Source organism: Thunnus thynnus, chromosome 19 (assembly GCF_963924715.1).
Source record: "Thunnus thynnus chromosome 19, fThuThy2.1, whole genome shotgun sequence".
NCBI classification, from domain to species: domain Eukaryota; kingdom Metazoa; phylum Chordata; class Actinopteri; order Scombriformes; family Scombridae; genus Thunnus; species Thunnus thynnus.
Window position 1 is genome coordinate 4,073,586 of NC_089535.1, and position 72,089 is coordinate 4,145,674.

At 38.7% G+C, this 72,089-nt stretch overlaps 3 protein-coding genes across 9 annotated transcripts in view; 2 read left to right on the forward strand and 1 right to left on the reverse strand.

The window, feature by feature from the left end:
• The first annotated feature begins 4,801 nt into the window (after positions 1-4,801).
• On the forward strand, positions 4,802-7,005 carry ubc (ubiquitin C). The gene is made up of 2 exons (XM_067573460.1): positions 4,802-4,934; positions 5,837-7,005. The coding sequence occupies exon 2, from the start codon at positions 5,844-5,846 to the stop codon at positions 6,531-6,533; it is 690 nt and encodes a 229-aa protein (XP_067429561.1). The 5' UTR covers positions 4,802-4,934; positions 5,837-5,843; the 3' UTR covers positions 6,534-7,005.
• Positions 7,006-8,289: 1,284 nt separating this feature from the next.
• On the reverse strand, positions 8,290-48,661 carry slc4a5b (solute carrier family 4 member 5b). 6 transcript variants are annotated; one of them, XR_010924582.1, is made up of 28 exons: positions 47,759-48,661; positions 45,758-45,976; positions 37,972-38,101; positions 37,529-37,689; positions 35,612-35,767; positions 35,272-35,379; positions 33,386-33,441; positions 29,690-29,847; positions 29,515-29,602; positions 29,275-29,429; positions 29,016-29,141; positions 28,648-28,822; positions 26,623-26,756; positions 26,354-26,534; positions 26,097-26,187; positions 25,178-25,236; positions 24,645-24,836; positions 23,055-23,168; positions 22,650-22,763; positions 20,617-20,778; positions 20,229-20,407; positions 20,065-20,137; positions 19,042-19,110; positions 18,483-18,656; positions 16,591-16,755; positions 14,694-14,805; positions 12,800-12,852; positions 8,345-8,416 (listed from the first exon to the last, which is right to left on the reverse strand). XR_010924582.1 is itself a non-coding variant. In XM_067573456.1 (27 exons), coding segments are annotated over exons 1-27 (3,387 nt in total). In that variant the 5' UTR covers positions 47,820-48,661; the 3' UTR covers positions 8,290-12,850. The 6 variants fall into 6 exon arrangements, 5 of the variants coding, with proteins under 5 accessions (XP_067429557.1, XP_067429556.1, XP_067429558.1 ...); XM_067573456.1 differs by having other exon boundaries at positions 8,290-12,852; positions 25,178-25,209; XM_067573455.1 differs by having other exon boundaries at positions 8,290-12,852.
• Positions 48,662-61,635: 12,974 nt separating this feature from the next.
• LOC137170622 (substance-P receptor-like) overlaps positions 61,636-72,089 on the forward strand; it is a 16,549-nt gene continuing 6,095 nt past the window's right edge. Inside the window, exons 1-4 of one of the 2 annotated variants that reach the window (XM_067574128.1) lie at positions 61,636-62,068; positions 63,473-63,648; positions 67,600-67,794; positions 71,972-72,089. The exon at positions 71,972-72,089 is cut by the window's right edge and continues 33 nt beyond it. In XM_067574128.1, coding sequence (XP_067430229.1) covers positions 61,844-62,068; positions 63,473-63,648; positions 67,600-67,794; positions 71,972-72,089 — 714 coding nt within the window. In that variant the 5' untranslated portion in view covers positions 61,636-61,843. The remainder of the gene's footprint in view (positions 62,069-63,472; positions 63,649-67,599; positions 67,795-71,971) is intronic. The other variant, XM_067574129.1, reaches the window with a different exon arrangement.

Genomic DNA, 72,089 nt, shown 5'->3' on the forward strand with positions numbered 1-72,089 from the left:
TGAAAGTTGCTCAGTGGTGCATGAAGCAAAAAAAATTGACATCCCGGTATGAAAGTACCCACTTCCGCATCGTGCGGCCCATAGAGCATGCAGACTAGTGACTTTCACTGGCTGAGTCGGCTACTTCCAGTTTAGCCCTCCGGCTAACTTGAATGGGGATAAAACAATTCAAACATGCGGCTCTTTGAGGCTTTTGAAATGTGATCGGACTGAACGGATTTAATTCTGATGGTGAGACAAGTCATTTTGCGGGGGTTGTGACGCTCAGAAAAATTTATCCGCTGATTTACAGACATCTCTTTCACAATGTAAGTCTATGGGAAAAAGTCCTTTTGGGCCAGTGTGCATCACGTGATGTTGTAATTACACGGTTTGGCTGCTATGTCAAATTTGCTGGCGCTCTTCCTGTATCCAGTTCTCTTTATACATTCATGGTGTTTCCAGAGCGTGAAAGGCAACACCCCAAACTCCTTATCCGGAAGGTTCTGGCTCCAAATGGGAAAAGTTTCAAACCAGCTCCAATGAAACCAGCGGGTGACGTTCCACCTCGCTACATCCATCTTTATACTGTCTGTGGTTGTGATCTAATGGTACTTTTCTTTTCATTTTTCAAATTATTGTTGTTGTTATTACTTTGGTTGCAGCAGAAATGCGTCTTTTCTGCTCTCCAACCCCCATCATAAAAAAAAAAAAGATTTTAATCATCTTAATTGTTCTGAAAAGTTTCTTTGAAGTATGAACTCCTTACTTTCACCCCAGTGTGCAGTTTTGGCAAGCGTTCAGTTTGACAAGCAAGTTTTTCTGGAGTGCTGTTCTCGTCTTGCAAATATACCCTGATGGGTGGGCGGCAAATCCTGCCCCGCAGCATTTCCCTGCCTCCAGCCCGTTTTAATGTCCTAATGATTCCTTCTGTTGCCACCATGAATGCTAATAAGGAGATAATGCTTCCTGCAAGCATAGCAATTTCCAGAGGCTTTCCTGCTGCGGTTAATTTGACTCTTGAGAAGCTTTTAACCAGATGCTTAATGATATTAGGCACTCTGAGCAAACTGAGTGCCACCCACACAAGTTTAATGATCCAAAGGCATTTCACACAGCCAGAAATACATTACATTTATGTCTACATTTAGAACATTTAGTCGGTGCTATTACCCAGAGAGATTCTAATGAGTTCAGAAACACGAGGAGATCATCAATATTACAAGCAGCTAACAGCGTGGGTCAAACCTACACTATAGATGCAGCAAACGTGTGTCAAGGATATTTATGTATAATAGACAGGCAAACTTTTGTTTTGATCTTATTTTTTTCCACAGTTTATTGTGCCGTGGGCAGTCGTTGCTGATCAGAATGTAAAGCCAATAAGTGCAACACCAGCAGCAGTGCTTAAAAATCAAATAGCTAATTTTGCCCTGGTGTACTGATAATTGGATGTTTTATTTAAAGCTTTACTCAAACATTATTCATGGATTTTCTACATTGCATCACTTCATCGTACTGAGAATTGGATAATATGAGTGCATTTATGAAAAGTGTGCTAGCTTAGGACTCAGGTTGCTTCCATCCTCTCTGATATATTGGATGGTTTTGTACCATCTTCCACAAATCATGTTACTGAGAGATGATTCAACCCTAAACCTCATCTGCTCATAAGAAAAGGAATTGTTTTCAGGAGTAACAGCAGCAAAAAGAAAAAAAACCCTGGTTATGAGATGGAAACCTCCTCACAAACCTAATATATTCCAGTGGAAGCTGCCATTTCAGTCATTTTACAGTGTTTTTACAAGTGTTTCATTTGATGCTTCTTGTGCTCGGGAACTTTCCTGATAAATAAAGTGTAAAAACAACAGACAGAGCAAATTACATGGGAAAAAAAATAAAAAGTTAGTCTTTGTTTTTGATTTTCATAACACATCATTAAAATCACATTATTGCTGGATTACATGACACACGTTAATACCTCATTTTTTTCAGGAATAACAGCAGCAAAAAAACAAACAAAAAAACAAAAAACAAACCCTGGTTATGAGATGGAAACCTCCCCACAAACCTAATATATTCCAGTGGAAGCTGTAATTTCAGTCATTTTACAGTGTTTTTACAAGTGTTTCATTTGATGCCTCTTGTGCTCAGGAACTTTCCTGATAAATAAAGTGTAAAACCAACAGACAAAGCAAATTACATGGGAAAAACAATAAAAAAAAGTTAGTCACAAAAAAATGTTTTTTTGATTTTCGTAACACATCATTAAAATGGTCCATTTCACATTATTGCTGGATTACATGCCTCTTTCTCATGATATAAAGGAGAATATAAAACAATACATATTTCATTTACATTTCATTTAACTCATAAAACTGAGAGTCTGATCCTGTTGTCTGACTTTTTCTCCTGAGCAGATGAAATTGTATTGTATTAAACCACACATTCTAAATTTGGTCTTATTTGATCTGATAAACAACTGACAAAAACAAAATCTTTAATCACCTCTTGTATTTTATCACAGTCTGCCGTCGATCAGACCCATCAGTCTGTTCCACAGTCTGCTCATAAAAACAGCCCGACCTGCCTCACAGCTACAGTCTACAGCTACAGCATATTAATTTACTCCCCAAAAGTACCTCATGGCTTTATTTTGAACCAGTTCACGTCTCTTGTAGGTTTAAATCCTCCATTTCAGCAGCGTAGTCCAACACAATACAGACTCAGGCTTGTTAGAGTTCAGTGTGTAGGAGGAGAAACTGATGTCAGTAAATACAGCTAGTAGTATAGTAGTTCTTGTTATTGTGCTGTGGAATTGGTATTACATTTTTAAACAAGAGAGCATTTACAGGCTTTCTTTGCCAGTTTGGACAACTCTGGAGTCAGGTCTTACTGCCAACAGGCTCTGTCTGTGAGGAGAAGGATTAAAACAGAACTCCACCAAAACAAAAAGGATAAAAATTGATGCAGCAGAACCAGAGATGTCCTGGATAGCATATGGAAGTGGGCCACTTCAGGCAAAGATGCAACACTGCTGGAGTTCTTCTGGAAAATGGATTATGAGCCTGAAACGGCCGCATGTAAAATAGCAAATATAGCCCAAATATCCCAAATCAAACGTGGACCTTTTTTGGTAAACATGCGGTGCTCTCAGGTATGTGTATTCTGGATGTGGGTCAGTTCTGGTCTTTCTGGTTTGTTCTTGCTTGTGGCCCAGATCTGGGAAACAGGAGTCCAGGTGCCATCGTTCCACGTGGTATGTGGGCCGGATGAAAGTGGGCCACAGCAATTTTGCCATCTGGGATCCTCTTTTTTACTCTGCACATTCTTCCTTATCAAAAACCTGGCATCTACATTACCCATAATGCAACTCACAACTGCAGACAGTTTGGTTGGGAGATTGGGATGTGTTATGCTAACGTAGCCTGGAGCTGCTAGCCTCCAGCAGAGATGAGGAGCTACAGAAGCTGAAAAACATTGGACCCCTCGCAGAAAAAAATATGCACTCAAGACAAAATTTTGTGTTAAAGATTATCTGAAATCAAAAGACAATTACAAGGAGGAAACACTCAATAGAGCGCAACCATTTACCCAGCTCTATAATCTCCTCAGTTAGTCATTAGTTTTACAAACAGTGTTGTATTGGTTAAATGACGGATTCAGCAGTGTTAGGCCTCCTGGTAGCACTAAACCAAAGGTCATGAGGTCTCTATAATCAATGCGTTTTCTCCATAAGTGCACATTGTGTCAATTTAGGAATAATGACTCAGAAGATCCTGTTTTCTAACTGACGGTTGATGATGATGGTGTTGATCTTCATCATTTGGTGACAGGAACACTGTCCGAGGAAACACAAAGAGGGAATCTGATGCTAAAAAGACTGTAAATGTGTCAGATATCCACTTGATATGACTAACTCAGACTGCTGAAGCTTCACATCTACTTTTAAATGCCTCCATTGACTTGCAAAAGTTTTTTTCATCTCGTTTGTTTTTCAAAGTCGGTTTTCAAACTGGTCGGTCTTACTGTGTTGCTTTTCTTATACACTGGAGGTACTATTGTTGCACTTTGTGGGGGCTCCAATCTAAAATCTTGCCTCAGGCACCAATAGTCAGACTAACCCTGAGTGGGTCAGGTGGGTCATTTATATTTCTTTTATAAATATGTAATGAAAGGATGAGGTAGAGTTACAATGATGACATTTATTTCTTTGCGGGAGTTATACTACTATTGTATTATTTATTTGTTCTTGTTATTTTGTTTTTGTCCCATTTGTATTTTGGTTGATCCAGCTCCCTTGTTTCATTTGTTTGTTTGTTTGTTTGGTGGGGTGGGATTGGTAATTGGAAGAAGTTATTTGGTAGTAACTGGGTTGTATTTTATGTGATTTACAGTACTGATGTATTTCAAAACAAAAAGTGCAAGTGAAAGAGGTAGTCAGTTGAAAAAAACTGATACTACAAATAACAGTAACAACAACAACAATAACAGTATAATACTACCAGTGCTACTACTACTACTAATGATAATAATAATAATGTCGTGGTGTTTCTATATAAATATTTATTGATCTATTTTTATATTTTTCTTTAAAATAGAGCCGAATGTTTTCTTGTGTTCCCTGAAGCTTCACACATATGTCAAGTCTACATCCGCACAGGCTGTGAACGGTCATTTATTACCTTCAGTTTTCCTCAAAAAAGTTACCCTCCCCATAATTCTGTGTAATATTATGTCTGTGTATTTTTTACCGATGATATTTATGTTTATTTACCTCCAGAATCACGTTATGGCGTGTTTGTGGATGATCATATTTTATAGTTCCACCGGGCGGGTCAGCGGAAGGATATCCGGTATGTTTTCTATAAATGCCGCTTCGCCGCTTTTGTTTTGCAAACAGCAAACAGGAGCCGGAAGTTAGTGAAACAAACACCGGTGGGAAACATTTGTCTGTGAGTATTTGAGGTTTTAAAAAGAATAATCACCGTGTAACGACCCGTTATTTCATATATTGTATTATGTGACGTTATATGTGATGAATAGACCTTAATTTTGCCGCGGGTGACCAATGTTTTACGAGCTACGTCATCTGTTTGGGAAGCTAACCAGGCTAACCGGGGCCTAACTAACTTTCATTGAAATTCATTCAAATTTTAAGTTTGTCAATTAACTCGGTAGCGGACAAAACATAACAAAGAAGAGAGAGAAATGGTGGAAGATAATTTGGTGACAAAGTTAACGTTAAAATGACCGACAAACGTCGAACGTTTTATTTCGGCTTTTGGCTCTTTTAGCAACACAAATAGGAAACATCTGGTTGACTGAATAACTGAAGTATTCGGTGTTTACACGGTGAAACCAGCTCATCCAGTAAACTCTACAAGATAAAGCTGTTTTGTTGTCACAAAGACTTGACAGGAAATTCTCTGGTGGTGACCTACATAAACTGCAACGTCATATTGGCTGAACTATTCAGTAAACAGTCGACAGAAATGAGTCAGCAGCCGTTTAAATATTTAATAAGCTGAATAAAGTCATTTTTTATAAGCATAAATGCCGAATATTTGCATCCAAATGTTTGTAGACATCAGTGAACCCCTTTTGTGTCAAGTTTCTTTGTTACATCTCATTACAAAAGCAGAAGAGTAAAAATCCTAGGTTTCACTTCCTCAACAATAAAGTAAGGAAAAGAAAAAACATATTTTAAATAGTAGAGGCATTAGTAAGTATAAAACATATGAGTGTATGTGTCCTACCTATAATATATGAATAAATATCTGTAATACATGCACATGCACAAAACAGTCATAAGGTTAATTTTTATCAATCATTTAATAAACTTTTCTCTCAACAGTGTAAAAATGCAGATCTTTGTGAAGACCCTCACTGGCAAGACCATCACTTTAGAGGTCGAGCCCAGTGACACCATTGAAAACGTCAAGGCAAAGATCCAGGATAAAGAAGGCATCCCTCCTGACCAGCAGAGGTTGATCTTCGCCGGGAAGCAGCTTGAAGATGGCCGCACCCTCTCCGACTACAACATCCAGAAGGAGTCCACCCTCCATCTTGTGCTCCGTCTGAGGGGAGGCATGCAGATCTTCGTGAAGACCCTGACCGGCAAGACCATCACCCTGGAGGTCGAGCCCAGTGACACCATCGAGAACGTCAAGGCAAAGATCCAGGATAAGGAAGGCATCCCTCCCGACCAGCAGCGTCTGATCTTCGCTGGAAAGCAGCTGGAAGACGGCCGCACCCTCTCCGACTACAACATCCAGAAGGAGTCCACCCTCCATCTGGTCTTGCGTCTGAGGGGAGGCATGCAGATCTTCGTGAAGACCCTGACCGGTAAGACCATCACCCTGGAAGTGGAGCCCAGCGACACCATTGAGAACGTCAAAGCCAAGATCCAGGATAAGGAAGGCATCCCTCCCGACCAGCAGCGTCTGATCTTCGCCGGGAAGCAGCTGGAAGATGGCCGCACCCTCTCCGACTACAACATCCAGAAGGAGTCCACCCTCCATCTTGTGCTGCGTCTCCGTGGAGGAAACTAAGCAGCTTCTGGTGATGATGTCTCAGTAACCCACAATATATTCCGGTGTTAAATCACTCCTCCTGATCAGCTGTCACTCATTCCTTCTTTTTTAAAAGTTTCAATAAAGGTTGAGCTTTCCTGAAACTTGCTTTCATCTGCTATTGATAATTTCTCTGCACATTTTAACCAGCTTGAAGTGACTTTTGGGTTCCAGATGTTAAATTGAGCTTATAGAGTTGAACAGAAAAATAAGTGATGTAAAGATGATTGGATTTATGTTTGTGTTTTAAAGTGTTTGAGCTAAGATGCAGCATCAGTCCAACGTTGACTTAGAGTTCAGGTTTAAGTTGTTTTGGTGGATCTGTTGAGCCTGAAAATGTTCATTCTGGTTTCATTATGACTTTGAGTGCAAAAGCATCTACTGAAATCCTGCTGTTACACGTTTATCACGACTAATAAAGTGGCTTCTCACAGTCAACTGCACATTCAAAGATCTTTGTTCATAGTGAATTTTTTTTCACTGCACTTCCAAACAGTCTGATAAACTCCTGAACACAAACAAGTCAAATTATATTAAACTGTTTAAATGCACAAATATCTTACATTAAGTACTTTTGAGTTTGGGATCATTTCAATATTTATCCACTAGTTGTCACCAGAGACTGATGTAAAGATTTGATGAGACAACACTAACAGCTATTAGAACATACTGTCCTATAAATAATATACATACATAATGCAACTAATGTGTATATAATCTGGTAAAAGGTCTCAGTTAACACATAATTTTGACAGTTCATCCATTTCAGATCATCTTGATTTAATTATGTTTTTCAAAGGTAAACGAATGAAATTTAAATGTAAAAACTATTTTTGGCTTTACAGGAATTCACAACATTCAGCAGAATTTGTTTTAGCGAATATAAAATAATTTTGAATCCAGTCATTCTTAAAACATCGATCAAATCATAATCATGTCAATAATTCCTAATGCATATGACAGTTTAATTTAGAGTAAAAGGACATTTTCATTCAGTCACCTCTGAATTAAATACAACACAGAGAGAGAGAGAGTCGCTGTGTGTGGAGCACACTGCTGGTGACTAACGACAAACCAATAAAACAGATTTTAAATGTTATTTTATTACATTTTTAGGGCTTCACATCCAAAATACACAGAAAAAAAATGTCAATCACCCTCTTCTCTATCATTCTTATAATGCACAAGAGAAAAAAAGCAAAGATGAACAGTTTATAATCAGCAGTAGTGATGCACTAACACAAGTTGAGAGAAGAGTTTATTATCAACATGTTTTGGTTGTTTCTTCGTCACTACGGGAAGCTCGAAGCATCTCAGTCAGTTCACACATTAAACCTGAGAGCTGTGATGCTACATTAATATATATTCTGATTAAAAACCTAATTAATATGAAAGTGGAAGAGCACTTCCTGTATGTTTGTTAGGCTGTAAATCAGCCTCTAAACAAGTGAATTTAAACCAATGAGTTATAATAAGTATGCAACACTATGCACCTTCCCTCTGTGTGTGTGTGTGTGTGTGTGTGTGTGTTTGGATGCTCTCTCTCTCTCTCTCTCTCTCTCTCTCTCTACAGAATAGTCTCAGCACAGGAGTCGCTAAAGTGAGCATGCAGTTTTCTGTCAAAGTCTCTGTGTGTTTGAGGCATCGGAGGGTCATTAGGGGGGTAAAGGCAGTGTCGTGTGGAGTAGAAGCCAGACCCCTCGCAGTCTGACTCCACCTGGATGTTGACCTGGGGCACGGGCGGGCGCAGCGAAGGCAGAGGCAGAGGCAGAGGCAGGTGTGACGGAGCGTCCCCTGGGGCGAGGCTCGTCTGGGAGTGGGCAGGTGAGGGGGGGCAGGAGATCTTCAGGTGCAGAGTGATGCTGGGGAACAGTGGCGGAACCGGCCGGGTTACACTTTTACTTTACTATCACACACACAAGCTCAAAAACACAAAGCGGAAGCTTCAACATACATTCAATTTCATGAGATTGAAAAAAAACAAAAAAAGGAAAGTGTGTGATTATCTGGCTGAAGGTGCAGCGTGTTACATGACAAAAAAAACATCAAAACCACTTAAATTTGGAGGCAGATTTCTGTTAAATTGTGTGTAAATGACTGAAGAGGGCACTGTTCTTCAAGCTTTAGAAGCTTTCTCACACTGGCAGGTGGTGGAAGGAGTGAAAAGCAGATGATGTGGAGCAACACCTAGCAGGGGGAGAAGTGGCGAGCTGCAACAGGAAGGCTCATAGGAGGAACATTTTCTCTGTACATTTTAAAAATAGCACTGAAGGAAGAAGAAGAGCAGCATATTTTACAGGTGGACTATTAATCTATCTCTGTTCTTTCACTTCCTGGTATTACATGATCGGTTAAAGTAAACGAGGGATTTCAGGCACAACTTCAGCTGCTTCCGAGGTGCATTGACAAGTGAGAGAAAAGTGTGTCGGTCTCATTATAAAAGTTGTTCTTTATATACTACAAGTGTTTCTGGAGTTTCGACCTCTTCGACCTCGACGGTGAACGCATGGATAAGCCGGTGAGTCTCATTAATATGGGCCGGTAAATTTAATCAGAAGGCCACAAAGCCTGTCAAGGCTCATTAAGAGGAGGAGAAGAAGAGGAAGAGGAGCAGGAGGAGGAGGAGGAGGAGGAGTGTACAACAGAGGAGCCTTCACGTCGTCTGTTATTAGATGGCTACAAAGAATGTATATTAGAAGTAATTTATCCTACAGAGACTCCGTTTTAAGGTGATTTGTTAAATTTGTAGTGTTTAAACTGTCAGTGTTGTTGTTGTGTGTTTGTGTTTTAATGTTTTAATGAACTACAAGATGAACCAAAGACAATTTTCCACTTTTTTGTAGGCAGTCAAGTCATATCCTGTTCTATTCTTGAGTAAAACTATTAACACTACAATGTAAAAATACTCTGTTACGAGTAAAAGTCCTGCATTCAAAGCCGTACTTATGTATAATTTGTATTTTTGTCTAAACACAGTTGATGTATCCAAATTAAAAGTGATTATTAAACAGAAAAATGTCCAATATTGGATTCTTATGAATCATCCTTTTATGTTGAAGCAGTATTTTAATGCTGTTGGTTGATGTTGAGCTAATTTAACATATTTAACAAGCCCATAATATGTCTTGTATGTATAATCTTACTCTGCAAAGTAACCAATTAATAAAGCTGATGAATAAATGTAGTTTATTATTATTATTATTATTATTATTGTAAGGTGTTACTTTTGTTGCATCTGTATTAATATGATCATGTTTGATCTTGTTTAGTTTCTAAATGTTTCTAAATGATACCTCTGTGGGATCATCGTGTATTTATGCTCCTTATTTTCACACATTTCAATCATCTATTGAACAGCAGGACAGGATGCTGGTTTCTGTCAGCAGGTAAACAGGATCAGACTGTTCAACACAGAGAGGACAGACGGCAGCCATGCAGGAACACAGGACATCAGAAAGTGCTCTCTGGTTTACTGATCAGTTAGTCAAGTCGAGTCATGAAGGGAATCTGCAAAATGAGGAAACTTAAGGAGCCAAATTTAAAAGGGAAATTGATATTTGAATCAAAAGAAACAACCAAAATCCTGTCGAGATGAATAAACTTGTCAGGAAACAGTTTAAAGGACCAGTGTGAAGGATTTAGTGGCATCTAGTGGTGAAGTTGCAGATTGCAACCAATTGAAAACTCTCCCTCCTCTTTCAAGCATAAAGGAGAACCTACAGAGGCCACAAAACTTGCAAAAAACATGAAAGGTCCTTTCTAGAGGAAGTGTTTGGTTTGTCTGTTCTCCCTCTGTAGATATAAAGACTCATTCTAAGGTAACAAAAACACAATGATTCTTATTGTCAAGTGATTATACACTAATTAAAACATACTTATGAATATTATATTCCATTTCTTTAAGTCTGTTCTGTTAGATGCCACTAAATTCTACACACTGCACCTTTAAAGACGTGACTGATGATTGATCCACATCACTGGATCAGTCACTCTGTCGAATACATCACTGGCTTCCTGTCATTTGATGTATTAGATATAATTATACAAATAATAAAGTCACACTACTGTTAAATTAACAACTGTTCACCGTCACTTTCCTGGAAACTACACTGATCAGGACCTTGTTTCCCCAAATAATCTTAATGCTAAAATGATCATAAAACTCAAGCTTAAGCAGCGTTTCCCAAAACATCATAACACTCTTATAAATAACTGTAATAACAAGCGATCATAAGAGGCAAAGAGTGTCTTCAGAAGCTTCAGAGCCTGCAGGAGGAACCAAAAACTACATGTTTTATTGAAGTTTTTAGCATTTTTGATTACTTTTATATCTGTACTTTTATCATGAACTCTGATGTTAAAGGATGTTTAATGCAGAACTAAACTAAACTAAACACACAGCAAAACAGTTTCTTTTTAGTTTTGCAGGTGTCAAAGTAAATGACCTGAAGTCATGATGTCACTTCCTGTCTGTCCGGCCTCTGTTCCACTAGCTTCTGTAACTCGGTGCAATCCGTTTCATCTGTTTTTACTTTCCATATTCTAAGACAACTCGGCTCCACTGCAAACACTTTCTATCAGAAGCTGAAACCTTTGTGATTTTAACAAAGTGAACTTAAAAGTTAAAAGTGCTGCGTTTTTTTTTTTTTAGCTGCAGGAACAGAATCTGGACGTTTCGGCTTCACTTTGGCCTGATTTAATAATCTCCTCTGGCTCAAGTGTGTTTTCAGCTTCTATGTGTTCTTTTTATATATTATTCTTATAATGTTTTCTATATGCTTACATACAATAGGTCTATATTAATACAGAAATCATGACAGAACGATAGATGATGTGCATATTTATGAAACTTTAGGAACCATCACTCAAGAGTGACGACGTCAGCAGCAGCTAAACAGATTCTTAAACCAGCTTCCATCCATGAATAAGAACAGGCAGCAAACTGAGAGCTGAGTCCTTTTCATTCTGACTGATTCCAAATATACAACATTATATTTTGTCTAGTTTATAACGCCTGCACTTTAAGATTTATGTATTTTTAATATATAGCAGAGTAGAGCTGCTACCTCGACCTTGGACTCGCCATAATGCAAAGCTTACAGGCAGCTAAAGTTACTGTAAAGTGTGTTCAGCGTCTCTTCAGGGGCTTTAAGAAGCTCTTAATGGTTTCCACTCGCTCTTACAGTAAATGCTGCTTTGGGAGAAGTAGAACTGCTTAACTTTTAAAAAATTGGTTGTAACCAGGAAACAAGGCCCAAAAGAGAAGGACTTCCTCTTTTTGTTTTCATCATCATGACTCCCTGGAGGAAAAAAAAATAGCTACAAGCTTTCAAAGACAAGCTTTACAACAGAATAAAGATATCAAACCGCTGCCTCGTCGTTTCCAGGGATTTACTTTCTCTCTCTCTCTCTCTCTCCTAAATTTTGATGTTGAAAATATTCTCACAGCTAACACAATCACACGACTATAATAGTAATAAATAATACAGATAAATGACAGATAGTCCAACACACAAACCTGAAATTCAGATTGTTAAAGGGCGGGGTCTTCGTACAGCTACCTGTCTCCTAGAAATGACATTTATATACCATGAAACTGTCTCCTCACTTATGAATGTTATTAGTCAACAATATGTTGACAGAAAACAGGCTTCCTATACGAGTATATAAACATAATTTCTAGGAGACATGTCTGATACTGAAACTAACGTCTGATTTATTGTTTTTTTCTTACAAAGACAGTTTAAATCAGTTGCAGCTCATTTTTAAGTAGAGAAAAGTGTGTAATCATAATAATCTTTCTGGATCTACAGCGATTAAAATACATAAACAGTTAGGAAGGTGTTGTTGAATTAAATGGATAAACCTAATTTCTATCCGGCAACCGTGTTAAACAGAATATGAACAAATATCAATTACATGCTCTCATGCACTGCGTTGTAAACAGTACTCTCTCTCTCTATGCAAGTGCACAGAATTACCCACATTAACCTATCTGCCTGCGGTGTAAAAACAATCTGGCATTTCAAAATAAAATATCTAAAACATTTTCCAACACTCATATATAAATACAAGTGATGCAGCAGCTGAGAACTGAACAAAAAAAACAAAAAAACATGTGTTTCTGTGTTGTTGTTGTTTATGTGTTTGGTTGTCTGGCAGTGACAGTGTTGTCCCAGCCAGAGTTTGTGTCAGGTGAGTACATCAGATCACTGTAGGGCACGTGCAGTTTCAGCACACAGTACCTGCGGTCTAGTTCATTTTGATCGGATGTGACTGTGGAGTACGGGTTCATCTCCTGTAAGAAAACACACACACACACAAGAGACAGGAAGAACATATGCACAGAACAACACAAGTGTACACAGGAGTGAACAATTCAACACAAATACCACAAATAACACAGAGACACAAGATAGTAAAGATGAACAAAAACATCCAAAAGTAATCTGAACAGTCACAAAAATACCACCAAAAACATTTCTATCACTTTACATTTAAATGAGGGTCATCTTTGACATAATAACTGCAGCGGCTACGTTTACATGCACATCAATAATGTGACACGTCTGACTGCAGTAATGCAATCATGTTCAGGACCCGTATTCATCAAACTGCTAAGACAAAAAAATTTCAAAGTAAAAGAAAAATTGTACACTTTTACTCACAAACCTAAATGTAAAAGCTCTTTATCAAATTTCTGTTGAGAAATACTTGTTCTATAATTTAAGAGAGCTCCAGAGTGCTCAACTGATTTAGCATTGCACTTCCTATAAATATATGTTTTTAACCCATAAGAGCCCACGGTAACACAGGTGTCACCAACCCTTTCTGTTCTGGAAAATTCCTTATACAGCTTTATCCTTGATTTTAACTCATGAAGTCCCTAAGTGAACATCCTGGTGCAGTCATGTGACAATGAGTGAATCTGTGTACCCATGACATCACTTCCAAAATGGCGGTGTGGTGTGCCTGGTCAGCAAATGTGACAGAACTAGCTAATTTTAAAAAGCTTGTTTTTTTGTTACTAAAAGGTAAATTTCAACCTATTTAATAATCCTGATGCTTTAATAAGACGTGCTGTATTACATTTAACCTGTTCTGACCACATTTCTTGAACAAATTGATATAAAACAAGTTAGGGAAATATCGTTATGACATATATGTTACATTACAGATCTTTGACACTGAATTTCAAAATAAAATTCAGAAATGTGTTCCTTGTGGTCCATTTGGTCTGTTTTATATTCCCCATAATTTTCCTTTAAGGAGAAATAGGTCCGGGTTCTTATGGGTTAAAAAACGGATCAAAATCAATGCAGCAGAACCAGATATTGTCTTTTTTTTATCCCACATATTCTTCTTCCTTGTCAAAACCAAGCGGCATCTCCAACATCTTGAGGCTGAAGCACATTAAAATGCCACCAACAGCTGCTAGATGCTCATTCATAAAGCCTCAACTTCTCTCTAGAAATACTGAGTCAATCATTGTTTTCAATGAGTCATTATGGTCTCAATCTATAAATTCAGGCCCTCTAATAAATGTGCGGGTGATCATTTTGGAAATTATTGCTCTGTTAATAAGATTTGACCCCCATAAGGTGTCACGAGATGATTAACAAGACAACAGAAGAAACACAACTTTCCTCTAATTTCTGCTTTATTCCTTGTGAATTACTGTGTAATTTCATGTCCTTGAGCCTCTAAAAGTTATCCATATTAAAGAAGAAAAATCAATGCTCTTCTAGTTAACTGAAAAATGACTGTAGAAAATATTGTTCATAATGAATAATACAGAGAACGTCTTTACTCCTCATTAAGGCAATTTTAAGTGCACTTCTAAGTTTGATGAATACGGGCCCAGACTATATTATAATGGTGACTTTTAAATTAAATTTCATGTAAATTTAACTAGATTATTCCCTTACAATTGCCAAAAGTTAAATTATTGAGTGCATGTAAAAGTATCCGATGGTTAATTAAGCAAAATAAAGATAAATTATCCACAGTCACAAGCAACAAATCTATCAAAAGCTCTATTAGATCTCCATCTGTCACATTTAGTAAATGTACATCAAACATTTAAAAAAAAACACATCAAACATACACAACAAGAGGTGGGAGGGTTGTTGTACTCACAGTCGGAGGTTTGGTTTTGGGTGGGGGGGTTGACATGGGTGGGGTCTGGCTCTGTTTGGGGCTCTATGACCTCCATGGGGATCTGCACCGGAGGGGGGACAGAGCTCCGGGGCTGAGAGGCACAAAGAGGAAGGAGTCGACATGCAGGACAAACTGGGATATTAAAGGATGAATCTGGTGATTTTTCTTTGTTTTTCTTATTGTCAACAAATCTCATGTTTGGATCCAAACCAACTGATCTACTAACAAGTATCGTGTGTGTATCTAAAGCCTGATATATCTTATTCCTCCATTGTTGTCCAAAAACTATTAAAAACACGTCAATGAGCCACATCGCTGCACTGGGTGACATGTTCCTTCATCACCATGAACACACACGCTGTACTGCTACCAGAAATACTCACTAGAGCACCAAATGTGGATTCATCCGCCACTGAAAATAGTCCCCAACAAATGTACTATTTCTTCTTGTTTGAGTAACGTTTGTTGAAAACAGAAACATTAAGATTTTGACCTGATGTTTGCAGTTCATCCTTAGGGGGACGTGAATATCTGAACTACATTTCATGGTAATCCATCCAACAGTTATTGAGATTAATGTCATAGTGGTGTTAGAGGGAAACTCAGAGGATCACCAAAGTCAGTAGGATTCATCTTCTGGAGAACATGAATGTATGTAAAAGATTTCATCTTAATCCATCTGATAGTTGTTGAGATATTTCAGGCTGGACCAAAGTGGTGGACTGACTGACCGTCATTGCTGCTATTGTGGCTTAATACGAAATATTTGTGTCCCAGGTTTAAAACTTTCTGTCTTCAGAAGGAACCGATGTGCTTGAAGTAGAGAGTACGGCAGTCAGAAAGTATCCATCCAAACTTAGTGCAAATTTTTACCAAATTTCCAGAATATCAGCAAAACACAAATCTGCATTTACTGCAATTTTGCGAATATTAGATATTAGTTCATCAAGATAAACAGCTGGTGGTGCTAATTCTCTAGTCGGTGCCGTTAAACCATCACAGACGAAGAGGAAACAACGAGATGACGTCATTAAAAGAGCGGCAGTTGAAGCTCAAACGATGGAAAACATGATAGAAATATGACATTTCTGTTTGTTTCATGTATTCATTGGAGGAAGGTTACAGTCTCCTCATCATCACTCCACACAGATCTTCAGCTGAGAGGAAACAAGTGGATGTTTAAGTCACATGCTTCATGATTTAATCGCTAAATTTGTTTCCATCGCACTTTGTCGCATTTTGATTTTATCAATTAACCAACTTTTACACCAAACTTAAAAAATTCTTTGTGATATTTTGATAATTTTACGAATTTTCTGGCATTTCCACTAAAGTGTTTTTTATGCACAAATTAAAAATGTGAATAAAAGCAGGTGGATGGAAACACATCTATAGTTGGTTTTGGTCTTTTCTTGGGATTTGTTGACAATTATGAAAATATAATAATAAACCCAGTTTTATCCTTCAATCACAATCATCAGTGGAAACACAGCCGTCCTCATATTACTGCCAAAGAGCATCTTCACTGTTTTGTCTTTGGTTGAGGACTGAAGCGAGGACATAAGTGGGCACAGTGGGAAAGGTTGACAGATACACTAAAAGGAGCACGGACAGACAAAAAGACTGTAGTAAGTGTTATACAGTGCCTTTTCAGCAACACTGTGGGACAGAGAGGAGAAACATACAGTATTAGTCAGCGAAAACAAACCCAGGAGCGACACAACCACAACAGATGGAGCGACACACGTTTAAATACACAGTAAATACCGAGAAAAGACACTCGCCAGCGTTGGAGATTACAGTAGCTGTGTGTTTGGCGGGCAGACACGGTATCTGTGTGTGTTTAATTTCATGTTTGTGGGACATTTTCCCTCACCTCCTCATCGCTCTCTGGCTCTACCACCCTCCTCTCTTTCTTCTTCTTCTTCTCATCCTCCTTCTTCTTCTTGTCTTTGTCTGGCAGGATGTCGTCCAGCCAGGCCAAGTCGTGTTGTGAGAACATCAGATCCAACAGCTTACGTACAACCATCAGACCCAGAATCTACACAAAGTGGAAAGATAGTTAACCCTCGACAAACTGGAGATACAAGAAGTCGTGACATCATTATCAAGGATCCTCGTTTGCCTTCAGAACAGACAAATAAATATAATTTATAAAAATGCCTTAAAATTTAGAAAAATCAAGTCAACATCATGCTGCTGGAACCAAAGTTGGGACAAAGTTTTGCAACTCAAGCTGGTCTCAAGTCCCGCTATGAAGACCCAAGTCAAGTCCAGGTCCTAAACTTTGTATTTCAAGTCCTAAACAAGTTATTATGTCCCTCACCATGACAAAAATAATTAATGTTTTTTGAGAGAAATAGAGCCACGCTTTATACGAAAAGATACGTAAGAAATGCAAGCTGATGAACAGGCAGTTTGCTAGTTCGCTAACCAAAACAGTTAGCTTTATTAGCCGGCTACAGGTAGCCCTATAAGTAGATCCTTATACAGTCAACTACAACTGTTAACTTCTGTATGTCCTAGAATATAGACTAGTTAAAGACTGATGAAAGAAATTAGTAGAAGAAGCTAATCTAAAGTAAGTAGATAAGTAAGATAAGTAGATACTTACAGGGTTAGCTACAATTGCTAATTTCTGTATTCAGTCAGACTCACAGATAAGAGTTTGAAATAATTTATGTAAGACGAGGGGCGTTTACATGTCTGTAATGATGGCAGGACAGTGTAGAAGATTTTACACAGCAGAGTTTTTGTGAATTTTATGGATAGAGATGAAACCAAGTGACGATGACATAAATACCTGTATGGGAGCTGTATTGTTTATTATGCTAAAAAGTAATCATTGTTCAACTGCAAATTGTTTCAACCTCTAAAAGCTAAATAGTAGTAGCAGTGGAGTCAACTAGTCCTAGAATATAGACTAGTTAAAGACTGATGAAAGAAATTAGTAGAAGAAGCTAATCTAAAGTAAGTAGATAAGTAAGATAAGTAGATACGTACAGAGTTAGCTACAATCGCTAATTTCTGTATTAAGTCAGACTCACAGATAAGAGTTTGGAATAATTTATGTAAGTTTTTTTGGAAAGCTTCAGGAGGCTCGCACTGCTCACCCAGATATACATTGTTTTGCTGAAGTCGCATTTTCTAAATCTCTACAGCTCAGATGGTACAAGTGCACAGTTAGCCTTAAGTCAAAATAGACACAAAATAGAGAAAAAAGACCCGGGAAGAAAAATGCTTGAAAAAGGCCTAAAAAGAAGAAGTAGGTATTAAACAAACGCACCAAACAAAGTGTTGGACAAAATAAGAATTTATCCATTTTCACCATTTTATTTGAGTGTTACTGTTACTTGTACTTTCTGCTAACACTACCCAAATGCAACGTGTGTCACTTTATAGGCTACATGGGCAAAATTATTGTTGTGCCTCTCTACGGCTGACAGTGATGACGCCAAATGATGATGATTGAGTGTCCAAAATCTCTGCTATATAGAGAGTAATAGTAGTTTTGGGGGGGACTTATCATCATTTAGATATGGAGATAATGGGGTGGAAAATGCAGCAGGGCATCTGGAGCTGGCACCATTTATCATAACATGTTTAAAGTTTCTTAAATCATTTGTCTAAAGTTTTGTGTCGACATTCATACATTTCAAAACTAAAATTACCCTTAAATGACTGCTAATGCATTCATAAATACCACAAATGGAAAAAAAACAAAGATACAACAGAGTTACAGTCACACCAGTTCACAGACACACTCACCATTACTGGGAAGACGATGGCCAAGAAGGTTGACTTGAGGATCCAGAGCACAGCCAGACAGAGGATCTGGACCAGCGTGAAAAGATGGACGCGTCTCAGAGGAACGTGACGCAGGAAGGAGAAGTCTGGCTGGTGTTTGGCCGGCATCAGACACAGTTTGATACGCTCCCAGAACTGAAACAGAAAATACAGAAGACGTTGAAATATTGAGAGGAGTGATTATACCTGATTCACTGTTAGTGTATTAGACATTTCAGTCCTTTACAGAGACAATAAAGCTACCATTACCACTACCAAGTTTACTTTTTATTTATTTCCAGGTGGAAATATTAGTATATTTTCCATTTTATTGATCAAAAACATGCCAGAAACATTGAACATTAACAGAATTTGTATTTCCCTGAAGATTCACAGCAAAATATATCATTATTTTGATCATGTTAAGTGAAATTTAAACAAATTGGACATTTTCATGGAGTTAATAATGCAAAGAATGAAGCTCTCATGAAGTATATCGTAACATTTTCTCCATAGAAACAGAAAACCATCTTTAATCTACCTGGATGCCGCTTAGTGAGGCGACTCCCATGTAGAGAAACACTCCGTAGAGGACCGGCATCGGGATGTACTGCAACAAACAAACAGCTGTTAAAAAGGCTTAACTGCAACTTTAAAGGTGCAAATAATAAAACTGATGGAGACAAAACAGCATCATATTGTGTGTTGTCAGACAAGACTTTTCTCCAGATCTTCACACATGAAATTATTGTGTTTTAGTAGAATAAAATCTGACATTTTAAGACGTTAAAAGTGTGTTAAGATGTTGTAATTTTGACTGTTATCATGATACTGATGACTGAAGCTTCCATGTCACAGAGAGTCAAAGTAAAACTGGAACTGCACCATTTAAAATCCCACTGACATCTGAAATAACACAAATAACTCAACAAACCAGGCACCAAACATAACCTTACTCTACAGTATGTTGTGTTTTTCACTCTATATGTTTAGATAAGGACTTAGGGATGTGCAGAGGGTCCAGTATTTGTATTTGTATTTGTTGAGGCAGCAAAAATTATTTGTATTTGTATTCGAATAAAAGTGGAAAGAGGCTTAAAAATCCTGTTTTTGTTTTTATTACGTTTTTAATTTTAGAAAATTAAAGATGAAAATTAAAGTGATGTCCAAAATTAAGTGGATGTGACCCCTCATTGAGACCTGCTGATAGACGTCACAGTGGAGCAGAGGAGAGACACTGAGATAGCGACTAGAACTGACCTGCTTGCTGGTATTTGACGTTTTGTTTTTTTTCTTCCCAAAAACAAATAATTTAAAAAATATTTGTATGAAACAAATATTCATAAAAAACCCCACTATTTGTGCTTTGCCGAATAACGTATTTGTATTCGGGCACACCCCTATAAGGACTGCCATTTTTTTGTCGTTGTTTAATATCGTTTATTTAACATTTCGGTTTTTAGAGAGAGTTGGAAAAATTACTTTGGATGAACGTTTTTGTGAATTTTATGGATATGGACGATACAATGATGTTGATACATACACTGCACATCTACCTACTAACCTGGAGAACAGGAGCGAGGAAGACTGAGACTCCAGTCAGAACAAACACCAAAATGCCGGTCAACCTCTGCTCCCTAAATATGAAGAATCATACAGTATATTATGAATGCAAACAGTGTAAAAGATTCACACACACACACACACTCAGTGTCAGGATAGTCTTACCTGACTCCGAGGAACTGGGGCTGTTCTCCGGGAGCGCTAGATTCACTCTCCATCTTCAGAGAGTCGATGTGGGCAATGGAGATGACGGTGGCTGCAACGTACCAGGGCAAACCCATGAAGGAGCACACAGCCATCAGTATACCCACCCAGAACAGGTCCAAGTGGTAGCCACAGCCTTTCTGCAATTGTGTAAAATCACAGCAGGTGACAAAACATTCAGGTGTATCCATGGCTGAAGGATCTGAGGAACATATCTGAGATCTTGTGATTCTTCTGACCAGCTGTTCTACAAACAACATTGTACCAAACATAATTTACAAACGTATCTTGTTCCTACAGTCAGTCAGAGTAAAGTTTATCTATTGAAGAAATTGGCCGATTTGCAGACCTTCAGTTTGTTCTCCTTGCGGTTGACGATGACAGCGCTGATCTGCTGATCCATGAAGATGAGGATGGTGACCAGGAGAGCGGGAACGAAGCTGGCCACGTACCACCACCAGGGGTTCTTACCGAACGGCATCACCAGCCAGCCACGGTCAGGACGTGTGGGCTGCATCACACACACACACACATTATAATGACATTTAAATATATCGTACTGGTGAACATCCAACTAACACTTGTAATGGTGCAACTAAAACATACTAACTACTATGCAGTGGTGGAAGACGTATTCACATCACTTATTTAAGTAAAAGTATTAAAACAACAATGTAAAAATACTCCATTACAAGTAAAAGTCATCCTAACTCTAATTAAAAGCACAAAAGTATTTTAAGTCCACTTAAAGTATCAAAGTGAAAGTTATTCATTATGGACAAAAACTGGCTGTGACTGGTTTTATTAACTCTTTCATGCATGAATTATGATAACCTCAGTCAGTGTTTTTATTCCTCTTTAGGCATGAAAAAAATATTTGAACTTCATTTTTTTAAACATGCATTTTTCAAGGAGTTTGTCCAACTTAGTGGACAGATGATTAATTGTCATTTTCTCCCAACATAAAATCAATACTTGGAAATTTTAACAATTGTATTACTCCTTAGTTGTTACTTGATGTTACAAAATTTTATTTACCTGCAAGGGTCTATTACTATAGAAGGATTGGCAAGATGTTCCTGAGCTGATGAGTATTTCCGGCCGGCAAGCGGCCATCTTGGTTTTGAGAAATTTGTGTTGCACTTACAAAGGCTGGCCAATGGATGGCAGTGTATGGGATGACACACTAGAGTCCACTGTGTTGGCTGATGTGCAACTATACCATTAAAACCCCATGCATATATAAGAAAACAGCTTTTGAATAGCTGTCCACTGTAGTGACCACTATGCATGAAAGGGTTAATATTGAAGCATCAGTGTTAGAGCAGCATGTTACTGTTGTAGCTGCTGGAGGTGGAGCTAGTTTCAACTACTTTATATACAGTTAGCTAGTTTAGTCCAGTGGCTCCCAACCTAGGGGTCGGGGCCCCTCCAAAGGGTCAGCAGATAAATCTGAGGGGTCGTGAGATGATTTATGGAAGAGGAAAGAAGAAAAAACAAAATTATGATACAGATATTTATGTTCATTTTATTTTTTATTTTTCTCAATTATTTTATTTTTATATTTTTGTGAAATATTGAATTTGATCTTGGGAACAGTTATTTAAATTAAACCATCTGCTTAAAAAGAAAGTCTGTCTTTGGTGGAACTGCTTTCAACTCATAAAGTGGAGTTCCAACCGCCTGTTTTTATGCACATTTACAATTTAAGCATTAAAAAAGTGAGTGGCAAGGCTGAAAAAAGCCAAAATATTGCAAAAAATGCATTTACATTTTGTTGAGGTGTAAAAGTAGTTGTGTGGATAAACAGACTTAGTGAAAACATGATGACGTACATGAATCATGTGACTTAAACGTCACTGAAGACTTGAAAACATCAGATCTGTGTGGCGCGATGATGAGGAGACTGTAACCTTCCTCACATGAATACATGAAACAAACAGAAATGTCATATTTCCATCACGTTTTCCACATGGTTTCCTATCGTTTGATCTTTGACTGTCGCTCTTTTAATGATGTCATCTTGTTTTGTCCTCTTGGTTTTGTGGAAATTAGGTTAAAAGTTGCACTAAATTAGGATGTAAACAAGGCTATAGACATCTGAAACATGACAAGAGGATCCAACTAGACACTGCTTGTTGTAAGAGGGTCATAAAGGGGCCAAAAAGTTTGGGAACCACTGGCTAGGAAAAAGGATGTGTTGTATTTTATAAGCTTATCACGTTTTTTAATGTAAAATCTTAATCAGAAAGTTCTGGAGTAAACATACTTAATTATTTTCCACCACTGCTAACAGACACACATGCAGAAGGGCAGTCGTGTGATATAAGCAAATGTATTTACGGTATAAATACACATGTAATTTAGTGAGAAATCAAATACCTTGATCTCAGTTGGAACGATTAGTTTGGGTGTGTCTAACCCGATCAACATATCCAGACCCACAAAGGACATGATTGACATGAAGATGGCAAAATCACTGATTAGCTTCCTCAGCTACACAAAACATCAAGACAAACGAAGAGGAAGAAGAGATGTGTAGTATGGCGAAGAAGTGAAGGAGAGGGACATAAAGGTAGAGGAGGAAGGTGCGTACATGAGGAGATGAAGACAGGAGAAGAAGAAGAGAGACTCTGTTACATAATCATTACATTATTAAAATCCACATAAAATCAAATGACTGATTAAAAATGTGTAAAAACGACATCCTTGAGGGAAGAAATGCGTCCGAGCAGTGACATAAAAAGTTGGGGAAAGATGAGAGAGGTACTGAGGTAAGACGTGGACCTTGATCTCAGTGGGTACGTGCAGTTTGGGGGTATCCAGGTCCAGCAGGAGGTCCAACCCACAGAAGACCAGGATGGAAATGATGATGGAAAAGTCACTGATGAGGTTTCGGAGCTGGAGTGCAAAACAGGGAGAGCAAAGGAGGAGAGAACATGGGAGAGGACCTTCCGCTACGGATAATGGAGGTTTTAAAGGTAGAGGTTCGGGTCGGGAGAAGGACGAAGCATTCAAATGAAAGATATTTTGTGCAGATATTCAAGAGCTTTAAAAGATAAGTCTGGTGATGTTCAAATCCCATGAAAAGACCAAAATCAATAACATTAGTCTGTCAATAGTTTCTGACTTTCCTACTCTGTGGCTCTCAGCTTCAAGCCCATTGGTTCTTTAATCTTTAAAAACGGCTTCCAAATATCAGGCTGCAAACTGAAATGGCCTAAAAAAGGTGACAGAACCCAAAACCTCTTTAGGAGGCTCTCTGATCTGGCATTTTATAGACTAAACAACTAATCAGAAACATGTACGAGCAAAAAAATGTAGAGGGGTCAACACCTTTTGGTGTATAGTCCTCTGCATTATCAACATGCCCACAGCCTGTTAACGTAGGACGTTAACGTTGTGGTCACATGCATCTAGACGTGCTTCCATGGTTAGATAGATCTGTCATGTGACTTAGTAGAAATTTGGAATGATTCATTTAGTGAGGGTGAGTTATACATGCTGTAGTCAGCAAAGCAAAATGACAGCACAGAAACTTTTGCTGCATTGTAATCGTATCTTTCACCTTGTTGTTTAATGTGTTTCTAACTTTCAAGATTTTGCTCTCTTCTACTTAGTTTCTTCGTCTTTAACTCTCTGCTATGCTTGAGGAAGGCTGACAGAGAGACTCCGATCTTTCAGTGCAACAGAAACTGGCTACAAAGCCTGCACAACTTCTTGCCAGATGCTGGGTTTGCATCAATGCTTGCAAGCTAGCAAGTAGCTTGCTACATTAGCCGCTACTAGCATAAAACGCTGGAATCTGTACGCTTAAATGAATCGAGTGGAGTTGCACTGTGGTAAGTTTTGACAAGGAAGAAGAATGTGTGGAATAAAAAGGACAATATCGATGGTTCTGCTGCATCGATTTTGTTCCTTTTTTTTAAAAAAAGAACTGTTCGTTGTCAGTCCAACTATGTTATAGTACTTATGATAAATCGGTGGAGTTTTCTTTTAAACAGCCACATTTCAAGTAGCAGTAACCCATAAAATAACTGCGTCCATCCCTGCCACGCAGGTGCCATATTTTTCATCCAAGACAAAGATTTTTGCTGAAAGGCTGAGTTTGCTGCCCTGAAATATATTATTTAATTCTTTAAAAGGGCAAATAAATGGTTTGTTGATGACAAGAAAAATATAATAGATCACCAGACTTATCCTTTAAGTTTGGCCACTTTCATGCTTTGGTAAATATCCCCCTAAATTACAAGAATCCAGCATTTCACATGCAGGTTTACTTTTTTTGCTGGCTGGGAGAGTCTCTAACAGCATTAAAGCCATCATGCAAAAACAACTTTGCCTAAAGTCGTTGTGTTGACTGTGAGGTTGTCTTACCTTTGTTGGGAAGTAGCGGCTGAACTTGAACTTCTTGAGAGAAACGGTCATGGAGTAGGTACCAAAGAAGAGGATGAAGGACATGAGGGCCAGATCAGGAACATACTTACAGGAGTTCCCCACCAGCGTACCGCTATACTTCACACACTCTTTCTTACTCAGCTGACTCCAGTCCAGGTCTGTCAAGTTAAACTGCACAGACAGGATGAGGGAGGAAGAAGAGGAGGAGAGCCGGGGACGGGGAGTTGAAGACATAGGTCGGTGAAGGTGGGAGGAAAGACCGAAACCAAAAGGTGGGTAGAGGCATGGAGAAGAAGCACAAACAAAAAGAGAAAAGACAAGCGATAACAGAAGAAAAAATACAAAACAAAAGAGAAATTGGAGCTATAATCCTCGTTATATTGTCTGCAATTACTGTTATTTCTCATTTACTACAGTGCAATAATTTAGTAAGTTACCTTCACACACATGGGAATAACAATAATTAATGTAAGTGATGCTAATCTGAAGCTCCTTTATCTTCTTTCACTTACCAGCATAGTCATGTTATCATCTGCGAGTGGAACTGAAACATTCAAGCCCAGCGCAGATGCTGAGGAGCACAAACACAAGAGAGAAAACCAAATGAATGATGGGTAACATGACGTTTTATATGTATTAACCAGAATTACTGTAATTAAAGACAAATTAAGGAAAAACTGAACATTGCAAAAGCAAGGAAATCTTGTTTATACTGAATTACATTGATGAACAACAGCCACGTTTACATCCAAATGTAGCACAAATGTGCTAACGGCACTCATGCAGTCCTCAGTGAAGGAGCAGCCTCTAACAATGCAATCAGTATTTGATATTGAAAACTTAGGCTTGAGAGTTTTCCTTTAACAACTAAAAGTAAATGTGGCCCATCTCTATATAACAGGTCTACACATGCATACTCACTTTTTCAGACAGCATCCGAAAGTGAAGCAGAAGCAGAACAGAATATAAATCACAAAGTGAAGACTAAAGATTTTCATCTAATCACACTGTGAAATATCTTCTCAGTTAACACATTGCATTTATGTGAACATGACGACTTAATGCCTGCTGTACGGCTGTAGAGACGGGAATGTCGGTCTGTCTGTTGGTCCAGACCCAAATATTTAAACTATTGGAAGGATTGCCGTGAAATTTGGTCCCTCTAGCACCATCATCAGGTCAAAATTTAAACAGTTTGAATACTGAGCACCAAATACCTGCAAAACTAAACACATTCCCATCAGCCTCAGCTGTGTTTTTTATTATTTTATCGGTCAAATAACTAAATCCAACTGACCATTTATGTTAATTTTAGAGGAAAAAAGACTTTTATCTCACCAATGTGATGCCATTGAATATGATCACAGTCAGTTATCACAATTTCCTTAAAGCATTAAGAAAACAGAACAAAAACAGAGTTTGAAGACTCACCCTGGTCCGGAGCGATGCATTCACACCTGTAGGAAGTGATGTAATCAGGCTTGAAGCCACGGTTGATTGGGTAATACTTAAAGGATCCTACCTGTAGAAAATAAAACGTGTTTTTGTCCTTTAACAAACTTTATATTATATCTTAAGTGTTGTACTGTTTGTCTGTGTTGCTTCGTGTACTTGTAGAGTTAATTTGTAGATGTTGCAGATGTGACAATTTGGTGTTCGTCCATTTCACACGACACTTTGTTACCCACCATCTTCTTAATGGCATCAGAGATGAATATGAAGGAGATGAGGCTGGAGAACCCCTCCTCGGTGAAGCGCGTCATGTACTGGATGATGTAGCTGGCGTCTGACAGTACCAACAGGAAACACTGCAGACACGAGTGAATGCCAATCCACAGACGCAACTCCATGTAGTCTATACCATTATTCCTGTGAGGACAGACAAGAGGATCTATCTATCTTCTGTCTATCTGTTATTATGTGTACTGTGTGTTTTTTTCTCTTGTGTGTATCTTACTTGCTGAATTCATAAAGCAGTTTCTCAAAGATAAGAATGGGTCCAGTAGAGCTGAGGATGATGAGAGGTTGGCCACCAAACACACAAAACACAGTCCCTGCTAAAGCTGTGCCAAGGAAACTCTCCATCACACCCTGGGAGAAAGAGAAAGAGGACAGCCAGAGAGGTTTAAAGAGAGGTGTTGTCAAATATAAGATAAGACTGGCTGGAGGGTTTCTCTACTGGCTCACTATACTTTCAGCTGTGCTTGTTTTTAATCCTTTGAACCCAAAGGCTCTCCTCCTTTTTCAAGCTCTTTATTTAGAGACTTTTAGCAGAGTTACAACATATCTTAACCAGGCATGTCATACATTGTTATTTACAGAATAAGCAAGAACAGATTTCATGAAAAAATTTAAAAAGATTTGTGCGATTTAAATATTTTTGCCTGTATGTCCACAGGTTTTCAACATAGTGAAAACATATTCAGGCCTATATGAATGAATAGAGGAGATGTCAATCAGCTGCTATGATTAATAGACAGAAAATGAATCAATTAACCATCTTCCATCTTCTCAAATGTGAAAATGTTCTTGATTTAGTCCTCTATGACAGTAAACTGAATATCTTTGGGTTGTGGACAAAAGAAGACGTCATCTTGGGCTTTGGGAGACATTATATAGACCAAACAACTAATCAAGATAATAATTAACAGATTAGATAATGACAGATAATAATTAAAACAATTGTTAGTTTCAGCCCTAGTGTCAGTGTTCCAGCCTTAATAAAAATAAATAAATAAATAAAATAATTATTGGGGATAATCTAGTTCTAAAAGGCACATCATGGAGTCATGGATGTACTGACAACTATCACTGGATTACTGTGACACTGAAGGAAATTTAAAACATGATGATTATAAGGCAAACTGACAGCAAACGCGGATTTATGGATGAAGAAGAGAGGAAGAATTATGACCAAAAATGGCATAGAAAAACAGTGCTGTGTCTCAAATTGCATACTTCTGTACTTACACTTAACATTTTGAGTGCATAAGTGTGTTCACACTGAGAAGTATGGAAAAATGCAGTGCACTGTCAGAACCCGGATGGTGCACTCGAAACAGTCAAAAAGTTGAGTGTGGAACTATGGACGCTTCTCACCCTCAATGGTCGCCATCTTGGCTATGTAGCGAAAGGGGAGGGACCACTTTTCAAACTGGAGATGGTGGCCGGGTACGTTGTTACTACGGTGAACATCACCACATTATACAAATGTAAGTTATACATGTGTTTTTTAGCACTAAGCACCACTATACTGTTGTCAGATATAAGCCATCAGTATTTTTTTTGGGTTAATTTAGCAGTCTGTAATGATTTGGTAGCACGAACGATAATACGAATGCTAACGCTAGCTAATGCTAATTTGTGATCATCATTTCCGGTAAGTACACACCGGCCGTGTTTGATTTGAGAAAACACTACCCTGTAGAAATTCGCGCACTTCGCCAGTAATACATAGTGTACACAGTGTACTACATGAAAGGGTACTAACAGAAGAATGTGATTTTAGACACAGCTCCAGGTCCAGTCACTCAAGGTAGGTTTGAAAAAGTAGAAGGCTTTTATTCAAACGGGCTAGAGTCATTAAAAACACACCAATGCGTGTCGGCTTGCGCCTTCTTCAGGGTGTGACACCCTGAAACCTACCTACCTTGCGTGCCTGGACCTGGATTTTTTATGCCATTTTTTGGTCATAATTCTTCCGCACTTCTTCAATATTATTCCCGTCCATGAGCACTGGTGGTTTGAGGGACACCAGCAGCTTCTTCTGTCTTTTACATATGCAGATTTATGGATGTTTACCCGTGACTGGGACATCAGATATATTTCTAACCCTGAAAAGTGTAAGTCAAACTGAATCCAACAAGATGTGTATCATGTCTTATGTGGTCAGATTTGACTGAGTTATGCCTCTGAGAAGAAGGATTGTGCTTATTATCGGGTGCAAAGGGTTAAAGACCGGTTACGTTTTTCTTTCTGTCACCTGGTAATTATCGGTAGCATCTCCTAGCAGTCCTCCAAAGGTGATGGCATTGGTGACGGTGCCCAGGTAGATGAAGAGCACAGCAGAGATGGTCTGGATATGGAAGCCATCGTAGATATCACTACAATAAAATGGCATCTTCCTTTTGATGTCCAGCCATAATCCACCACCAATCCTATCAAAACAAGGTTGAGAACAAATAGCACATCAACTGAATCACTATTTATTATTGTGTCCTTAATTGCTGCCTTGCTGAATAAAGAACCGTAACTTGTTAGAATTGGATGTAAATATTGGGGTGCAAAATCATCTAATATGGACATAATCCCTAGGGGTACTGGATATAGTCCCCTCCAGTGCTCCCATACCTCCCAGTGAATTTCAGCTCTTCTCCAAGCTCATGTTGAGCTGGAAGCTCCTCATCCTCTCCTCCAGCTGCCCCACCAGCCGAGCCGTTCATCTGACCCAGCTCATTCAGGTTCAGCACTGACTTCCTGAAGTAAAACATGGACAGAATAAAACAGAGTAAACAAACAGAATAAAGTGTCAGGCGAAGGCCAAGACGAGCTTGAAGTTTGGAGACATATGGATATTAAATATAATTAAAGTGTGGTTCAGTGTTCGTGCCTCATATCTGCTGATGGAACCTTCTTCGGAGGTTCAATGCGTATTTTGGGGTCCCATTCCCCTGGAGGGAGGACGATCACCTCGTCCAGAAACTCATCAACGCCAGCGATCAGGTCGTCACGGTCCCTTGCTTTATATGCAACATCACTGAACAGCTGGTGGGATATAAAGACATAGAATCAAACTAACACATTTGATGCGTGTATGAGTGCAGCCGACAAGGGCGACAAGGTCACTTACATCATCCACCATGAGTGTAGCGATAGCTCTGCCGATCTCGTTGTAGGACTTGGTTTTTCCATGAGGACCCAGCAAGATGAAGAGAAACCTGCGAGGTTAAGAGATTAATAAATGCGAGGAGACACACACTCTAAAGAGAGATAGGAAGGGAGACATATCGGTGAGAGACACACACCTGGTCGGTACGGGGACCTCGGTGAGGCCTCCCAGAGTTGTGGCTTGAGCCAAACGTACAAAGGAGACGAACGGTTTGTCCAGAAAATCCACCTCGCCAACCAGGACGTTGGATGCTTCAGCATCACGAGGGATCTTCTTCATGAATTTATTCTTCAGCTGGAAGAAGAGAAAGGATGAGTAGAAATCACATATTTGAAGCATGTTGCACTGCGGATGACTAACGTCTGCCACGATCAACCGGCATTTACTGTGTGCTGGTGACATCAGGTAGTCACAGCAGCTGAGCAGAAAACGGCATATGAGATTTTTTTGGGAATGACAACAAAAGCCACAATCCAACTTGTGCTTTCAGTTGCTTTTAGTTGCACATTATTTCTTTGTCATTAACTTCTACCAAGAACTCTTCCCTAGATATTTTAAGAAATGGTAATGTTGGTCAATTGTTTGATCGACCACTTCCAGAGTGAAATGTCTTGACAACTATTGGATGGATTGTCCTGAAATTTGGTACAAATATTCAAGGTCCTCAGAGGATGAATCCTCTTTTTATCTGTAACCACCAATATTTAATATTTTCATTTTATCAGGTGAAATATTTCAACATCTACGACATGGATCTGCAACAAAATGTGTTTCCTGCTGACTTTGATGAGGCTGATACTGTTTTCTCGACATCTTTTGGATGGATTGCCATGAAATTTGGTACAAACATTCGTGTTCCCAACAGAATTAAATATAATGAATAAAATCAGGTCTGCAAGCTGGATCAAACACTCAGCTTAAGTCCACATCTACACTTCCATGTAATAAGCGTAGTGGTTCATTGTAGTTCATTTTAACGAGGCCACTTCATTGACACAATGGGGGAGCTGATGCAGAGGTCTCAGGGTCCTTCAGGTTCAAGTGGCAGCACCCTCTAGTGGCCGTAGTAATTATAATGGGAGTAAAGTAGGAAATCAGGTGATGTTATTAAAAAAAAGTCTGCATAGGGAAGAGGTCAGGTGGATGGATGGGTCAATAAAACGTCTTTAAATTAGATGTCGGATGAACGCTGATTGCTTTGTTTGACATGTTTCTTTTTCTTTTCCCAACAAGATGAGGTCAGCTTGTCTCTTATGTCCGTAAACGTGTGTCCATTCTGTAATCTTTACATAATTGCTGAGGTTGTTGTTGTTGACTCTCATATTTCAGATCCGACATGTTCGGATGTATTTGAGAAGTTCACATTTGGAGTAAAGAAGGAGAAAAAGAAGTGAAATCCTGCTACTATAGTTTGTTTACGCAGCCTCTGGAGTTGGAGGAAGCTTCCTGAAACTGACCAATCAGAACAGAGTGGGCTCATCAGGAGGCGGAGCCTTAAAGAGACAGGTGCTAAAACGGTTTCAGACAGAGGCTGAACTGAGGGGCTGCATAAAGGACCAGTAGAAGATAAATAAGGAGTTTCTAACTGGAAATCATGCAAATATATTCCAGTAGAGCCCCAGAATATAAATATAGAGCTGGAAATGTGCAGAATATGTCCCCTATAAAACAGGAAATTGCTGTTTGTTTCCTGTTTCCAACCGCAAATCAACATTTACATTTTTCGGCAGTGATTTGAACAGTTGCAGAAGACAAAAACCAAATGTTGGAGGTTAAAATCGTGGAATTCCACACAGTATAAAATCAAACAACACCATGTTGCAGCTCTCTCTCGCTGCGCCCCCCCCTTCTCCTCCCTACCAAGTAAGCACGTGGCAGTGAAGTGGTAGGTGCTTAAATTAAAATCTCTTCGTAATCTGTTAATGCTGCTTTCAGAGTCAATTCACCAACTGGTCCTCTTTCACTTGCTCCTAACTTCTTGGTCCTGAAGAACCCTAAACATTTCAATCTCACATACAGCGCTATGAGCCAGTTCTCTGACTCACACAAGCTTCAGTTGCCATCTGCAGCTGTATTTTAATTTACTGGTGTAGTTTTTAACTCTTTCAGTAGGTGTTATATGTCATGATGTCAGGTACTGAATGCGTGGTCAGATCAAAGAAAGCCGGAGGCGCCATACCAGCCTCCGTGAACAACTAATTAAACCAGACTCAGGTCACATGTCTGTGTTCATTTCTTGCTTGCTTTGAAGTTCTCGTCAAGATATTTACCCGAGTAGCAAACACACACACACACACATTAAATTACTGCTGCTGGTTAACAATGAACACAGCAAAACAGGCAATTAGTTTGTTGCTTTGTCTCACTTTTCGGGGAGAGATTCAAACAATTAAGCTCGAGAAGAAACAGCAGAAGCTTAGAAAATCTGCACGGAAACACACAATCGTCAACACACACACACGTGTGGAGGTACATGCGCATACACAGTTTAGTAAAAATCCCACCTCAGCTACCAGGCTGTGTGGATTAGAGGGATTAAGTAGTTCTGCCAACTCTGTATATACTTTCTCATAAAACGAGGCTCAACTTTTCATAAAAACACAAACACAGCAACATGCAAAGAAGCACAAACTTAGACGTGTGTGTCACTTTATGCCATCTGTTAACTGCAGAGAACTGAATCAATCTATTGTTATTTTCCCCTCAGGCAACAGGAGATTAGTTGATGATGAATCAATAGCAGTAGATTTTACTTTGTCATTTCTGTTTTTGTTCTTTTCTTTTTCATTGTTATTACTCACAAAGCTCAGCTCTGCAGACTATATATGTCTAAATTGCACATTATTATATATATTGCAAATTTACATTGAACTATTCTGTCATTTTTCTTCTTCTTATGCACATTTTTCTGCACACACATCCAGTGTCAGACCAGTGTGAACGTCAAGGTCCACCAAAAGTGCACCAAGCTTTATTCACCAGATGTTTTCAGCCACTGGTCTTCATCAGGGTGGTCACTATATGAACTCTTTTTTCCCATCCTGATAAAGGCGAGACAGCCGAAAACATCTGGTAAATAAAGCCTGGTGTACTGGAGAACAGTTGTGTGACATGTTTTAATTTTAATCGTCCTTCCATACTATTCACTCCCACTACTACCTCAAGTTGTTTTGCACTATAACTTACATATTAGACTAATTTTGCACATATTGCAAATACTTTGTGTATATGTTATTCTCATTATTATAATCTAGTTTTTCCTTTTTTATTTCTTCCTTTAGTGCTACTTTTATATACTTGTTTTATATACTTACTGTTCTATTTTATTGTCTATTTTAATGTTTTATATGTTCTAATAAAGTTTGGGAACTGCTGCCACAGAGCTCCACTGTTGTCCAAAAACTATTAAAAACATGTCAATGAGCCACACCTTCATCACCATGAACACACACACACTGTCCTGCTGCCAGAAATACTCACTAGAACACCAAATGTGGATTCATCCGCCACTAGAAATAGTTCCCAACAAAAGCACTATTTCCTAAGTGTTCAGCTGTTTTAGGGAGCTTTTTTTAAAAATTAAACTTTATATTTGTGATGTGTGTTTTTAAATATGTATTTCTTCAGTAGGAACCAATGAGCTGAGTAGAGAAAATACTAAGAGATGGAGTAACACATTGTTGGTTTTTGGGGTTTTAATGGGATTTGCTGACAATAAGCAAAATATAGATTATCGCCAGCCTTATTCCTGAGTATAATCTTGTGAACCCTTTATAAGAAGAACAAACATACTTACAAATCCACACACACACACAAAATAATGAACATTTACCTGATCTGTGCTCGGTGTGTCTGAAATATCGTTCATGCTTCGGCTCTGGGAAGGATCTGTAAATGAACCACACACTTATATTTGATATCTGAAACACACAACATGCCATCCTAATCAATAAGGAAATGAAAAAAAGGTGTTTCAGAGCTTGAGTTTTATTGTTATAACTGAGTAAAAGATGCACATTTGTTCCAATTAAAGGCTTATAAGAGCAACAAAGAGCGCATTCAAGGATGTTTGTTCAAAATTTGTGCTAAAACGTCACCGAGACCAATTGTTTCTGTGGAGGATTATGTTCTAATGACCCATTTCCCTTTTTTTCTCCTCAAAGCAGATTTGGGAACAAATAAAATTAACAATGAGGTGAGAACAAGAACGTACCACACAGAGCCCCCCCTCCCCAAAAAAATCCTTTCATAATCCCCTTTATTCACATAGATTCACAAAATAAATCGGTAAAGGTGCACACAATGGGACCAAAATCTCTTGAATAAACACACATTATATCCAACAGTTTATATTAATGTAGAATGTATGCACACAGAAAGCCACCTGACGTGTTGAAATCATGCAGTAGCTGGGAGTTAGCTGGGATCAGTGTTGATTAAAAAGAAAACAAACAGAAAGTAAAGCAAATAAAGCAAAGACGTAAAGGCAGTTTTAGTGTGTCAGTGGTGGAAGAAGCACTCAGATCCTTTACTGAAGTAAAATAAAACATTTATATTTAAAGTACAAGTAAAAGTAAAATGTGCTTAAAGTATCAAAAGTAAAAGTACTATGACTGATATATTATATATAACATTATTAGATTGTTAATACTTAGCTAGTTTAGTCCAGTGGTTCCCAACCTAGAGGTCGGGCCCCTCCAAGTGGTCACAAGAAAAATCTGAGGGGTCGTTAGATGATTAATGCAAGGTTCAGACTACATAATCTCGTCTGATAGCTTGCCGTCTTTCACTACTCATGTGATGTCATCAGAAGAAGGCGCCAGTGACCGACTTCCAGGAACAAGAATGTAAACAAATAATGGCGTTTGAAGCAGTTTGGATCATACTGGCTGTCTGGTTGCCATAGTGACACGAACCTCACAGCTTGAGCAACACCAACAACATCATTCCTCTTTATAGTTGCGCCCAGAAGATTGGTCAACGTTGTGGAAGTTGTTGTACTTGGCATGAGAAGGTAAAAAATTCTGACATCCTAGTCTTTCTGTTGGGACATCATGAGGCGTCCCAGATGCGGCATCTGTTATCATCCACTATGATACACTACACGGGATAAAACTGAATGAATTGTCATGTCCGATGCCCATTTTTCAGTCTTGATGGCCTACGTTTGTCTGGTTGGGCTATTATCATGTAGTCTGAAACTTGCATAATGGGAGAGGAAACAAGAAAGACAGAGTTCTGCTAAATAAATGTGTCTTTAATTTTTTTTTGAGTTTTCTCTAAACTTTCATTTTTTGTGAAATATTGGAGTTTTACCTCTGTTTATGTTTTATGTTTCACTAGTTTATCTAGTCCCATCTTCACTAATCCAGAGGTCGTGATATGTAGCACGTTCCTGCACATGCTCAGTGGCGTCTGCTGTACACAGAACTACTCTCCAGAGACTGAAAACGTGATGCTGTTATTAGTCTTTGGAGCCGTTTCCAAACAAATTAACGTGACCAAACTCTTCATGATGAAGGAACATGTCACCCATGAGCCAACATGAGCCAAATCCTTTAAGTCCAGTATTTCAGTAAATGCACTCAGTTACCTTCCACCACTGGTGTTTATATGGTAAAAAAAAATAAAAAAAATGCCCTTTTTATGTGTTTGTGTGTGTGTGTGTGTGTGTGTGTGTGTGTGTGTGTGTGTGTGTGTGTGTGTGTTCAGACTCACGCAGGCGGCCAAGGCTGCTTGACTGCCGAGAGCGTAGGTCTTCTGTGGAGCGGTGGATCCCAGAAGCTGAACTAGTACTACGACTCAGATTAGTCTGAGGACTACGGTCTGACAGAGCGGCAGTAGAAGATGACGGATGACAGAAGAGACGATTTTTTTAGGAGGGAAGGTGGAACAGGTGGCGATCGACGTGGCAGAAAACAAAGGAAGCATCAGGATGTTGTTAGAAGGTTGGATTAAAGTTGCGTGACAGAACTTTGGTGATTGGTACGTTATAGATTAATTCATTAATAGATTTAAACACAAAGAAGCAGCTGTGTATGTGACACTACATGCTTACTGGTAGCAGTGTTGGAGGACTTTCCCATGTCTGCCAGCGAGCGGTGGATCGGCTTCTTGGTCTGGTGACGGTGCTTCCTGAGCAACACGAAGATGATCTTCTCCTTCAGATCCGGATTAACGAGACCGTCAGCTATCTGCCGATCCACGATCTCCTCTGGAGTCAAAGTTTACAACCCAGTTAAATTAGCAATATCTGTGATTTTACATTGTTTAAACCATTTATTACATATCAAGTAAAGATCATAACGGCCCAAATATAAGACAATGTTTAATTCTGGTGTGAAAAAGTGGGAGTCATCTTATATTCAAGAATGAGACAAGCTGCAAAAAAATAAAAATAATTTGCTGCGAGTGGTGAGAGAAGCTCCAGCAAGATGTTTTGTTCATTTTAAAAAGTATGAAATCTTTGGAAAAACATTTTTCTCTTTGTGAAGTTTGATTTGCAGCCACATTTCAAAGTTGCATTTTGATTGATTCCCATCAACACATTTTCTCTATACTGCAAAAACAGTATTCTGAGTGTGTATATAGTATTTAGTACATGTCATTTAATATTAATATGTAGGATTGAACTGGGACACAGTGTTTGTTGCTGGTTTCTCTTCAGCGTTTCACTGTAGGATAACTTCATCAGTGCGATGGTTTCAGGTTGAACAACAATGATTAGTCGATTAGTTAAAAATGCCAAAAATTTGCTGGTTCCAGATTGTGAAATATGAGGATTTGCTGTTTGTTTTTATCATATAAGATAGTAAATTAAATATTTTTTGGTTTTTGGACTGTTGGTTGGATAAAACAAGCAATTTAAGGAAACAACTTTGTGTTCTGGGAAGTTATTGTTTCACTTCTTTTTGACTTTTTTTAAATAAACTAAACAATTAACCAAGAAAATAATTGGCCGACTAATCAACACTGAAAATAATACACTCAGATAACAATTACTGCAGTGCAAGTTCACCAAAACAGTAAAGGCAGTTAATTTTTCATTGTGTGATTATCTCAGTGGAAAAAGTAGTAAATGTATTCAAATACAGAACATATTGATCTGAGTGGGATTTTCGTCAAAGTGTATGTAGTAGGGATGTGCAGAGAGCCCAGTATTTCTATTTGTATCTGTATTTGTTGAGGCAGCAAAATTATTTGTATTTGTATTCGAATAAAAGTGCAATAAAAGGCTTAAAAATCCTGTTTTTGTTTTTATTACGCTTATAATTTTAGAAAATTAAAGTGTTATAATAAGTGTTCATGAATAAACTACCTTACAAAGAAGGTCTCCACACTAGGTCTCAAACTGGAGTCTCCCAGATCATAGACGACTGCGCTGATTACTGAGCTAAAACTTAACTTTTCTTCACAAAAACAAATAATTTTAAAAATATTTGTATGAAACAAATATTCGTAAAAAAGCCCACTATTTGTGCTTTGCCGAATAACATATTTGTATTTGGGCACATCCCTAGTATGTAGGCAAATATTTTCAGGTTTCAGCTTCTGAAATGTGGGGATTTACTGCTTTTGTTTGTCACATGTGACAGTAAATTGAAAATCTTTAGGTTTTGGACTGTTTGTTGGACAAAACAAGCAGATCGAAGAACATGGGCTCTGAAAACCGCAGGCTCTGAGAAGCTGTGATTGTCATTATTAGACTAAACAATTAATCAATGATGAAAATAATTGTTAGTTGCAGCCTTGATGATCCAGCTTGGCTTAAAAAGGTTGTCTTTGGCTTTTTTTTCATCAATACTGCTTTTTAAATAACTTTGCACCTTCTGTACGTGATGAGTGTATAATTATACCTCTTTAATTGATTACTCATCTCAACCACATGTCAAGTGTCTAAAACTGAACTAAAAATGTTGAGTTTCTGGTCTTCTAACCAGGTGTTTGATCAGTTTGTTGCTTGTGTTGGACTCACCCACTATCTGTGGCAGTGAGTATCCATCCAGGTCCAGCAGAATGCTTCCAGTCTGCAGACAAGTCCTGAGCTCAAACAGGCTGTGGAGGGTCAGCGTGGACACATGAGGCTTGCTCCATCTTTCTCCTCCTTCCTCCACTTTCTCCTCAAACTTCACCCACCTACAGAGATGGAAGGAGAGCGGTAAATGTGGTGTTGTTGAGAGACAGAATGATTGATCTGTTCGGGTTGTTGGGTGCCGACCAGCAGGATGCTGTTACGTAATTTAAACTGTGCGGCTTCAATCACATGAACGTCTGCAGAGTTACAGTCCTGTCAACCAGCGCAGGATGTTTTAGTGCAACCTTCAACCCCTGAATCCAATCAAAAGTGACCCCAAATCCTAAACTAATGAAGGCTCTGACACACTGCTGATGTTTGCAATTGTGTGTGTGTGTTTGTACCTTGCAGACTCTTTCCACTCTAATTCATCCCCCTCATGCTGTAGTGTGTCCATCTCAGTGAAGAGTGTGGGTGTCGGGGTGCTGTCATCTTCCCCCAGTATGTGACGCAGCCGCTCCGCTGCAGGAGACACTGCAAGATGGAGGACAAACAAGAGACAGTTTGCATTAAATCCATGTTTGATCCATGAGAGAAGCAACCAGACTAACATGAACATGTGCAAAGATGAACTCAACAACAAGCATGTTAATCTGGGACTCAGGGGTTGAGGCAATATTATGAGATGTTAACAACACTTTAGTCCAGAGAGCAAGACGACCAACAACAGCCGTCCACATCAACATGAAAACTGACGAAATCGATTTTCTTTCAGGCTCCACCATTAGGATGAATTTTACATTTTTAGTCTTGCTTGTGTCATGACTCCAGGGATGACAATGCTGGTTGCTAAATCTGCTAAACTAGACTGAAATATCTCAATAACTGTTGGATTATAAGAAATTTAGTACAAACATTCACATTCTCCAGAGGATAGTCTTGAGATTTCTAAATGCTCGATAATTGCTTGAACGGTGGTGAGAACAGCCACTAACAAACCTACATTTTGTGAAGACACACCCATTCTCCTCAGACTCTCTTCTGTAGTGATCTGCATGTCACCGCCCCAGTATGAAGGACCGCCCTAAAGACTTTGGACTGGTTTTGCAATGCAGGTTTTTTTTAAAAGTCTCTAATTGTTTCCACCCAGTTTTAAGAACGAAACCTGGGAGATTGTCTTCAGTCTCTATGAGCGAACCGTTCAGACCTGTGAAGGATGAATCCTCCTGACTTAGGTGACACAAAGTTTTCACTCATTCAGACAAATAGTTTGACATCTACCCGATGGATCAACACAAAACTTACATGTACAGACATTCACGGTCCCCAGATGATGAATCATAATGGTTTCAGTCATTTGCTGATTTTTCCTTTTTGCACGAGTTTGACGTTTAGTGAATCTTGACACATTTAAGTGAAATGTCTTGACAACTACTGGATAGATTAATATGAAGTCCATTACAAACATGTCCTTTACAACTTTAATGAAGAAATAAACAAAACATAAATCTGTGTTTCCACTGCGACCGTTAACAGACACCATGAAAAATATCCGTCATATATGTTATTCATTTGTTCCTGTGTATGAAATACCATCAACTTATCTATAACTTTGTCATCTTTTTTTTTACATACTGTAATTCTGCAGTCTTGGTCTGTTCTGTACACACAATATCTATCGCATGTCTGTCCATCCTGGAAGGTTTAAGGGTTTTTTTGGGGAGATTTTCCTTATTTGGATAAATAGAGGATGTTGTATTGCTGTACAGAGTTTAAAGCTCCTCGAGGCAAATTTGTGATATTAGGCTATACAAATTAAAATGGACTTTACTTAAAAACTGGCACATAACTGGAACCCTAATTGCTGTCCCCTGGCATACAGTATATAAAGGCTGCAGGTAAAATATATTTTCATTGATTGTTTTCATTAGTGGAATAAACTACTGCTGCTTTAGGGGTTTTGTCTTGTTTATAATAGTTTCTTAATGAGATTTTTTCTTCTACATACACAGTGGAGAAAGTGAGTCTGTTTGATTCAATCCTACAATGCAACAAATCAGACAGACTGCGCCTCGGACCACTGAGCCAACAAGAGCCAAACTTTGGGAAAGAGACACATTTAATCTAAACAACCCTCATTAATCTTCTTTAATGAGCGAACAAGAAAGTCAGCTCCTCTAACGACCGTCTGATAGAGAGGTGTAATCTATCAGCCGCCACCTTTTTCTAATTTTACTCTGAGCAGATCAATCTCCATTAACATCTGAGCCTGGAAGCGCTGTTCACTCACATCCCACCACTGTTTATGTGTGTGTGTCTATCAACACGAGAATGTGTGTGTGTGTCACTGGCCTCGGTTTGTTCCTCCTTGTGATCCAAAAGCTAAAAAAAAAAGTCAATAATCCATGAACTCATAGATCTGAATAGTTAACTGGGAGTGACACAAGCCTCATGTGACTGTGACGTACACGACCCCAATCAACTCTTCCACATACAGGGAACAATTATGTAATCCATGTTAACTACAGCGTCATATTATAATACAATACAATGTTCCATAAGATGCTCGACACCAAACAGGGATCAGTTTCCATCTGCTATCTCAGCTTTTGTTGTCATGTTCAGGTCATTTTAGCAGGTCTGCTTGTGTTTGTAGTTTGTGTACTTATTAGGGATGTGCAGAAGGCCCAGTATTTGTATTTGTATCTGTATTTGTTGAGGCAGCAAAATTATTTGTATTTGTATTCGAATAAAAGTGGAAATAGGCTTAACAATCCTGTTTTTGTTTTTATTACGCTTTTAATTTTAGAAATTTAAGGTGTTACAATGTGTGTGTCAGTAGCTCAGCTTTAAGTGATCCAAATTAGGAAATATGCGTCATTATCTCAAACATCCAGTCCAATAATGGATTTTTCAGCAAACGAATTGAATAATATTACTTCGGTAAATGTTCAAGCAATTTCCTAACTGTTAAGTTGAATGGTAACAGTTTATTATCATGAATTATGAAGATATGTATTCAATCTGCTCATTTGAGAAAATTAACACAACTTTAGAGAATTGTCGGCCCGGTTGTCAATTGTGATCATTATTACTATCGGACTTAACTGGAATGTTTCAAAACTGTTGCCCCTTTCTCGTTATAGTGGGATATATTATGTTATTATACTTGGTTATTTTGTGTTGTTATTGTAACAAAATCTATTATGTTTTTTCTTTGGAATAAAAACAATTGATAACAAAAAAAAAGGAAATGTGCATCATGTAGCAGGTGGATGTGACTCCCCTCACTGAGACCTGCTGATAGACGTCACAGCGGAACAGAGGAGAGACACTGAGATAGCGATGTCACTGACCTGCACTCTGGTGTTTGACATGGATTATTTTTCTTCCTGAAAACAAATAATTTTTAAAATATTTGTATGAAACAAATATTCGTTTAAAGAAACCCATTATTTGTGCTTTGCCGAATAAGTATTTGTATTCGGGAACACTCCTAGTACTTATGTGTGTCTGATCTCTGACCAGCTGATGTAATCCCACAGAGGGAGATCATATTATGTTTGCAATGTTTCGTATCATTTGTGGGCCACTGGGTAAAATACACTGCCATCTAGTTCTTAGTTACCTAAAAGCTGCACTAATCAATATTTTTATACTAAGAATGGAGCTAATTGTTAGTGTGTGTGTGTGATGTGAAAGCAGGCACACAAGCTGAAGGAGCATTTTTGCATCCCTCAGCCATTGTTTTGGATTTCCAAACCCTCGAACTCATTAACCTCATTTCTAGCAGCAGCAGCAGCAGCAGGAAGTCGTTTTCAGCCAAAAAAAAGCTCAGATAAACCGGCTCTACACAACCTGCGCAACAACAAACTGCACACAAACGCAGCATAGATGAGTTTCTGAGCAACATGAAGCTTATGAGGAGATAAACAGAAGGAGTTGTTATAGGCATTAAACTACAGAAACTGCTACAGAAAGAAAATGTTCAATATCCAGGGACAGAAAGGGTCAAATTAACTGTTGGCATCTAGTGATCTGGTCAGCACTCTGTATTTTAATAAGGTGGTGGATAGAAACTGCTGAAGAAGAAGAAGAAGAAGAAAGGCCTGCTTTAATGTTACTGTGCGTTTATGTCTGTGTAAAGAATAGTGCTAAAGTAGGTCAAGACTCTGTGGTCAATGCTTTGGTGATCACTTTGACTTGAGTTGCAGTGTGTATCCTGGTGACAGCTGATACAGGTGTGGACTGATGGCTGTGTGATGGATGGTAAATGCATCATATTGTTATACCATTTCATTTTTCAGCAGCAAAAGTCACAAAGAGGTGTACAGAGTCTATTTTCATGATTCCTGTGTGGCTGATAAATAATACTGTGACATTTCTCACTACCTGTAGAGTTCACTGTGTAGCCTCATTTAGGCTGCTACATACAAAGTTACCTCTAAAATCCACTTTTACTGTTTTTTTAAATCAAGTTGTTATATCTAAATACTAGAAATGTTGATGAATTAGCTATTAACATGTATTATTCACCCCACCTGCTGTGCACATGTCCTTGATAGTTTATAAATGGTAAACTTGTCTATAGTGGCTAGAACATAGTGGAGCATTTAGCAGCTAAAGAGCCAGATGTTGTTCTCAGGAGTTGGTGGAGACCAAAAACAGAGATAAAACAGAGTGAATATTGGACTTTTTATATAATATTTTTAAATTATATTCCAATTTATTTGTATGTTCATCAGCTAGGAAGAAACACGACTTCAAATGAAGGATAATGTTCCTGTGTAACTGCTGGATGTGAAAATTGCCAGCTGTTTGCAAACACATTCACTATAAGAAACTTAATGAGGTGATGATATGTCAGTGATGTGACCAAACAATCAGTGTTTCCTGCTTTAAATAACTGTCTTTTAACTATGTGTGTTTTTGAAACCACAAACTTCCACCATTTACAAGACTGAGAGTCATTGTCAAGCTATTTTTAAATTGTCTCATGAATCCATTCTGCATGTTTTTGAAAACTAAATATTTCTACCACTAAATCAATGTTGATCATTAAATACAGAAAATATATCTACTCTATGCATAGATTATATTAAGTTGAAGATCCTAACTTTTGCAGTCTGTATATTGGAAGATAATATAGAGTGAAAGTTACTAATTGATCATCAACTCTGAAATAAAGATAATTAACATGCATCTATATATCCTTGGTTCCATTGGCAACCATTGCACTGTAATATAGCTTGTGTTTCAGGCTTTTTCCCCTCCTCCCTAATGCCATCTTTACCTATTTGAGAGCCAGGTAGAGTCCAGCGGGAAGCCATAATCGAGGGAAAAGAGGTGCCGGGTTCCTGAGTGCTCATTGGATCTTCTGACCAGAGACAAAGATAACTGGAGAAAGATCTCAGGTCCGCTTTTGGCCAAGAAAAAACAAAAGGCCTCTGGTTTCCTGTCCTCTTGTCGAGGCTTAGAGTCTTTGGCTCACCACTCCTCGCTCTCCACCATGAGTGGGGAGAAGTGACACACTTTCACTCCTTCTCACATGCGTCCTTTCTACTTGTTTCTCCGCTCAAGTCTTCTTTGGGAGTTATTCCACAGCCAGTTTTGTTTTTTTTTTCAATTAGCCATGTACGATTTGGTGTATGCAGTGTAAAGTGGTCAGAGCTGTGCCACTCAATCAGTCGGAAAAGGTCTTCTCTAAGCTGTGGCAGAAATCCACTGAAATCTCCAGAGTAGCAAAGAGCCAGAGGGCTTTAAGAGGGTTGACACACACCACAGGGCCCTCTAGTACTCTCCTCCCAGACCTCCATGCGCACACATTCTCAGACAAACGCACACATGCAAGAAAAGCAAGTCCATCCTCACCAACATAACTTCTACTTTCTTGGTCTGATGACCCCTACAGTCCTGCATCAGTGGCTCTAACTGTCCGCCAAACGTCTTGTGTTTGGTCTACACTCTTGGTATGAATCCTGGCTGGAATAGGTTAAACAAAAAACAAAAAAAACAAAGCAAACCTCTCACAGTCACCCCAAATAACACGCACACTCACACATGCACACGCAGCTTGGAGTTCCTCAGCTCTAATCAGCTTACAGGCTTCAGACTTCATGGCCCCCTTGGGAACAGAAACCATGCTGCAAAATATTCATCACATACATACATGCATGCACCAGCAACATCTACCTCCACACACCCTTTTGCTTATCTTTCCCAACAACATAGATCAAACCTGGTCATATGCCTCTTACTACTGTGAGCGCATTTAGATGTGTTGTTGTAAAAGCGCCAATTAATGATGTGTTTGAATTTTTTAATGTCAGCTGACAATTTAATGTTTCCTCTAAGCCTGCAGTACCTGATTTTTGGCCACTTGGGGGCAGCGGACATAAATATCATCACCTTCTAAGTTGATATGCTGAACTTGTTAGCAAACAGTTGTTTATTTCCACATCTAGCAGTTATGGAGCAACATTATCATTCATTTGGAGTCGTGTTTCTGTTCATGGTCAGTGTGTCCGTTGCTAGCTAGCTTACAGCTAACATCTGTTAGTTGGTACACTGGCTGTTTGGGGAAAATAGTCCAGTGGTCAGTCATGAGAATGACGCAAGGCATAAATTTGCTTTGCTTTCTGTCTGAACATACCTTGAGAAAGATCTTTTCCCTCCCATCATCCCACCAAAGATTATCATCTTTAAAGTTGATATGTTGAACTTGTTAGCAAACAGTTGTTTATTTCCACATCCAGCAGTTACGGAGCAACATTATCATTCATTTGGAGTCGTGTTTCTGTTCACCTGGTGAATGTAAGTCCAATATTCACTCTCTTTTAGCTCTGTTTTTGCTCTCTACCAACTCCTGAAGGAAATATCTGGCTCTTTAGCTGCTAAATGCTCCACTATGTTCACCAGCTAGTCTACAGCTAACTGTGTCTGTTTGCCGTTTGGTGCTGAGGGAACTGTTAAACGCTCAAAAGACTAACAAAGAGCAACGATAACATGCCCCAAATGCTTTGATGTCCTGTATGGATGGTGTTTTGTTATGAGCTGTTATGAGCTGTTGGTGAATGTCATGTATTTGTAGTTTGTCCCAGTGTTTGGTTTGTCCGTTCTCGGCTACTGTAGAAACATGGCGGTGCAACATGGCGGGCTCCGTGGAAGAGGAATCGCTCCCTATGTAGATATAAAGGACTCATTCTAAGGTAACGAAAACACAACAATTTTCATTTTCAGGTGATTATACACTAATTAAAACATACTTCTGCCAAGTCCGTTCTGCTTGATGCCACCAAATTCTACACACTGCACCTTTAACTTTCACACAGCTCCGTAGATACATATTCAAATAGCTTGCAAGCTGTTTTATGTATTTTTCTCAGTAACAATGGCAGTAGAAGGTGCTAACAGGCTAAGCTAACAGTGTGTCAGTGGCGTTTCATTAGCAGCAGTCTGGACGGAGGAGCTGCTAACCATTCTGAGAAAACTACAACTGTGGTCCTAAAAAGAAGTAAAATGACAACAATCAACCAATCACAGCCCTCTGACATCATCAGCGTGCTGCTCCTGTGTTTCTTTTAAAATTCCTTTGTACTTCTTCAGTGGTATGTTAAGTTTTCCAAATTGAAGTTAGTACAACTGAACAAAATCCTTAATTACATGTCTTTAGGTCATTGATATTTAATCATTATAGTCTAAATGATTAAATGTAGGCCTATAGCATAGGTTAATTTTGTGTGACCACCTAAGATAAACACATTCTCTCCATTTTTGGAAAACTTTGTCTTACATCTCACATCATAATGCCTCAAATTGAAATTTATTTCATTTACTGCCATGCTTTTGTGTCTGGATAAACAGTAACACTGCAGTCCTGTAAAAAATTGTTTTGAATGGGCTAATATAAAGGAGGCAAATTGTACTAACTTCAATTTGGAAAACTTAACATACCACTGAAGAAGTACAAAGGAATTTTAAAAGAAGCACGGGAGCAGCACACTGATGATGTCAGAGGGCTGTGATTGGTTGATCGCAATATTGGTCCAGGAAAACGTTCTACTTGGCTAAATCACGTCGTGCCTTCCCACCATGCTCTTATAATACATCCATGCTTCCCACCCTGAGCGTGACGTCAGAGCAAAATGGCCGCCGTGTGAATATGGTCAATAGACACATGTTGGTTCTGACCTGTGGGATCAACGGGTTCATGATGGTCTGTGCTGCCTTCGTCATCGTCATAGTGCTCCTCTCTGTCGTGGTAATATCCCCGGTGTGAGTGTTCACGGTGTGTGTGGTGTTCATAATGTGAGTGACGTGATTCACGCTCGGCGTCACTGGCATAGGAGTGATGTCTGCGCCTTTTACGTCTGTGGGAAACTGGAACACCGATGTAGACCGGCTGGGCCTCTGAGAGAGAGACAGAGAGAGAAAAAAACAGTGACGGATCAATACGGTAACAGCTGAAATCAAAGTCTTCATTAGCAACATTAGTGTGTAACTGTACACACACATAGTACACACACTAAAATAGCATTGTCTGTTGTTAGGTGGAGAGTTTTTATGCATGAATCTGACATTGAAGCTAATAAAACAGTTTTAAAACCTTTTTATTAATATAGAGTTTTACTTATTTAAATCTTACTGTACCTTAAATCTGCATTAACAGATGTTTTGTCCACTAGTTTTTGGAAGAAACAACACTGACATATCATCAGCTTTTAAGTTGATATGTTGAACTTGTTAGCAAACAGTTGCTTATTTCCACATCCAGCAGTTACGGAGCAACATTATCATTCATGTGGAGTCGTGTTTCTGTCCACCTGGTGAATATAAGTCCAATATTCACTCTCTTTTAGCTCTGTTTTTGCTCTCTACCAACTCCTGAGGGAAATATCTGGCTCTTTAGCTGCTAAATGCTCCGCTATGTTCACCAGCTAGTCTACAGCTAACTGTGTCTGTTTGCTGTTTGGTGCTGAGCAGGTAGTGTACAGTGGCTTTTTTGAGCTTTTATACTGGAAACAACATTGATGAGAGCCGTGGGACTGAACCAAAACAGTTAACGGGGAAATCTGATAAATCGCCTCAAGTGATGTCACTTGAGTCAGTGTCGGTTGGGGCTGAAGACTACAAGTTTGAAAAGTAATAAAAGTTAGAGAGAAGTGAGGTTATCAGACCTCTGTAGCTCCTCATCTCTGCTGGAGGCTAGCAGCTCCAGGCTACATTAGCCGCTACTAGCATAACACACCCAAACCTTCAACTGAACTGTTGGCAGTAGAGTTGCATTGTGGGTAATGTAGGTGCCAGATTTTGATAAGGCAGAAGAATGTGTGAGGAAAAAAGACTAAATGCTAAATGCTCCACTATGTTCACCAGCTAGTCTACAGCTAACTGTGTCTGTTTGCCGTTTGGTGCTGAGCAGGTAGTGTACAGTGGCTTTTTAGAGATTCTTCTCTGAAAACAGCTGCCTGATGTGTCCAAAAACGACGCTATGAGAGCGCTGAGAGTGAACCAAAACAGTTAAGTTGCAGCCAGACAGATAAACAATGAGCTGAAACTCACTATAAAGCTCCGTAAAGCCGCAAGGAGCTGCAGAGTCATTGATAATCCTCTGTAGGTTCATCACTACAAGCCAAACGCATTACACACTGACAGCTCAGACAGTGGTGTTATGAAGAATATAGTTTACAGATGCTTTCATCATACCACAGCTGCCATGTGCAAGTATTATAGAAAGCTTGTTTGGTGATATATGCACAGTAAAGTATCCCAATGCTAAAAAAAAATGACATACAAGGTTTGCTGTGTAGTAATCTGATTAGCGACTTTACTTTTATTTTCTATCATTTATTAGTTTTCATGTGTCTCAATTCATGTGTGTGCTTATGTATGTGTGTGTGATATTTTGATGTATATATTTTATTGGGTCTCATATTAATTTTATCTTGAATTTATGTAATAAAACAGACCATTTGCTGTCCTCCAGTTGTTTATCTTCTCACCTTGCTGCAGTGATGTCACGGTGTACTCAAGGACACCGTGACATCGCATTTGGGTTCAGAGTTCAGTTGCTCTTTAAATACATATTAATTTAGGAATTTGCACCATCAGCTGAAATATTTAGTTTTAAATCTACAGTGAATTTTGATTTTAAGGTCCCGTTGAAGTTGTTGGGTTTCTGTTTTTCCTCACCATCATCGTCGTCGTAGCGTCGATGACCTCTTCGCCCTCGCTGCCCGTCATGATGATCCATCCTGAATAAAACATACAGAAACAAGCAGCAGGAGGTTTACTGAGAAAACATGGATGAAGGAGTGAAACCCACCACCATCCTCGTTCTCTCTTTGATCCTCCGTCAGCAGAAATAAAGCGTCACGCTTGATTGGACAATTATATTTCTCTGATTTCTTTAATCAGGGAGTCCTCAAGGCCTTGCACCGACTGTTAGCTGTCGGCCCACATGGCGATGCATGTGCCACTGTAACCTCAATGGATCAATGGATGACAAGAGGAAAACTCAATGGAAAACCCCAGCAGCCCCCTCAGGGCCGGACTGCAGCACAAACCACGGAGACCAAAGGAGACAGACAGGAATTCCCAACATTCCCAAAAAACTGCTGCTACCATCGTTTTGTTAAAAAAGGATTTTAGATTTTAAAAATGATTATATGTATGATAAATTGTGTTTTTTGTGTACTATATTCACACAACACCAATCTAGAGCCACTGAGGATACACATATATGATAGAAACCTTCCCTGCTTCCAATATTTCCTCAGTTCAGTATGAATGAATGTGGATAATCTAAGGTTATCAATTCACTTCACTGCCACCATAAAGCAAAAACCAAAATACTAAGCATCTTTTAGCTCTTCGTTTCTGTGCACCAGTGACACCCAGATATACTCTTGTTAATGTTATGCGTACATGATGAACTGATCAGTGTTCCTGTTCCTGCTCGTGACGTCGGTTTCTCTTCCTAAAGCTGATTTGGGGGAGTTTTCTAGGCTGATCGATAGATGTCATTTCTGATCGCTAACTAGTCCCTGAAGCCTGATCACTGACTGTGAAGGACAGTCACATGAGTGCAGCCATGCGCACAACCACACACACGCACACGCAGCCACACAGAGTAGTGAAAAAGTAATCCTGGAGCGGAGGATTACTGGTAAATAACGTGAGGAAAAAAAGGCTCAGAAGGCCAAAACAGCCCCAAAAACATCCAGAGACGTCACAATCTCAGGGTGAATCTCTTTCCACTGTAAACCTTTTTTAACTACTTCTCTGTGCTGGAGAGATGTGCAAGTTTTTCCAATGAGCCCTGGTTCTGTGGACACACATACAGCTGCAGATCCAATGATACAACAACCAATCAGATCATCAATGTTTGTAGCCTGTAGCTGTTCTCATACCATGCACATTTATGCTCAGACATGCCGGTCATTATGCATCAACCCTGTCTGATAGAAATTACATTTATATGCTGCAAATTTGCAACAGCAAATACATTTTGAATTACATTTTCTGTCAACATAATGAGAAAATATTGTTTATTATCTAGAGAGTTGCAAAAACATATTTCTTTTTTCCTGAATCTTGCAATATTATATCCACTTTTACAGACTACAGTGTTTTTTTTATGCTTATGTTTAGGAACTGGCAGGTTAAGGTTAGCAACCCTGTCGTCTAGAAATTACATGTATATACGACTAAATTACAACAGAAAATACTTTTGAAGTAAACATAATACTGCCTGAATTATATTTTCTGTCAACAAAATGAGAAAATGTTACTTATTAACATATCTTGGCAAACATTTTGATGCTGTTACTGATATTGTTCAGTGAGTTTTTCCTTTTCCAGCCAAAATATCAGATCTTGCAGTAGATTATCCGTTAATTTTCACTTTTTCATGGTTATGTTTAGACACTTAAAGCGCTAAAAGATACATCATTGTCTTTGTTTATTATAGAAAGATTCGTCTAACTGTCTGGAAGCACAAGACACAACATAAAAATCTCCAGACATGTTTTAAGACATATAAAAATACTCTGCTTAGAATAATGATGTGTGTCCAAAAAAGGATCACTACACTAAAATCCTTATAAGGACAATTCCTCTCCTTCAATCTGCAAATATTTTTCATTTCCGGAGGCTTCAAGTTTCCACATCACACTTGTATAAGTTGAATATTGAACCATGATTGGCTCCAAACTAGTTGTGATGTCACAAATCATAATAACTTGAAGGAAAAGGTTGTTAAATAAGACCTTGTTGTAAAGTGGGATCCTGTGTTAGATATTGATTGAAGTACAGTCTGATGTGTTAATCAATAATAGATACTCCTTGATCTGACACTTTCAGTTTAAATCTACAGTTTCTACAGTAATAAAAGGTGATAACGGGTTGATTATCTCGTTGTCTCGAGCTAAAAGAAATAATTAACTTCTGATCTTGAGATAACGAGCATTAAAATATAATTGCAAGCGTTCTCAGCTTCCATAAATTACTTTTACAAAACGACACAAATTATTTGCCAGTTTTTGCAACATATGTTGTCACATATCGATGCTGGCAGCTCATACATAAAACAAACAGTATAATGTGATAAATAATGCTGGAAAATCATTTCAAACAAGTCATTTAACAGATTGTGTCGTCTCTTTCTAATAATAAGTGCAATTAATTTAGTTTGTAATTAAAAGAAAGTTGTTTTTTTCAATAAACTGGCAATATTTGGATTCATATCACTGACAGAAAAACATAAATAAAACCAAACTAAAAGACTCGATACATATTTTACAGTACATCTTTAAAAAGCAGCCATTTTGCTCCATTTCTATGAAGATTTTACAAAGCTACATCCTGACACTTTTCCAAAACATGGTTAAAAATTATTTTCATTATTCAGTTTTTATATTCAATCTGATTCAGTGGTTCAAATAAGCAAAATACAAAAATATGAGATAAAATACATATTAAGATGTCAGATGTTTCAGACCACAAACAAGCAAAACAAATGCAGATAAGACATCAAAAACATATTGTTTAAAAAAAAAAGCTGTAAATATTTTTCTTCCTACCTGATGGGACAGATGAAGCCGAGACGACCAGAATCGAGACGTTAGTGGCGTATTTTTTTTATAACGTCAGTGTAAAGTAACTTAATAAAGCACAAAAACCTCAAAATAAAACAGATTTCAGGCTGTTCTGTAAAACATCTAATGAACAAAATGCTGCAACAAACCAGTAACAAACCAGTGACAAACCAGTAACAAACCACTCGCAATGACTGTACAGACAATCTGAGTATTGGATGCTGCTGATGAGTGTCAGTGTGTGTGTGTGTGTGTGTGTGTGTGTGTGTGTGTGTGTGTGTGTGTTGGGTCAATAATGGGGGGAGAGGAAGCATCACTGTTCATTCTGAGTGGCATCCATTCATATTTAATTTTGAAATGCTTGTATTTTACTTCAGTATTTCCACTTGCTAACACTACACTACAGTATTTATCATTCATAAGCAGCATTAACAGTTAATAAATGGTTTATAACACACTATAATGCAGTTATAAGCAGATATCAGGACATTTTTCAGTGTTTACTAATTCACAGTATTTGTCAACAATTATAACTTCTCCTATGAAGACATAATTTATATTATTACAACTGTGTTTTACTATATTATGATTCATTATCTGTTTATACAGCAGCAAACACTTATGTGTGTCCACAGGAGGAGTTATAGTTGTTGACTTATACATTAATAAACACTTATATGTGTTTATAACTACATTATAGTGTGTTATAAACTATTTATTAACTGCTTATATAGTGCAATCAAGTGTTCACCTTCTGTAGACACTTTTAAAGCCAAACTTCACATGTTTTCTCAGACGTTTGAATGTCCTTAAGGCTTCATTTTTCACTATTATACACTGTTTTTGTTTTTTCCTACTGCTCCTTTATTGCTGTTATTTTATTGTAAATGTGGCTTATAAATAAACTTGATTTGATTTGATCATTAATGCTAAATAGGTGGACTTAAAGTAATACTGATTTTACATACAAAACATACAAACAGGAGGGAATAGTGCATTCTTTAGGGACTATTTTCAGCGGTGGATGAATCCACATTTGGTGCTCTAGTGAGTATTTCTGGCAGCAGGACGGTGTGTGTGTGATTGAGTCAGAACAAACTACAGTGTGTGTGTTCATTAACATGTTTTTAATCGTTTGTGGACAACAACGGGGGAATAAGATATATCAGGCTTTAGATACGCATACAGTACTTGTTAGTAGATCAGTTGGTTTTAGTCTTTTAATGGGATTTGTTGACAATAACAAAAATAAAGAATATATCCTATAAGATCGATCAACTAGAGGCTACTAATTGATCCACACTCACATACTAATCACATGATTGAGCCGTGTTAAACACAGCAGAATGAACCAAGTGACTCTTTAACCTGAACTGTGGCTGCATGTGTCACCACTAGATGACTCCATAAGGCTTTCGAGTCGACGGAGCGGTAGATGATGATTACTGATGGAGCTGCTACTCTGCTTCGGTGTCGTCAGTAATCCTCTCGACACAGATAGCAGAATAAATTAGATGAATTAATCTGAGTGTGTGTGATCTAAGAGAAAACATCCAGGGATAAAAAGACTGAGGCGACTAGAGACATGTCGCTTGGGTTGGGCTGCTTTAATTAGGAAATGGATCAGATGTTATTCATTTATTTATATATATATATACAGTACAGACCAAAAGTTTGGACACACCTTCTCATTCAATGAGTTTCCTTTCTTTTCATGACTATTGACATTGTAGATTCACACTGAAGGCATCAAAACTATGAATTAACACATGTGGAAATATGTACTTAACAAAAAAGTGTAAAACAACTGAAAATACGCCTTATATTCTAGTTTCTTCAAAGTAGCCACCTTTTGCTCTGATTACTGCTTTGCACACACTCTGCATTCTCTTGATGAGCTTCAAGAGGTAGTCACCTGAAATGGTTTTCACTTCACAGGTGTGCCCTGTCAGGTTTAATAAGTGGGATTTCTTGCCTTATAAATGGGGTTGGGACCATCAGTTGTGTTGTGCAGAAGTCAGGTGGATACACAGCTGATAGTCCTACTGAATAGACTGTTAGAATTTGTATTATGGCAAGAAAAAAGCAGCTAAGTAAAGAAAAACGAGTGGCCATCATGGTAGAATAGCTGCTAGGAAACCACTGCTAAGGACAGGCAACAAGCAGAAGAGACTTGTTTGGGCTAAAGAACACAAGGAATGGACATTAAACCAGTGGAAATCTGTGCTTTGGTCTGATGAGTCCAAATTTGAGATCTTTGGTTCCAACCACCGTGTCTTTGTGCGATGCAGAAAAGGTGAACAGATGGACTCTACATGCCTGGTTCCCACCGTGAAGCATGGAGGAGGAGGTGTGATGGTGTGGGGGTGCTTTGCTGGTGACACTGTTGGGGATTTATTCCAAATTGAAGGCATACTGAACCAGCATGGCTACCACAGCATCTTGCAGCGGCATGCTATTCCATCCGGTTTGCGTTTAGTTAGACCATCATTTATTTTTCAACAGGACAATGACCCCAAACACACCTCCAGGCTGTGTAAGGGCTATTTGACCAAGAAGGAGAGTGATGGGGTGCTGCGCCAGATGACCTGGCCTCCACAGTCACCGGACCTGAACCCAATCGAGATGGTTTGGGGTGAGCTGGACCGCAGAGTGAAGGCAAAAGGGCCAACAAGTGCTAAGCATCTCTGGGAACTCCTTCAAGACTGTTGGAAGACCATTTCAGGTGACTACCTCTTGAAGCTCATCAAGAGAATGCCAAGAGTGTGCGAAGCAGTAATCAAAGCAAAAGGTGGCTACTTTGAAGAAACTAGAATATAAGACATATTTTCAGTTGTTTCACACTTTTTTGTTAAGTATATAATTCCACATGTGTTAATTCATAGTTTTGATGCCTTCAGTGTGAATCTACAATTTTCATAGTCATGAAAATAAAGAAAACTCTTTGAATGAGAAGGTGTGTCCAAACTTTTGGTCTGTACTGTATATATAAACTCTTTGGGATGTGGGATGAGAGTTATAGGAAGAGTTATGAAAGTTTGTAGTAAAACAAACTGTATTTATTCAAAGCTCTTAACATTACCAGTTTTTTATGTGTTAAATCAGGAATTTCAATCAAATTTTTCAGTTATTTATCACACATTTTGTGTTACATAAAAAAAACAGAATACAAGTCTCAGTTGAGTAGTTTGTGGGTCTTGTTTACATCATTTGGGACGGATGGTTTACATCATCTAGACGGTTGTATGATGACAGAGTTGTTTGTGTGAGGATTAAAACATTTTGCATTGACAATATAAAACCTTATCCTCTAAATTTAGGTTTAAATTCACTGAACGACTCATGTGAGGCGTCCATGTTTGTTTACTTTTCTGGCTCATTAAAGTCGAATATATCTGAGCTTTCAGAAAAATCTGTTTATGACTTGGATGCTGACATGAACACTATTTACAACCTGAATATGTTGTTGCATTTCCCAGAGTTCACAGGGTATCTGCTAGGGGTGTGCACGAATACGAATACATTATTCGGCAAGGCACAAATAGTGCGAATATTTGTTTCATACAGATATTCTAAAAATTATTTGTTTTCGGGAAGAAAAACAAACATGTCAAATAGCAGCGTGCAGGTCGGTTACATCACTATCTCAGTGTCTCTCCTCTGCTCCGCTGTGACGTCTATCAGCAGGTCTCAACGAGGGGAGTCACATCCACCTGCTACATGACGCACATTTCCTAATTTGGATGAACATCACTCCCAGAGTTCGGGGTGTTCCCCAGAGATAAAGCTGAGCTACTGACACATGTGAAGTGCTCCCAAGAGACTCTCCATAACCTGTTGTTCCCCTTCTCATTCCCACAAAGTTAGGTTGTAAAAAATAGGCAATAAATGTAAAGTGCAAAGAAATAATCACCTTTGAAGTTCCTCCCTACACGTTACACACTGTGCTGTCTCTGTGTTATGGGTGTATAAATAGGTAGATGTCTGTCTGCAATGAGGTGATGAGTAAAGTTTTATCTCAGTAGTCAGCACAGTCGTCTATGATCTGGGAGACTCCAGTTCAAGACCTGGTGTGGAGACCTGAACATGAGCACTTATTGTAACACTTTAATCTTCTGAAATTAAAAGTGTAATAAAGCAAAACAGGATTTTTAAGCCTCTTCCCACTTTTATTCAAATACAAATACAAATCATTTTGCTGCCTCAACAAATATAGATACAAATACAAATACCGAGCTCTCTGAACATCCCTAGTATCTGCAGGTCTTGAGAGGAAACCTTGAATTTAGTTTCCTCAAAACAAGGCCTCAGAAGGCAATAAAAAGTCTTGAATATTGTCTCTTTCCTGCTTCTGACAGTAACATTAGTTTAAGGTTGTTTTGTTGTGTGTGTTTGCAGCTGTCTGGAGACGTTTCTACATCTATAAACTACAGTGTGACTGTGCGACTGTGCTGCAGGAAGCTGTTTAAACCTTTTTTAGCAACACATTCTCATAATTAACATTCACATAAGTCGACATATGATGCAACTCCAGTACGACCCACAGGAGCGTTTTATAATATGTAGGATGTAATTAATTACAAATCACTGTAAAAAAAAAAAAAAAAGGTTGTGAGGTTTAGGCACAGAAACCACTTGGTACTACCTCGTATTTCTTCCTTAAAGTTATGCAACCGTCGTCGTCATGGCAACAGTAAACACCACAACAATCACAGTAGCAGTCAAACATCCACCCAACCCGCCTCCTCCTGATACGGACATCTGTCACCTCATATAGACGTCGTCTGAACTGCGTCACCGCTAGATGGCGTCTGTCACTCAAACATAAGTACAGGTACTGAATTTTTTTTACCTATACTGTTGTTTTTCATGGAGTTTCAGTCAGCAGCATCAGACCTGCAGCGAACACTGTTACTGCTGCAGCTACAGCAGGAAGCTCATCAGCTCACTGTGGACGTGACGACTTAAGCGAAAATTGAAATGAACTTAAATCATTTTTAACTGGTTAAAGCCTCGTTAGCCTCTCAGCTAACGTTAGCCTCGGCTCTCCATGTGGATCCAACCGGAGCACCGAACCCCAGTTTGTTACTCATGTTAAAGTGGGAAGAAGCAGCAGGTCTGACAGGCAGCTGAGTGAAGCGGATCCTGCAGAGGAAACACCGGGACCGTCAGGGCGAGACAGTCCGTCGAGGAGCTGCTAAGTTTGGCTGCACAGATAGGAAACACTTTGGCTGACAGGATGTACCACTCTGTTTGGGGGGGGAAAAAAATCTTTTTGGTTTATAACGGCAGTTGGCGACCAGCGTATTAGGTGCATTACCGCCACCTTCTGCTCCAGAGTGTGGACCAGAGATTAAATCCTACACATTAATCCTGTCTGTCTAATAAACTCAAAGAAAACTCTACTGCTCCACTCTCTTGGTAGGTTCATTAAAGTTTTAATACTGAGCTCCTGAACTCCAGTCTTCCTGAGTTCTTCCTTCATATATTGTATTTCTTGATCACATTTAGTACAATCTAAGCTTGCATGCATAATAGTCTCCTCAGCCAGCTGGAAAAAAATATGTGCATATATCGGTATCAGCAATCGGCCACAATGAGTTGGAAATTTCAGCATATCGGATATCAGCAAAAAATCCAATATCATGCATCCCTAATTAGAAATGTATTGTTCTATACTACTGAGAAAAATGCAATTCTAGGTCATATCATCCTTACTGGTTTTTCATACTTTCACACTTTGGCCTGTGTGACCATAAAACACATTAAATTGCATTTTATGTGTGATTAAAAAAGATCTTAAAACATCTTAAATTGAATTTGGTGAACCTGGTTCATTTTTGTCTCTGTTTCATTAATATTTTTGTTAATAAATGTCACCTCATCTGCACATACCAACCTTTTAAAGTTTTCCAGCACCAAACAATATCTTCTTCCCTTTCAATGGAATTTAAAATCTTGTTCTTGTAAACAGTAATAAAATAAAAGAACAAACATGAACAAAAAGATAAGTATATCCTATCAATATAGATATCTGTCAAGTATTATCAGAAAATATAAATTTACAGTATTCCAGTTAAAACATCACACGGTCGATAAAATAGATTAAAAAGGATCACGAGCGACCTTGTCCCACTACTCCCAAAGGTCAAGGTTCCATATTTTAATTAAGGAGGATATGAAGCAGCTCCTGAGCCTGTAAAACATATTTAATTTGCTATGTCTCAGGGGTCAGAGGTCAAGCTGGGAACCCCACAGAGCGACCGACAGAGAAGCCAGATGTTGAGTCCGAACGAAGGTTGAACTGCAGATAAACGTCTAGAAATATAAAGGTGAATAACGGGTTTATTATTTGTAATCTTGCTCACGGCTCTTCTTTTATTTAATTACAGGTTTCTTTGTGTATTCAATCATCTTTATCTCCTGACACGCTCCTTCTCTCCAGAGCATCTGTTCATCTCTTCAGTGTCTCGTTGTGTCATCATGTCTCTGCAGTCGAAGCTCTTTCACCTGCAGGTTCCCCTCGACGTTAATTTCTGCTTAATGAATCAGCTCATTTGCATATCAGATAGATAAGACATTATCCTTTGTTTGAAGACTCCTCTGTGGAATAATCAAATGTGACCGTGTTAATCCATCACACACACACAGTTTTTCATATCTGATGTTATATGTGGAGCGAGGATTGAGACCTCAGGGCAAAGGAAGCTGATTTTATTCAGTTTTCTCCTCTTTCGGTTCCTGCTGATGCATTTTAGCCCTGAAACATGCAACACAGAGATACACATGAAAATACAGTCACATACGTGCACATTATGTATGTATGTATGTGTTTCAATCCATTTTTATTTGCATTTTCAATTTGTGCATTAAAAAAAAACTGAGTGGAAAAAAATGTGTCAGCTTCTCTGAGGTGTAAAAGTTGTCGTGTGGATAAAAAAAAACAGACTTAGTGAGTAAATGATGACGTCACATCTGTGTGGAGCGACGAGACTGAAACGTTCCTCAAATGAATACATGAAACAAGCAGAAATGTCATATTTACATCATGTTCTCCACATCGTTTGATCTTTTAATGACGTGTCTTCTTCCTCTTCAACGGTTTAACGGCACCGACTGGAGAATTAGCACAACCAGCTGTTTTACCTCCTAATATTCACATAACAGGCTCAATCGAAGATTATTTTCTGGAAATTTGGTCAAAATTTGCTCCACATTTGGATGGAAATATAAATATGTATTTAAAATAATGAAATATAAAGTATGGCAGGTTAGTCGGAGCTGCGTTATTGTAAAAGAAATTTCAAAATCACAAGATAATTGATCATTCTGTGTCATATAAAAACTCACATCTATAGAAATCTCTATCAGACAAAATTTAACCTTTTAACATCCAGCCAGTTGTAAGCGGCAGCATCACACAGTAATGAGTAAAAGCAATCGGCACAATTTGGCCAGTTGGAGATAACTGGAGAGGTTCAGGGACACCAGTAACACAACAAATTAAAAACTCCCTGAGCTCCCATAAGGTTAGACCTAGAGTGTCAAGAAGGTGGGTGAGTGAAGCAGGTGGACCCAAATGCAGATGCTGAATATTTAATGAATGAACTCAAAAGTCACAAGAGACACTGAGACCAGGAACAAAGACCATAAACACTCGGAACATACACAGCACGAAAGAAGACGACTTGACGAAGACCAAACTGAAAACTGGACTATAAATACACACAAACTAGACACAGGTGAAACACATGAGGTTATCAAACACAGGAAGTAAAGGTGACAAGACACAAGGAGAAAATATTTCAAAATAAAACAGACAACAGGTGACACAACACACGGGCAGACTGGGAGCAGATAAACTGGGGAAGACACTGGGAGCAGGGCAGGTGAGAGGAGGAACACACAAGGGAAACAGAGAAAAAAACTAAAACCAGGCAACATAAATGCAACACTGAAAACTCAAGAGAACAAAATACACAAAGAGTCCAAAAATAACAGAAAAAGTCCAGGCAGGATGTGACATAGAGGTCTGGAATTTTATACAGGTTGACAAGATGTAGAAGGTTTATGGTGATATGTTTGCATAGTTCTGGCATAAAGCATGTCTTAATTATTGTTATTCAAATATGACTCATTATAGACGAGGACCAAAAACACTGTCTTAAGCCTTATTTGAACTGATGTAGTTTTGTTTGTGTTTTAGCCTCACGCTAAACAAACACATCTCCAGAAACTAGAAGATGTCACTTGTCAAACGAAGGATAACACATGCATCATGGCCTTACAGTTCTTCTGTTATAAGCTTTTCCATTTGGGTATGCCAAATAGGCGAAAACTCTATAAAAAGGATGGATGTTAAGGGGTTAAAACATCTTCTGAATTCACATTTTCTTCCTTCATCTTCTTTCTCAATCACCTCCAGTAATTCTCACTTTTCTTTCCCGTTAGCAGTCAGATTGACATCACAGCTTTCCCTTTGTCCCCGTTCCCGAAATTCTCACTTTTTAATTTGAGTTTTATATGAAACCAGGTGTCGAGGCGGATCAACAGAAATGAAATAAAGAACTCTCCCCGTCGGCCTCTCTCTCTCTCTCTCTCTCTCTCTCTCTCTCTCTCTCTCTCTCTCTTTTGTTCATGTCACATCCTTTTCCCTCATCGCTTGTTCGGACATGAGCTTTCAGTACCTGCTCCGTGGTTGTTTTTTTTCCGGATACAGCAGCTGTTAAGAGGGGGGGAGCAGGTGACAAATGAGATTGAATTCCTGTTTTTTTTTCCCTGCAGTGAATTCTAATAGCTCCAATCTGATGCGACAGACAGACAGGCGAGTCATGGTGGAGAAGCCGGATAGATAAATACACTCTCCATTTGTCGTTGTAGTGCCACATATCTGTTTTTCCATTACTTTGGTGAGCTGACGTGCAATTTGGCCGGTCGGGACACAATCTAATTACCTTCTGACCTCAACTCAATAAGCCTTTAATTCACAGCAAGACAAACAAAGAGCTTCGTCGTCTGATGTATGTCAGCCCTGATTTAAACGGACGTAATTTGTCAAACGTTGAAACGTGAAATCAATAAACAAAGAACATGAGCCAATTTACAAACTGACTGACTCTGTTTGTGTATATAAACACTTAATAAATGCTTATAATGCACTACAGTTGTTAGCAGATACACCTGTGAGGACATTTTAAAGTGTTAATTAATGTATTTATCAACTTTTGACCGCAAACCTGAACAATAAAAGAGATTCAAAGCATTTAAAGAGTTAGGAAGGTGATTTTATTTTTTTAACTTTTTGCTTTAGCTTTTCCAAAACCAGTAAAAAAGTTTCTTTCCTTCCATGATGTCCTGTGCACGGATCAGTCAGGTTTTAACTTCATGCCAGGAACACGCAGCTTCATCCTCTGCTTTTTATGTACAATATGTTGCCACTAGGGGTGTGTCCGAATACAAATACATTATTCGGCAAAGCACAAATAGTGTTTTTTTTTTTGTTTTTTTTTCTTACTAATATTTGTTTCATACAAATATTTTTAAAATTATTTGTTATAGTCGCTATCTCAGTGTCTCTCCTCTGCTCTGCTATTACGTCTATCAGCAGGTCTCAATGAGAGGAGTCACATCCACCCGCTACATGACGCACATTTTTTAATTTGGACATCACTTAATTTTTATCTTTAATTTTCTAAAATTATAAGCGTAATAAAAACAAAAACAGGGTTTTTAAGCCTCTTTCCACTTTTATTCGAATACAAATACAAATAATTTTGCTGCCTCAACAAATACAGATACAAATACTGGACCCTCTGCACATCTCTAGTGTGTTGCCACTATGTGCATATTTAAGACGTCTTTACAGGATTATTGTCTTGAAAAGAGTCAACTGGAAACATTAAAAAGTCAGCTTAAATTTTTCAAGTGTGTCTTAAAACAACAGTCAGGATCCCAAATGAACATTGAAACCTGTTTTTCTTGCTGTAATCATTCCTCCTGTTCATACTGACCATTAGAAGATCCCTTCATGATGACCTTACAATGGAAGTGATGGAGGACAAAATCCACAGTCCTCCTTCTGTGCAAAAAATGTATTTAAAACTTTATCTGAAGCTAATATGAAGCTTCAGAGTCCAAATGAGTCAAATCAAGTAGATATCTTTCAACCTTACAGTCTTTTTAGTGCCAAAGTCCCTCTTTTTGTTACTATACTTCCACCACAGCTCAACAGGGAAACACTGTCCGAGGAAACACAAAGAGGGAATTTGATGCTAAATAGACTGTAAATGTGTCAGATATCCACTTGATGTGACTAACTCAGACTGCTGAAGCCTCATATAAGCTTCACATCAACTTTTAAATGACTGTGTGGACACACTGTGGATTTTGGCCTCCATCACTTACATTGAAAGCACATTTGAAGGATCTTTTAATATCCAGTATGAGCAGGAGGAATGATTACAGCGAGGAAAACCTCTTTCACTGTTCATATGGACACCTGACTGTTGTTTTAATGAATGATTAATAACAGTATGGCATAGCTGCAATCCTATGATAGGCTATATGATATAATTGGTGAAAAATACATTAAAAAACACTTTCAATGCACTTATATCCGCTTACAACTACATTACAGTGTATTAATTGTTTATATACTCCTTGTAAATGCTAAATGGAGGGTTAAAATAAAATATTACCTGTTTTGGACATTAAAACCCGTAACATTAAACAAACCAGTATCTTCAGATTGACCCACAGTAATTCAGGACTGGTCCTGCTGGGATCGTATTAGGGTCCAGATAAGTTATGTTGCCTCTCAGGGTCACACAGAGTGTTTTCCAATAGCTGATATTGGCCAGACAAGACCAAGACTGATCATTTGGCGCGCGTGTGTGTGTGTGTGTGTGTGAGGGGGGGGGGGGGGGGTTGTAGTCCATGTGAAGAACGTGAACGGTCGGTGAGTCGTGCGTCGTGGTGCGTTATGGTGCGGTGTGATGTCCTACAGGAGCGCGCGTGACTTCACGGTGCGTAAAGACAGTTTTACCACAAAATGTGTGAGCTGCGCTTTTTTACGCGCGCTGCTCCTTTCCCCTCCTAAAAGGAATCCACTCCGGTAACAGGACACTGATGATCTATTTTTAACATCCAACTCACTGAACAGGCTGATATCCAGAAGAAGATGGACCCTCTCGACAACGCCACCGATTTTAACGCCACAAACGGGACAAACGTGTCCGCCAACTACAACTACGCCTTCAACCAGTTCATCCAGCCGGTGTGGCAGATCACACTGTGGGCTGTCGCTTATTGCAGCATCGTTGCGGTGTCTGTGGTCGGTAACGTGGTGGTTATCTGGATTATTCTGGCGCATAAACGCATGAGAACCGTCACCAACTACTTTCTGGTAAGTACCGCATGCTTTCTGTGCGTTATAGGCAGGATTGATTATTGATTCTGGTTCTATTTAAATGTTTAGTTTGTGAAAATGATCAAACTTTTAAACTTGGAGATACTGAAGGTTTGTTGTATTTGTTCCCACAAATATGGATCAATCATCTGCAAACCATCATGAACCAACTACTGCAACACATATCAGCTGCATCCATCATGACTATTGATATAGAAGCGACGATCAACTGCATCGATCTGTGATATGAGTACATTTATTATTTATTTGTACACCAAATAAACAAATTGTATTGGCTGACTGGCAGATATCAACACATGAGATCACTGATTTATGTAAAACCATTCAAGAAGTAAATGAACATACAGTATAAAATCAATAGTCAACATAAAATTCAATTGAAAGTGGTGCAGATTCTTGCATATTGACTTTGTTTACCTTGTAGGATTCAGCTTCTCTGTAAGGATTTTATTATTATTAATGTTTGGTGTATAAAATTCCAGAGATGCCAGTTTCCAAAAGCTAAGATGACATAATGCTTGTTTCATCCGACCAACAGTCCAAATCCAAAGATATTCAGTCCAAAATCACATGAGACGAAGAAAAGCAGCAAATCCTCACATTTGAGAAGCTGTAAACAGCTAATTTGGGCATTTTTGCTTGAAAAATGATTAACAACCAACTGATGAATCAACTAATTGTTGCAGCTCAGACTTTATTAGCTCATAATCTGCTTCAAATGCACATATATTCATCACAGTATTTGAGAAAAAAGGATGTAAATGCAATTAATCAATGCTTTTTATTAAAGAGTTTGGTCAGGCTCATAAATGTTCAGTATATCAGATTATATTGTACATCAGTGTGATATCAGAGGATGTCACGTTGTCCTCCGGGCAGCTCTTCCTTTTTTACTACAAGCTCTATTAATGACATGCTTGTCATTGTGATTCTGATCACACAGTGTGTGTTGGTAGAAAAAAAAGCCTCATACCTGTTCTACTACAGTTATGTCTGGATGCAGCAGGTCATTGGGAGTTTCTTTGCAATAATGCATCACAAGTTAAATTTCTAATGTGATGTGAGCCACATAAACAAGTGAAATGTTAGTATTCTGTCCTCCTTGATTGGGAAATTTGAGATGTGCTACTGTTTTTTTTATGTTTTTGGAAGATGCTTACTGGATTTTGGGGTTTAGCGCTCCACTGAGAATCCTCCCTCTCCAATTAAATGCATCACAAGTCTCTGCGGCCAGTTAATGCAGAGAGATGATTAGATTATATCTTCTGCCTTATTAACTCTGACTACACACTTCTGGCAGTGCTGGTTATAGGCTCGACATAAAGTCAGTTTGCTAGTGTGTAATTATTTATTTCAGTAATTTAAATCACTGTGTTGCAGGTGAACCTGGCCTTTGCAGAAGCCGCCATGTCAGCGTTCAACACGGTGATCAACTTTACCTACGCCGTTCACAACGAGTGGTACTTTGGTTTGGCGTACTGCCGCTTCCACAACTTCTTCCCCATTGCAGCCATATTTGCCAGCATTTACTCCATGACGGCCATAGCGCTGGACAGGTGAGTGACTGTCTATATACTGTGAGAGCCGGCCTGAACAGTATCATCTTAAATCCTACACAGCCCAGGAATCTTTACGACTCTCCACCACAGGACTGGAATTTAAAATGAGCGTTGGTACCTCGAGGCTGTGTAGGCGCTACTGGTGCAATATGGAGGAAACATTATCTAATATAAAGGCTTTTCTCACAGTTCTTGCTTACATGGTTCTATGAAAGGTTATGAAAAAAAGACAACAAGAGTGAGGCTGTACTAACCCAGCAAACATTGAGACGTTGAATGACCGATGTTCGTCCAATCAAGATGTCTCGTTACGGTTCAAAAATAGTTCCAAAGTGGGAATTGTGCCAATGTTTGGGATGTTACCTGGATATCAGCTGGAGGTCCTTCCTGGGCATTTGAGTTTATGTACACAGTGTCCATTCTGCAGCTTTATATACATCCTATATGTCCAGATTAACAACTTAATATGCTACATGTTCTGAAATGGTCCAATCAACATCCTGTCTGACCCGGACGTCTGTTACACATCTTAACAACGCGTCACTTTCAAGACGATCCTGATAATAAATTATATATAAACAAACACACAGGAAACAGATTAAGTATCTTAGTTAATACAAGACATATGCATCATTTTTTACAGAAACACAGACTCAGTATTGACATGCAACAGTATTTTATTAGCATAAACAACACAGAAAAAAGGTGATCATCAAAAGTACAGCTTCTTGTAGATAAATGACAGTTTGAACTCCCATCTGATGCACTTTTCTCCAGTTTCCACTTAGGCACTGCAAAAGGGCTAATGCTAATGCTAACTGCAGCTCAACTCTGCATCAACATCAATAGGTGCGCTCTCTCTCCAGCACCAAACAGGAAGCAGCAAACTGGTTAGTTACTATAACAGCCAAAAAAACTCCTCAAATACCATCACACACACATAATAGACAGTTAATTAACAGTGTTATGAGTCTGTGTTTTAAATTCGGTGTGTATTTGATCCATCAACCAGCACGTATTTAAGTGAGTAATCTTAGTTTTTAAAATGGTTCACCTCTCATTCCCACCAGCTTCTCCCATTAAATAGCCCAGTGAACCAACACAGGCTGGTAACGAGTTTATACAGTTTATCTTTATGGATTATACTGATGCCCAATCGACAAGAACAACGGCTTTTATTTTGTCTTTCTAGTGTTTTTGTGGACATATAAGGAATTGTTAATGTAACATCTCTCAAAGGTAGTTTGGCTTCATATTTTCCCCAGAAAGCACAGAGGGGCTTCAGTTTAATTCATATATATATATATATATATAATATGTATATTTTTTAACATTTTGTCACCACTACAGAAACACCAGCTAATTGCTAGAGTATGATAAGGTTGTCTGACGTCGACTGCTGTAAGTTATTGGTTTGATTAATGGTTTAAAGTCTAATAATGTGTGTTTGTATTGATTACTGACGGTGGCTGATTGCTCTCAGTTTCCAGCGGCAGTATGCAGTAAATGGTTGCCCTTTATGAGTGTGCGTGTTTTTTAAACTACTTTCCTAATTAAACACGATGTGCTTGATGGTGTTATTAATGACTCCTGATGAAACTTGAAAGCTCAGCATTCTCGTTGCCCTTTAAGCTTCTCTTTTTATAACATTTATTCACCTGGAAAAAGCTGATATTTCCTTGTACAATATGACCTCCTCTTTCTATCAGCTGCTGTGTGTCTGCAGTTCATTTACTGGTTTTTCAAACATGATTTCAGGCCAGTTTGGAGGAAATAAATCTGTGACTTTGTATCCAGGCTGCTGCTGTTTCTACTGTATTTCATGCAGTTTGCAGGGTTTCCAACATCCAGTAGCTTAAACTGTTGGTATTTAATGGTTGAAGGTGGTTTCTGTGGGCAGCTGTATTAACTGTGTAGCTGTTTTAACATTGTAAAAATGCAAATGTGATTGTCTTAGTTGATATGATCTAAGAAACGTTAACCCAAAAAAAATGTATTTGCAAAAAGAGTCAATCAGCGTGTTGTATCTGTTGTTTCTCTTCCCAGTTGTTGTTCAGTTATAACTTAATTAATTAATTAGCATTTTTTTGGCTGTTTTTTCAGAACAAACCACTGAAAACATAAGGGCAGCTCCTTTTTCTGCTCCATTGTTCAACAGTTTTTCTAAGCAGGATGGGCAATCATCTCAAAAGGAATCTAGTTGTAGTTTTACACGTTGTCTTTAGATTTGTCAAACTTTCAGAGTCTTTTCAAAGTCTTCTAGTGTCTGGTAGACATTACATCAACATGAAACTCTCCCAGTTAAATCATAAATTCAACCAATAATGAACATCTGGTTCTTCAGTAGAAAGTCGAAGGTCCCGAAAGTTCCCACAATACGTGTTTACTTGTTACACTATACTGGAAAGAAGAGGGAAGAAAATTCCACCATTTCTCTGCTATATTAGAAAACTAAATCAATATGTCCACTGTGTGTATGTGCAAATACACACAAACAGACACACACACTCTGTAACACACATTAACACAAACACGACTGTTAGACTACACTAGTGGTTACACAAAACCAGCCTCAAATACCAAAAACATGGCTGATTGGAAGCTATTGAGGAAAATAAAAGCTTTGAGAAATGGTTGGTAATCATGTAAAATACTCTGTTTTACATATTGTTACTACATAACTTAACAGAAAATGTCTGTCTGTCTTTGTGTGAACAAGACATTTCTGCAGTATGAGGACATGTTGGTGGGTCCTCACATCATCGGAGGGCTGTTTGAGGGTTGAGACTTGGTTTTACAGTTAAGGTTGATTTAGGTTAGGATAAGGGAAAGGGTTTGGGTTAAAGGGGACGTATTATGCTTTTCCTTATTTTCAGACATATATATAATGTCACAATGTCAGATGTTCATGTTAAAAGTGGCCAACGTGTCAAATAACGAGGTAAATGTATGTAGCAGTAATCCCTATTAGCAGCTTCAGATTGCTCTGAACGCTAAGTTTCCAACGTTTTTTCTACTTTCAGCCCGAACTGACATCAGTTCATGACGGATTTCTTTATATGGACATCTGCTACGTGCACAGTGTGCGAGTTTGCTGCTCTGCTTCTGGAGTAGTTACAACAAGCCACGACTCCATTACACAGCACAGCAAAGTAAAATAAATAGTTTACCTGTTAAAGGTGTGCTGGTTGTCTGCAGCTCTTCATAAAACATCATCATCACTGTGGCTGTTTCTGCTTGTACTCTTCCTCCCTGCGTTATTTCTAACTGATCCACTGAACAAATAGGTCCAAATAGCTCCAAATGTTGTTGTTTCGACCGGTTTTTAGCACTGCTAACAAAGCTCTGCTAATTCAGTGAGGAACATGTTTTTACTTCCTGTATATTCTTCACAATAAAAGTCTCCCATTAGTTACTCATTGAAAAGCTTTTAATGAAGCTGTAAAGCAGGAAATGTTTGGTTTGCATTGACGGTAAAATTACACAACTCTGGGGGTGGGGGGCCTTAAAGAGACAGGAGCTAAAACGGAGTGTTAGAGAAAGTGTGTATATTGAGTGGCTGCATAAAGGGCCAGTATAAGATAAATAAGGAGTTTTTTGAACTGTGAATCATGCAGAGCTACTCTAGTGGAGTCCAAAACTAAAAATTTAGAGCTGAAATGAACAGAATAGGTCCTCTTTAAGTATTTAGTTATGATGGTTCAGGTTGGGGTTGGGGGCTAGTGAATGCATTATGTCAGTGAGGGTCCTCACAACTAACTTTAGGGACAAACATTTGTTTACACAGTCACATTGTGGGGTCCTCATAACGTAATTCATTAAATTTTGACTTGGTTTAAGTTTAGGGTCTCCAGGAAATGAATATAAGTTGATGTAATGTTCTCTGAATTGATGGAAACATGATTGTGTGTGTGTGTGTGTGTGTGTGTGTGTGTGTGTGTTTGCTAGATACATGGCTATTATCCATCCCCTGCAGCAGAGGCTGACCTCTACAGAGACCCGTGTGGTGATCGGTGTGATCTGGATACTGGCTCTGCTTCTGGCCTTCCCTCAGTACTACTTCTCGTCCACCGCCGTGCTGCCTGGACGCACCGTCTGCTACATAGACTGGCCTGAATACACCACCGTGGACTTCAAGAAGATGTGAGTACCTGTGGGGAACACATTAGACCATGAAACCAACAGAAGGTTCTGCTTTACTGAGAAGCTGTAAAAGAAAAGTTCTTTTGACAAACAGTTGCTTATTTACACTTCCAGCAAAAATGGAGCAATATTATCATTCATTTGTAGTCATGTTTGTGTTCACCAGATGAATTTAAGTCCAATAATCGCTCTTCTTTAAGCTTCCTTTGGTCACTTTCAGTTCCTGAGATCTACTGTACTATACTCTACTACTATAGTTGCCAACTTTATCTCTCTGTCGCATTTGTTACTTCTAGGCTGGATTATTGCAATTCATTATTATCAGGCTGCTCTAACGAGTCTCTAAAGACTCTCCAGCTGGTCCAGAATGCTGCTGCACATCTACTGATAAAAACTAGGAAAATAGATCATATTTCACCCATTTTAGCTTCTCTGCACTGGCGTCCTGTAAATTCCAGAGTAGAATTTCAAATCATTCTCTTCACCTACAAAGCCTGTAATGATCAGGCTCCATCATATCTTAAAGAGCTCATAGTACCCTACTGGGAGGCAGCGCCTTCAACTATCAGGAGGCATGTTTAAGAGTAGGCTTAAAACTTTACTTTTTGATTAACTTTATAGTGAAACTTTATCAAAGTTTCTGCTATAGGCCTAGACTGCCGGGGGACTTCCCATGATGCACTGAGCTCCTCTCCTCCTCCTCCTCCTCCTCCTCCTCTCCATCTGTACACATTCATATCCCATTAATGCTTGTTACTAACTTGGCATCTTCCCCGTAGTGTTGTGCTTTCTCATCTCGCAGATATTTATGAATCTGTGGTTGTGGACCGCCTGCTGCGCTCGTGGTACTGCTTAACACCTGCTGCTACTAGAATATTAGTCATGTTTTATTATTAGTATCATTGTTATTGTTATTATTGTTGTTGCTGTGCGTCTCGGTGTCTCTCTCTCCTCTCTTCCTCCTTCTTTCTCTCTCAACCCAACCAGTCAAAGCAGATGGCCGCCCACCTAGAGCCACTTGAGGTTTCTTCCTGTTAAAGGGGAGTTTTTCTTTGTTGTTGTCGCCAAATGTTGCTCATGGGGGAATGTTGGGTGTCTGTAAATTAAAGAGATAACTTCTGTTGTGATTTGGCACTGTATAGAATCAACTGTCACTCTCAGTGCTCTCATAGCGTCGTTTTGAGCCGCAGCAGGCAGCTGTTTTCATTAAAAAAAAGTTCTAAAAAGCCACTGTACACTACCTGCTCAGCACCAAACGGCAAACAGACACAGTTAGCTGTAGACTAGCTGGTGAACATAGTGGAGCATTTAGCAGCTAAAGAGCCAGATATTTCCCTCAGGAGTTGGTGGAGAACAAAAACAGAGCTAAAAGAGAGTGAATATTGGACTTACATTCACCAGGTGGACAGAAACACGACTCCACATGAATAATAATGTTGCTCCGTAACTGTTTGCTAACAAGTTCAACATATCAACTTAAAAGGTGACGATATGTCAGTGTTGTGTTCACTATTTGTTGTGAATATAAGTTAATGCAGGTTTATTGTTCCTTTAGAGCTGCAACAAGTCATGAAAGCCTAGTTTGGACACTAATTAAAAGGCTAAAGTGCTGATTTGATTTGGTGGACCTGGTGTAAAACTGGTTCCCATTTTGAATGTGCTCTCATGTTCCATCAGGGACCAGAATAATAACCTAAGGAAATAAACAGTTGGTTGTTGAGCTGAGCTCTTCTTACAGTATTTCCTGGCTTCTCTTCAGGCTGCTCAGGGGTTAGACTCCCCCAGGAGGTCATTTATTTCTTTTAGGGTCAAACCCTTAAAAAGAAAGTCATTCTGACTGCTGGTATTTCAAGAATTTGATGCTCAGTAACCTTATTATTCCATGCTTACGAGCCTATATTAATCCTGTGGCAATAACACACCCTTGTGGTTAATGAGGTCTGATCCCTTGTCGTCCCACACTGGATATGATACCTGCTGCTGCTGCTGCAGAGAAGCTTCATCCAGGCTGACACGGAGCAATAACCTTTCCCTTGAGGGATTAATTTAGTATATGAGAAAATAAACCCCTGTAGCTAAAATGAATCCCGCTCCGGTGATGAATCTGTCTATGAGTGCTTGATTGCCTCAGGAAATATGTGGAGCTAAAAGAGGAAAAAGGGGCTTCTTAAATTAATGCCTGGTAATCACCCATCTCTTCCTCTTTAATACACCTTCCCAACATCTGTGCAAATTAAAGCATCTTTAATTTAGTGGTTCTGATGTCTTGAGGCCGAGCTCGTTGCAGAGAAATCACTTCCATGTTGGTGTGTGTATTCTGTGTGTTTGTGTTTTAATGAATGTGTGAACAATAATGAAGATAATATTAAATGTTTAAACCAGTGGTTTCCAACCTTTTTGGCTTGTGACATCTTACAAAAAAGTAGCGTCTGTTTGAGGCTCTTCTTCTTCTCACATGATTTAATTTGCTGTCAGTAATTATTACTCAAAGAGGACCAATTACCCAATATTTCACAACAAAAGCAAATACTGGAGAAACTTCCAAGATATGAATACAAGTCTGTGTAGAAGAACTTTATTTTCGCTGCTTCCATTAATCACCTTTGATTCGTCTTGTGATCCTTTGAAGAGGAACAACCTCCGCGAGCTACAACAGTAAAATATCACTTAGGCATCAGTATTAAGAATATGAGAGTAAGTAAGACTTAAAGATACCTTCCAGATATGTATAAAAATACTCTGCTTTAAATAATCATTTGTGTCTAATCTAAAAGTTCAATTACTTCATTAAAATCCTCAAAGAATCAATGAATATGTCAATATTTTTCATTCTAGACCACGATTGGCTCTAAACTAATTGTGATGTCACACATCCTGCTCGTAGGTTCACGAGTTAAACTGAGATTTCAGGTGAAAACAGAGAAACTTTCCTCCTTCAGCAGATGAATGTGAAACAAACTCTGAACAGAGAAGAAGAACAAACATCCAACTGAAGGAACGAGAACAAAAAACATGATTTTGAGAGGGATTTTGCAGGCAGGACTCTTATTCATAGTGGAGTATTTCTACACTGCTGTATTGGTACTTTTACTTAAAGGGTAACTACACACTAAATCAACAATTAAAAACAGCTTTTTCTTGCTCAAAATTTGCTTATTTCTGGCTGCTTGGATTTGACAATTCAGTTCAGCCTCTCTAATCGTGGCATATTAGGCAAGAGGTCTATTTTGTATTCATTATTTCAACCTTTATTTACACAGCGTGGTCCAATGAGAGCAGAAACACTCTCTTTTGCATGACCACCCTGTTTAAAAAGGGCAATAAAAAACATAAATGTCATGAAGGCAAATAAGTGATAAGATATATATAAAGGAGATGTATATCAGTTGCTGTATCAAGTGTAAATAGTGCTCAAACACTGGTTCACTATAGTCTCAGTTTGGTTATCTATATTTCACATCACTCAACTTTTGTTTAGCACGCTGCATGTATAGTAGATGAATAAATGAGTATCAGATTAGATCGTTAGCTGTAGCTTGGTGACACTACCTGCCACTAATTTTTACCTTAATTTGGTGGCACGTTAATGTCAAGAATTTCTTATAATTACTATCAGTTTGTTTAATATTGTCACAAACCGGCTCAATGAATGTGACAAAGAGGGGAAGCAAGTCAGGTTCAGGTGCCAATTATTTGTTTTATTTGAAACTAAAACAAATATATATTTATATACAAAAGGCATGAGGTGTGGAGAGTAACTGCATCAGTCGTGTATGTAGTGTGTGGATGAGTGAGATGTTTATATGCTTCTGTTGAATGCAAAAGAAAAATACCAAAACAAACAAAAACCGGGAGAGATGTGGATCCCAGGAGAGAGAGAGAGACAATGCATCAGAGTGGTATTTATAGCCTTAGTCGAGGCCTATCCAGGTGTCCCTGCATTACCCTAACAACCCTCCCTGACTGCCAGCTCCTGCAGAAAGTGGCCAGGTAAACCACTGCGGGCAGAAAGGGAGGGGTCGTAACAATATTTAATCCAATACAGGCTGGATTCAACTAAACAACACTAAGCGCTGCAAACCAGCAGTTCTGAAAAACTATATTTACACATCATTAATCTCTTTTTCCTCTTTCACTCATTTCCTTTTTGTCGTGTCTCCTGGTGAACCTGCTTTAGATACTATGTTTGCGTGACACTCCTGATCTACTTCCTGCCCCTTGGCATCATGGGATGTGCATACACGACCGTGGGCGTTACCCTCTGGGCGAGTGAGATTCCCGGAGACTCCTCTCAA

Excerpts from the sequence above, each read along its gene's own strand:
- slc4a5b (XM_067573455.1), bottom strand. The coding sequence starts at position 47,819 with ATGGATCATCATGACGGGCAGCGAGGGCGAAGAGGTCATCGACGCTAC. Across the intron at positions 24,837-25,177 it reads ATGATAACATGACTATGCTG|TTTAACTTGACAGACCTGGA; the intron begins GTAAGTGAAAGA and ends CTGTCTGTGCAG. Across the intron at positions 18,657-19,041 it reads CCTCACTAAGCGGCATCCAG|TTCTGGGAGCGTATCAAACT; the intron begins GTAGATTAAAGA and ends TTTCTGTTTCAG.
- ubc (XM_067573460.1), top strand. The coding sequence starts at position 5,844 with ATGCAGATCTTTGTGAAGACCCTCACTGGCAAGACCATCACTTTAGAG.